Here is a 72089-nt window from a genome sequence, read left to right as displayed (position 1 = left end):
ATGTACTCATTGAAAAAACTTATCAAGCGTCTTGATCTATCTCTATAGATCTTGATGCTCAATGTGTAAGCAGCTTCATCGAGGTCTTTCTTTGAAAACTCTTTTCAAACACTCCTTTATGCTTTCCAGAAAATTCTACATTATTTCTGATCAACAATATGTCATTCACATATACTTATCAGAAATGTTGTAGTGCTCCCACTCACTTTTTGTAAATACAGGCTTCACCGCAAGTCTGTATAAAACCATATGCTTTGATCACTTTATCAAAGCATATATTCCAACTCCGAGATGCTTGCACCAGTCCATAGATGGATCGCTGGAGCTTGCTCACTTTGTTAGCACCTTTAGGATCGACAAAACCTTCTCGTTGCATCATATACAACTCTTTTTTAAGAAATCCATTAAGGAATACAGTTTTGACATCCATTTGCCAGATTTCATAAAATGCGGCAACTGCTAACATGATTCGGACAGACTTTTAAGCATCAAAACGAGTGAGAAAATTTCATCGTAGTCAACACCTCGAACTTGTCGAAAACATTTCGCGACAATTCGAGCTTTGTAGATAGTAACACTACTATCAGCATCCATCTTCCTCTTGAAGATCCATTTATTCTTAATGACTCACCGATCATCGGGCAAGTCAATCAAAGTCCATACTTTGTTCTCATACATGGATCCCATCTCAGATTTCAAGGCCTCAAGCCATTTCGCGGAATCTGGGTTCATCATTGCTTCCTCACTGTCTCCTTTGGGTATCCTATGAAGACACATTTCTCCGATTTGGGTTTGAGCTTATCAGGATGAAACTTTTTCACATAAGCATCGCAACCCCAAACTTTAAGAAATGACAACTTTGGTTTCTTGCCAAACCACAGTTCATATGGCGTCGTCTCAACGGATTTAGATGGTGCCCTATTTAACGTGAATGCAGCTGTCTCTATTGCATAACCCCAAGATTATGATGGTAAATCGGTAAGAGACATCATAGATTGCACCATATCTAATAAAGTACGGTTACGATGTTCGGACACACCATTACGCTGTGGTGTTCCAGGTGGCGTGAGTTGCAAAACTATTTCGCATTGTTTCAAATGAAGACCAAACTCGTAACTCAAATATTGTCCTCCACAATCAGATCGTAGAAACTTTATTTTCTTGTTACGATGATTTTCCACTTCACTCTGAAATTATTTGAACTTTTCAAATGTTTTAGATTTATGTTTCATCAACAAGATATACCCATATCTTACTCAAATCATCTGTGAAGGTCAGAAAATAACGATACCTGCCGCGAGCCTCAACACTCATCAGACTGCATACATCAGTATGTATTATTTCCAACAAGTCTGTTGCTCACTCCAGTGTTCCAAAGAACGGAGTCTTAGTCATCTTGCCCATGAGGCATGGTTCGCAAGCATCAACTGATTCATAATCAAGTGATTCCAAAATCCCATCAGCATGAATTTTCTTCATGCGCTTTACACCAATATGACCTAAATGGCAGTGCCATAAATAAGTTGCACTATCATTATTAACTTTGCATCTTTTGGCTTCAATATTATGAATATGTGTATCACTACGATCGAGATTCAATAAACCATTCACCTTGGGTGTATGACCATTGAAGGTTTTATCCATGTAAACAGAACAACAATTATTCTCTGACTTTAAATGAATAACCGTATTGCAATAAACATGATCAAATCATATTCATGCTTAACGCAAACACCAAATAACATTTATTTAGGTTCAACACTAATACCGAAAGTATAGGGAGTGTGCGATGATGATCATATCAACCTTGGAACCACTTCCAACACACATCATCACTTCACCCTTAACTAGTCTCTGTTTATTCTGCAACTCCCATTTCGAGTTACTAATCTCAGCAACTGAACTAGTATCAAATACTGAGGGGTTGCTATAAAAACTAGTAAAGTACACATCAATAACATGTATATCAAATATATCTGTCCAAATGCCACGAAACTTTATAGAGATTTTTTATGGACCAGAAGGAACATGTTGGGCCCTGGTTGCACCTGGGGGAGTCCGAGGAGGGGACAACCCACCAGGGCTCGCTAGGAGGCCCAGGCGCGCCTTGGTGGGTTGTGCCCACCTCGGGTGCCCCCCGGACTGCCTCTTTGCTCTATAAATACCCCAAAAATACCAGAACCCTAGAGGAGTCGACGAAATATTCATCTAACCGCCGCAGAGTCCAGAACCACCAGATCCAATCTAGACACCATCTCGGATGGGGTTCACCACCTCCATTGGTGCATCTTCAATGATGCGTGAGTAGTTCTTTGTAGACCTTCGGGTCCGTATTTAGTAGCTATGTGGCTTCATCTCTCTCTCTTGATTCTCAATACAATGGTCTCTTGGAGATCCATATAATGTAACTCTTTTGCGGTGTGTTTGTTGGGATCGATGAACTTTGAGTTTATGATCAGATCTATCTTTTTATATCCATGAAAGTTATTTGAGTTTCTTTGATCTCTTATAAGCATGATTGCTTATAGCCACGTATTTCTTCTCTGATATTTGGGTTTTGTTTGGCCAACTTGATCTATTTATCTTGCAATGGGAAGAGGTGCTTTGTGATGGGTTCGATCTTACGGTGCTTGATCCCAGTGACAGAAGGGGAAGCGACACGTTGTTCACACACGAACACGTCACCGTGTACCGTCGACGCCGGGGGTGATGCACCATAGTTCGTGTCGAAGGAGATCTTACCGGCAGCGCGATACGCAGGACAGCCGGCAGATGCTTTTGTAGACCCGAAGCCCCGCTTGCCCGGGAGGGACCCCGTCAGGGCTCGCGGCGGCTATGGGCTGCTCCAGGTCGATTCGCTCGCCCCTAGAGCCTCGTGGATCCGCAGCCCTCCAACATGAAGAACTAGCAAAGAACGAGAAGAAATATACAAAGGAGAGATAAAAAGTAGATGAACACGAAAAAGTAGTAGATGTGTTTGTTCGATTGGTGTTGTTTCAATCGGCCATCACCCCAACATATATAAGAGGCGGCTGGACTTCCCGTACAAACAAAGGATTTATCTAGGCTTTCCTTACAAGAAAATTACATCAATTCATGCCCAAAACCCTAGTCAAATTCGGATTGGTTTTATCCGAACTTTCCAAAACTGTTCGGTTTAAACTGGCTGTACTTTGAGGGTCATTTTTGTGGTGACAAACGACCTCGGCTGGAAACGAGCTCAAAAGCAATCTTGACCGTTTTGACGAGACGAACATCTTTCATGTTGAATGTTTTTTCATCAGAGGTCATCTCGAGGGTCAAATCGCTCGTGCAAAACAGCTAATTACTCACGCAGCTCATCAGACATACCCACATATGTGTCTGGTTCCGGGCGTCATATTTTGCTCGCCGGAGGGTCTCGTTGTACGGGCTCTAACTTTTGCATACGACCTCGGATTGAGACAATCTTTATATCAAAATCGATCGTTTCGACGAGACGCACAACTTTTTTGTTGAAACTTTCTCCATTTGAAGCCATATTCATTTGGTTACTGGACATTCTTTAATATGGTGTCGACATGAGGATCTCTGAACTTGTCATAACTTTTACATCCAAGCTCCGTTTTAGACCATCTTCATATTCATCTTCATCTTGTCGAAAAGAGCCATTTCATGATGACTTTCAATAGTAAGTTTGAATTAATCTTGACATAGCTTCAAGCCACTCTTTATAAACGTGCCACTTTTGAGCATCAACACATGCCCCCCTGTTTTTCGGCAAAGCTTGCGTGCCGAAAAATAACTTGCACATAGCTTGCTCTAAGGACGATGTCAACACTACATCGGCCATTTTGCATATGCTTAGGACAATAAGTTTATATCAGCCATTGCTTGTGTGAATATTTTGATGCAAGCTTGGGTGACTTTCCCAACTTCATTAACCCGACTATAAAGTTCCATAGGTATGCATGTCAAGACCATCCATCAACCATATTGTCCACCCTTCTGCTAGGATCTTGCAGATAATCAACAATGAACTTTCTCGAATCCTTACTTTGTCTGCATAAAAGTTTCATTAGTGGCCGAGGTAGTGAGCTCCAATTCGGCCTTACCTATGTTGGCAAGAATAAGCATCGGCTATTGATATATATGCAATACACCATGACGGACATGGTAGCCGGATGCTTGCTATGCCAACTCTCTTCAATTGACATATCTAAATATATAAACAATTTTAATGCAACCCAAGGTAAATTTTGCATCTAGACATACCCCAAGATAAACTATAAGTGATTCGTCAAAACATTGATAACCCTTGGATATTTGTTGCACTACTCATAACGAATCACCGAAAGCCTCAATATGTATAGCACCTATAGCAAGTAAAAGAGTCAATCTGAATAACAATGCATATTCGGCCATGATTAATCGTGCATAAAATTATTCTAAGCGGCATGAGGCTTCAAAAATAGTACCATAAAGAGATATATAAACAACACCAACACTTGGCCATTGCTATGAATTGAACCATCAAAATATTATCTCCATAGTATTAGAGAGACAAGGCTAATATTAATATTATGCATGACATTAAACAGATATGATTAATCCGATGTTCAGTAATAAAATCAGCTATGATTTGGCCTCTTATAGATCTCAAAGATGCATAAGCCAAATCATATCCAAACAAAGTATAAGCCCACTAGCCAATTCTGCAGCTATGAATTGGTCTATGTAGCATATATTCAATGACATCGGTCATGATGTCTCAACTACATTCAATCATAATATAGGCATACATATAAATTTCCATAAGCACGTACCTTGTCCCGATCTCCAATCGAACTAAGGACGATGTTAGAATACTACACCGGCCATGCGTTGACATAATCTTAGGACGATAGATAAATATCGACCATTACCATGTAAACTTCATTCAAAGCACATATAGCCGAAATAAACAAATGAAATGACAAATCAAGTATTTCGGTGCTTTGGATCAGCAACAAACTTGTAGCTAATCAAATTTATAGTGACTTGGCAATAGCCTTTCATGATGTAAGTAATTATATTGCATCCATGGATTATAACAAGCCCATTGAGGGTAACCAATCATACCTGATGACGAATTCCATGGCATAGGCATCAACGGCATAGTTGAAGAATATGGATAATGTGTGGACCGAAGATGTTGAAACCTTCGGCTTGGTCCTTCATAGTTTTCACTCTTTTCCTTCTTCATCTTTGTCGCACGTCGTGTAATGGATGCTTTCACATAATTCTTATTTTGAGCACTTCCTTTGGGAACCCATGCCATGTTCCTTTCTTCAAGTTCTTGTGCACTAAATTTTTGTAATTCCCTCTTTTGCCAATAGGATAAGCCGAGTGGGCATCTTGGCTGTGATTCTGTTTTGACCAATGGCAATTCCTTTTTGGCCTTGTGCACTCTCAACTTATTTTCTTCATATTTGGCACTTCGTCTCTCAATAATTGGTTGCTTTGTCTCATTGTCTTTAATAGCCAATGTCAACAGATTAATTGGCTCTTTTTCATTTGAGATCAAATCTGAAGTTGCACTCTTACGACCATCTCTTCTAACACGGTAAACTTGCTTGACCACCTCTTTCTTCTTTCTTGAGCTCTGGACCGATTCCTTATGATTGAAACGGTCTTTAACATGTGATTGTTCAAATGTTGATCTTCTCAGAGCTGCATAATATTGGTGAGATGGTTTAAAATAAGATGGAGAATGTGCCTTGTATCATACCTGTCCCATGATGGATATGAATCTACACGAGCATAGGGAGGAATCCACGACATTGGCATTGGCGGCCCAAAATAAGGATATGAATATGTTGCATGAAAATTTTCACTTTTCCAATACCGATCCTCATATTTGCGCCTTGGGGGTGATCTTGATGCTTTGCATTAGTTGGCCGATAAGCACTTTTCTATTCACTCTTATTTTGATATTTATATAATAATTGTGCAAAAGTGACCTTGGATTTCTTGCACTTGTGCTTATTGCGGCCTTTGTTTCCTTTGGTTGTGCTTGCACCGATCTCTGAATTTGCTTGCTGCCCCCTAGTCCTTGGCGTCTCCATTGTAGCTTTGATGGAATTTTTGCCCTCAATATTATGTTCATTATGCTCTTCAGCAACTTCTTTACTTGAAAGATTAATCCCATCACCTGCAGTTTTTACCTTCTCTTTAAATGAATCGGCTTGAAGTAGCCGATGCAAAAACTTTCTGCCATCGGGACCAATCGGAATAGACTGGTGATCTCTTGGTGTCTCAATAAATTTCAATCGTCCTTTATCAATGGCCTATTTAACTATTTGACTAAAGATGTTGCAATCCTCAAAATTATGCTTGGACGAATCATGCAACTTACAATACATTCGTCCCTGGACAGATGACTCAACATGGTGATCAAGAATTCTAATATAATTATTTCTCAACAACAAATTAAATATTTGATCACACATGCTTGAATTGAAGGTAAACTTTTTATTCTCTATCCGATCTTGTTGTGAGAACGGCTTTGGAGTTAAGCAAATGAATGGTTCAGATTTTGCATCACCCCATTTGGCTATGCATTGTGTTTTGCACTCTATCTCCGATGTCTTTGGATAATAAACTATACTGGCATCGGTTTGCTCAGAGGATTTTAACCTTGGCTTTAAATTTCTGAAACGAAAATAGTTAGAACATACATGTCTCAATTGATACCAAGTGTAAGACAAGTAAGAAATAAGTAAAGCTACCCAATTAGATATGAGTTTTAGATAAAGCAATGTCGAAGGCCTTGGCTGCAATAATTTTTCGCTATCGGTCTTTCTGAATGGTGCAATGTGTTGACCGATATGCTTTGTGACAATCTGATTGCTAACAAATAAATTACCCTTCTTCATTGGTCTCTCAATATTTCTTATGGAGATTTTTCTAATATATGCATGAACAACTAAGTCATGACCAAATCTGAAAACAGGTAAATTAATTGCTAGACATACCTCTTCAAATATGTTGGGAGAGCATGATGGTGGTGTGACTTGAAGAATATCTTGCTCCGCCTTCGGATAGCTCCCCAACGCTTTGTCATCATCTTTTTCTTGATTTCATGCATCATTAGTTTGAAGATCCTTGTCCACCAAACTTTCTTCGGCTACTTGTTCTTTTTCTTGAAGCTCGTCAATTTCTATGGCATGAAACTCATAGGGAAGGAAGTAGGTTCCATTAACTTCAGAAAAATCAAGTATGGTTGTCTTGCTATACTTTCGATGCCCTTTCTCAACAATATTTGCCTGTTTGGATTTGATGGATTCGGAATATATACTACTTGATTCGGCTTTTTCAACCGAAGCACTTTTAGTTTTCGAATCATCTTTATTTTCACCAGTTATATCAATTGGCAAGGCTTCTTTTCTTTGAGCCAATTCCCTATCAATTCTCTCTTGACAAAGTACTTGCACCCTATCGCGCAAAGCTTTAACTCCCCTCTCAATCTCAGCCCACTCTAGATTAGTTTGCCCCCCCAATGCTTTTAGAATCTTTCGGCAATGAAGTGTTAGTGTTGCCAAAATTTTGCAATTGTGTAGGGGGTGTATAATATGCTGTGGTACTAGGTGGAGGTGTATGCACTGCTGTATAACCATATGCTCTTTCGCCAATTCTATCAATGCATGTAGTTCATCTTCTTGCAAAACTCTAGCCTTTATTGCAGCATAATCAGGAAACAACCCCTTTTCATATTGTTCAAGGCAAAGAGCACTAATTTTCTTGTTTTGCGCCAAGCTCTTTTTTAACGCAGCCACAAGCGCTTCTAGAAGGGATTGCTCCACAATACTTTCAGATTCTTTCAGCAATGATTCGTGAGTGTTGCCGAAATTCTCGAATTGCGTAGAGTATGCATTATATGCTACAGTATTTGATGACGGCACATGTGTTCCTGCAAAATTTTCACTTATTCGGCTATGACCATGAAGATGCGGGGCCGAATTATGAACATCTACAGTTGCATACGGTGCTGAAAAATTACTAAAATGAGGTGTAGCATATGATGGTTGAGAGTAACTGGCCGAATAGCTAGTAGTAGCATGGCCAATTCTCCCATCCATCGGCAAGGTTGGATTCACATACTGCAAATTAGTTGCCGATAAATAAAAAGGTGAAACACTTTATTCTATGCTATTGGAAATTTTAACATGAGGTGTTTCAAATTGATTAACCGAACCCATCACATTGTTCACCAGCATATGGATTTGTGGGGTTGTCGATGCATGAGAGTTAGGATACATATGTTGTATGTTACTAGTATCATAAGAAGTTGAAACATGTAAATTACTTTGAATCGGCCTATGCACGTAATTAGATGCCTTATTGAAAAAAACTAGGGCTGGCCGATAGAGTATAATCATTGAACGATCTAGTAACATCATATGAACTATTTGCATCTACAATAGGGAATTGGGTATTCATATTACCTTTGTAGATTGCAAACCCTAGATGACGATCTCTTCGTAGGAAGAACGGGCTGGAGACCGTTCAAAGCTTCGTCCCCCAGCGGAGTCGCCAAAAAGTGTGTTCGCACACAAACACGTCACCATGTACCCTCGACGCCGGTGGTGATGCACCGCAGCTTGTGTCGAAGGAGATCTGACCGGCAGCGTGATACGCAGGACGGCCGGCAGATGCTTTTGTAGACCCGAAGCCCCGCTTGCCCGGGAGGGACCCCGTCAGGGCTCGTTGCGGCTATGGGCTGCTCCAGGTCGATTCGCTCGCCCCTAGAGCCTCATGGATCCGCAGCCCTCCAGCATGAAGAACTAGCAAAGAACGAGAAGAAAGATACAAAGGAGAGATAAAAAGTAGATGAACACGAAAAAGTAGTAGATGTGTTTGTTCGATTGGTGTTGTTTCAATCGGCCGTCACCCCCAACATATATAAGAGGCGGCTGGAATTCCCGTACAAGCAAAGGATTTATCTAGGCTTTCCTTACAAGAAAATTACATCAATTCACGTACAAAACCCTATCAAATTTGGACTGGTTTTATCCGAACTTTCCAAAACTGTTCGGTTTAAACTGGCTGAACTTTGAGGGTCATTTTTGTGGTGACAAACGATCTCGGATGGAAACGAGCCCAAAAGCAATCTTGACCGTTTCGACGAGACAAACATCTTTCATGTTGAACGTTTTTTCATCAGAGGTCATCTCGAGAGTCAAATCACTCATGCAAAACAGCTAATTACTCACGCAGCTCATCAGACATACCCACATATGTGTCTGGTTCCGGGCGTCATATTTTGCTCGCTGAAGGGTTTCGCTGTACGGGCTCTAACTTTTGCATATGACCTTGGATTGAGACGGTCTTTATATCAAAATCGATCGTTTCGACGAGACGCACAACTTTCTTGTTGAAACTTTCTCCATTTGAAGCCATATTCATTGGGTTACTGGACATTCTTTAATCTGGTGTCGACATGAGGATCTCTGAACTTGTCATAACTTTTACATCCAAGCTCCGTTTTAGACCATCTTCATATTCAGCTTCATCTTCTAGAAAAGAGCCATTTCATGATGACTTTCAATAGTAAGTTTGAATTAATCTTGACATAGGTTCAAGCCATTATAAACGTGCCACTTTTGAGCGTCAACACACGTATGTATCGTTGCCATTAAGGATAACAAGATGGGGTCTATTTATACATAAATAGATCTTGTCTACATCATGTCATTGTTCTTATTGCATTACTCCATTTCTTCATGAATTTAATAAACTAGATGCATGCTGGATAGCTGTCGATGTGTGGAGTAATAGTAGTAGATGCAGGCAGGAGTCGGTCTACTAATCTTGAACGTGATGCCAATCTAACGATCATTTCCTGAATATTGTCATGATTATTTAAAGTTCTATCAATTGCCCAACAGTAATTCGTTTACCCACCGTTTGCTATTTTTCTCAAGAGAAGCCACTAGTGAAACCTACGCCCCCGGGTCTCTTCTTTATTATATTTGCCTTCGTGAGCTATTTTTATTTGCTTTTATTTTTAGATCTATTAAACCAAAAATACAAAAATACCTTGCTGCACTTTATTTTATTTGACGATCTATCTATCAATTTATTACAACTTTCTCACATCCACTTGCCAATTTCGCGCGCCGTTGCCCGAAAGGGATTGACAATCCCTTTAATACGTCGGGTTACGAGTATTTGTTATTTGTGTGCAGGTGCCGTTCACGTAATGTTGCGTGATTCTCCTACTGGTTCGATAACATTGGTCTTATTACTGAGGAAAATACCTATCATTGATGTCCTGCATCATCTCTTCCTCTTTAGGAAAATACCGACGTAGTTCAAGCAAATATCACATACTAATAAAGCAATCGCGTCTTCTCAAAATAACATGGTAAAAGAAAGTTATCCCTACAAAATCATATAGTCTGGCTATGCTCCATCTTCATCACACAAAGTATTTCATCATGCACAACCCCCCTATTTGGCACCCTCAGCGTCGGTTACAAGCTATTCTACAAACCGACGCACACTCCCGCCGCGGATTGGGCATGGCCCATTTATGTTTTTTTCGACTCTTCACACTTAAAAAAATTGGGCGTGCGCGGGATTCAACCTGTGGATCTTATGCTTCAGTACTAACCGCGATAACCAACTAGGACACCTCATAATTCAAGGCCACCTACTATTTTTCTTGTTGTTTGTTGTCTGTCAACTTAAAACATCATTCTTTTTCTTCCGGTTTTCTTTAGCCGGTTTTCTTAGGTTTTTACTTATTTTTTACTTTTTCCTTTTTTTCTTTTTTTAAAAAGCGTGAGCTTTTTTCAAATTCTAAACTTTCTTCAAATTCATGAACTTTTTCTTAAAACTTGCAAACTTATTTGAACGTGATCTTTTTTCAAAATACATTAACTTTTCAAATTCCTGAACTTTTTCTTTCAAATTGATGATTTTTTAAGTTGATGAACCTTTGTCAAAATTTATGATTTTCTTTTCAAAATCGATGAAGTGTTTCCAAAATTATGATTTTATTGAAGTTTGTGAACTCTTTTCAAAATTGATGTTTTTTTTTAAAATCAATGAACTTTTTCATATTTGTGAAGTTTTCCTTCAAAATGATTAACTCTTTTTCAAAATTGATGAAATTTATTCAATTTTGTGATTTATTTTCATTTTTATGAACTTTTTATAACTCACAATACTTTTAAAAATTCACTAGATTTTCTCATATGGTTGATTTTTTATATATAATCCGTAGACCTTTTTTATCCTCTTTCTATTTTTCCTTTTTTAAAATAATTTGGATATCGAAATATTTGCGAATTGTGAAAAAATGGTTCATGAATTCAAAAAATGTCCGGGACATGACAAAGGCTCACGGATTCAAAAAAAACTTCCTGATTTCATAAAAAATGTTTATGTATGTTCAAAGTATTCAAAAAATATACACAATTTCATATAAAATTCGTGAAATTCTAAAAAATGTTCATGATTTTAGAAAAATTCACAAATTTGTCAAAATAGTTTGTGAATTAATTTTTTTACGATTTAAAAAACATATTCATGAATTTTAAAAATGTTCATGATTTCAAAATTTGTTCTAGTTTCAAAAAATGTTCATGAATTGAAAAATGTTCATGGATTCAAAAACTTCCATAATTTCGAAAGAAATCACGTATTTTGCAAAATAGTCATGAATTTAAAAATGTTAAAGATTTCAAAAAAAATATGAACATTTTTTTGAATTTGATGAACAAGTTTTGATTTGAAAAAAATGTTCACCTCTTATTTTTAAAAATGTTTGAATTTAAAAAATGTTCATCCGATTTGAAAAGAATGTTTCTGGATTGCAGAAAATGATCATGAAATTTTAGAAAAAATAAAAAATAAAGAAAACATGAAAAATTTAAAAATGAAGGAAAAAAGAAAAAGAAAAGGAGAAATAACAGAAAAAGTCGGGTTTGGGAAGGTTCTAGAACCCTCCCAAACCGGACATGAGCTACTGAGTCGCCACTGTTCGCAGGAGGGGGGGGGGGGTACGCGTGAGGTAGCTGGCGAGCGACCTATGCGCTGAATAGGAGACACAAGGCATGGAATAAGTGCTCTCTCGGGAAGCCTGATTCGGGCTCGTTGCGAACTCCCGCAAGGGTCAGTTTTGATGGGTTGCTTGGCACGCTCTCAACTATCGTCACGTATCGCGTGCTAGACGCTTCCTCAGGATTTTGGTTTTTTGTATGTACGTGTTTTTGGGTATTAGATAATTTTTTCGGTTTTCAGTTTTTGCCTGTTTTTTTCTAGGTTTTTAGTCAAAAAATCAGAAAAAGATGCACGAAAAAACCTGTTTTCTTTCGCGAGAGACATGGATTTACTTCTTGTGGAAGCACATATTTTTCTCCTGCGAGAGGCAACACTATGCGAAAACAACGCGTTTTTTTGCTTCCGTGCCTCTTGAAAAGGGGGAAAACACATTTTTTTTGCTTTCTCAAGAGGTTTTTACTTCATGTGGAGGTATAGATTTGCTTCTACAAAAGGCAGGTGTGTCTCTTCGGAAAAGAAAAAAAGTGAAGAAAAACGTTGCTCCTGTTTGTTTTCTTTTTCATCTGGTTTTTTTTGTGAAAAATGTTCATCGAAACCTATGAGCATGTGATGTTTAAAGATCTCAACACGAGAAATACAAAAGTAAAAACGATTCAACATTTAGACGCATGGTTTAATCATCGTTAAGAAAATCGGTAACCGGTAGCTGCTCGGTTGGCTTGGGAATAGAGATTAATCGGTGAATCAGCCTATTAACTGGATTAATCGATAGATTAAATAGAAATCTAACTACCTATATATATATATAACCTATATATATATATATAATTATAATTTTTGAAGGTATTATGGCATACTCACATGCTCTCAACTATGTAATATACCAAATATGTTACAATTTGGTCAAACCCACTAGCTATTAGGAACGAGAGGGGGATGAGAGGGGTTACGGGCCAAAATTTTGGGCTTTGTTTGCCTCTAAGTTAATGGGCCCACAGCGATTAATCGGCCTGAGAGCCTATTAATCGGTCTCATAGGCAGACAAGTTAATGCGACAAATATTTGCTATTTGATTAGTTCTAGAAAAATGTGCTATTCGGTTCGGTCATTCTATGAGTTGGCGATTAACTGGTCCGTTAACTGATTAATTGGATGAATTCTTTAACAATGGGTTTAATAGATAAAACGGTTTGAACAAACAAATGTACGAAAAAAGAGAAAAACTCTCACGTGAAATAACCTTTGCAAAGAGTACTCAGTGATTTGGCAGATTCGGCCTTCACACTGTTAAGCCAGCCCACCTTATCAAATTCAGTTCTAATTGTGCATCGTTGTCTACCTCCCCTCTCCGTCCTGGCTTCGGGAAAAAAATGTGTCTTTATTTATTTCGCGAGAGGCACAGTTTTACTTTACGTGGAGGCATAGATTTGCTCCGCGAAAGACATAACTGTTCCTTTTGAAAAAAAAACGCATTTTTCTTCTTCCGTGAGAGGCACATAATTACTTCTCGTGGAGACACATATTTGCTTTTCCGAGAGGTATAGTTGTGCCTCTTCAAAAAGGGAAAACAGCGTGTTTTTTTTCTTTCACGAGAGACAGATTTATTTCTGGTGCAGACACATATTTACTTTCGCGAGCTACAGCCTCTTCGAAAAAGAAAAATAAAAAAACGATTCAGGATTTAGACCTATGGTTTAAGAGATAAAACATTTTGAACAAACAAATGTACGAAAAAAATAAAAAACTCTCACATTAAATAATCTTAGTGAAGAGTACTGACGATGAGTTCTTTTGGACGGCTTAAAAAACAAGCTGCCTCTTTCTAGCTTAAAAAATAAGTCGTCTCTTAATTTTTTTGAGACTTTTTAATTAGTTATTTTATAATTAAATTAGAAGCCTCAGTAAATATAAGAGGCGACTTATACTGGGGAGAGGCGGCTTTTTTTAAGCCACCCAAAAGAACTGGCCTTAGCGATTTGGCAGATTCGGCCTTCGCATTGTTAAGCCAGCCCACCTCATCAAATTCAGTTGTAATCGCGCATGGTTGTCTACGAAATCGCTAATTAAGAAGTACTCGTTGCAAAGAACACTTCACTTTCCCAGGTCGTGACAAGTGGTTTTATCTCTTAAACCGTGCGTCCAAATCTCGAACCGTTTTCACCATTAGATTCTTCGCGTCGAGATATTCAAAACTAGATCCCATGTTGATAGGTTTTGATGAACTTTTTTTTTTCACGGAAAAAACCGGACAAAAAAATCGGGCGAAAAAATCGAACCGGGAGCACGGTTTTTTCCCTTTCCAAAAAGGCACTCCCGTGCCTCTCGCGAAATCACAACCTTGCCTCTCGTGGAAGCAAAACCGTGACTCTCGTGGAAGGACAAAAAACAGAAAACACGTTTTTTTTTCGTTTTCGAGAGGCACGACCGTGACTCTCGCGAAAGCACAACCGTGCCTCTCGCGGAAGCAAAACCATAACTCTCGTGAAAGAAAAAAAAACAGAAAACGCATATTTTTTTTCTTTTCCGAGAGGCACGGCCGTGACTTTCGTGCAAACACAACCATGCCTCTTGCGGAAGCAAAACCGTGACTCTCATGAAAGAAAAAAAACAGAAAACGCGTTTTGTTTTTCCCTTTTCGAGAGGCACGGCCGTGACTCTCACAAAAGCACAACCATGCTTCTCGCGGAAGAAAAACAGTGACTCTCGCAAAAGAAAAAAAACAGAAAACGCATTTTTTTTCGTTTCCGAAAGGCACGGCCGTGACTCTCGATAAAGCACAACCGTGCCTCTCGCAGGAGAAAAACCGTGACTTTTGCGAAAGGAAAAAAAAGAAAATGCGTTTTTTCGTGCAAATTTTTTTCGAATTTTTTTGATCGAAAAGCTAAGAAAGACCGGGGGAAAATCAAAACGTCGAAAAAAACTGGGAAAAAACCGTTTAAAAAGCCGAAAACGCGTGTGGAAAAATAAAAAAACAAAATCTAAAGGGAGCGTCCGGAGCGTGACACGTGACGAATGGCTAGCGCTCGTTAACTAGTTGCTCCAGGTTGTCTACCTCCTCTCTCCGTCCTGGCTTCGGGGTGGCCGGCGGCCGTGTTCCTTCACGTTCACTGTGCCACGCACACGCCCATCTCCAGCACAGGCCTCCAGTATCTAGTACTCATACATAATGTACTTATGCTCTCGATCTGTGTTCTTCCGATTTTCTCTTTGGTTGAATCTCACCACGGAGCCGGTACGCTTGCTAGGTGTTCGCCGAAGTTCCTGACAAGTAGTAACAGGCAGTGCCGCTGCCATTCTGGTCGCCTTTTCAGGTACACCAATCTTTCTTGTGTTCCTCTATGGGAAGGAGTGGATGTAGTCGCATACGACCAAGGGTACACTACTACAAAATCTGGTTCCCTGTGGATTGGAATCCTTCCTTTCTTTCCTTGTCTCTTCTCTGTCATTGATCCGGAATTGGTTGGGTCGGCAGGATAACGCCAAAAAAAAAAACATTTTACCTTACTCATTCAGAAAATTTCGCCAGTTACTACCTCTGAAATTACCCCCAAGCGTGTCGCGGCTATTACTGAAATTAGTTTGTATGACCACTCCAACAGTTAAGCTCCAAAAATGTGTGCTAGTTCACTCCTGTATCCCAGAACTCTTTTTTTTTGAGGAATCACCGGGGGGAGAGGATCCCCACCTGTATATATTTCTCAATCGGTCAAAAGGGGCCCAGCAGTAACAGATTACAGATTACAGAGGCACGACAAGCCGTGTGGTAAGATAGCTAAGCCAAGACCTGGCAGCTACCTTGTCAGCAAGATCTCTCAGGCGATGCAAAAAAAAGCTCAAAGTCAGTTACAATGTTCTGAGCGGTAAAACGAGAAGAGTGATCTTTAGAACGGAAGACAGCAGCATTGCGGGAGTCCCAAATTCTCCATAGCACTACCAGGAGCACTTCCGGCCACACCCTGCAATCAAGCTCATGCGGGGGCTGAACAAGCCAGAGGTCCTGGAACCTGGGCGTCGTAGGGAGGCCTAGTTGTGCCCAAATCTGCACAGCTTGCGGGCAGTCGATGAACAGGTGAGAAGTATCTTCAGAGAGAGCAGCACATCGCGGGCAATTGGCGGAATCAGACATGTGTTTGTAGGACATATTTGCTCTAGTGTTTAGTCTGCCACAAAACAGGAGCCATGCAAACAGCTTAAGCTTGTGCGGCGCTCTTGATCTCCAGATTAGATCAGCATGATCATCCTCCAAGTCTTCATGCATCAGGATCTTATATGCGGCTTTGGAGGAGTAGCTTTGCCCATGCAGCAAGAACCGTTCATCCTGGCCAACCGTCAAGTGTACATCCTGCAACAACAAGCAAAGAGCATCTAGCTCGCGCGAGGCGGACGAGGTTATCCTGTTCGAGAGGTTTGACTATAACCCGTCTCGCATGATATGTACCACTGGGATGAAGAAATTTGTAGAGTGGGAATACAGGCTCGGGAAAGCAGTGGCTAGAAAGGTTGGCAGTAACCAGGTGTCAAGCCAGAAGAAAGTCTTCTGACCATTATTGATGAGGACGAAGGTGATCGGGAGAAGTGTTTGTAGCTGAGCTTGGATAATTTTTGTTAGAAACGTGGGGTTTTGGCATGATGCCAAGTGGGAGAGGCTGCATAGGTGTTGCTTATCTACCTAGTCAATCCAAGGTAGGTGGGAGGTGTTTTCATAGGTGAGGTATTTGTGAGCAAACTTCATAAGGAGACAGTCATTCTGAACAGCTAGGTTCTTAATGCCTAGGCCATCAAATTTTTTTGGTTTACAAACGTTTTTCCAAGCAAGCAAACATTTGGAACCCATGCACGTCTCCTCAGCAGCCCAAAAGAAGGCTCGTCTAACGGCGTCCAGCTCTTTTAGCGTTTTCTTTGGGATTTTGAAAACCGACATGAAATACGTAGCGAGAGAGTCTAAGACAGAAGAAATGAGCACAAGCCTTGCAGCACGATTAAGCAATTCTGCGCACCAGCCCGGGAGGAAAGATCGGTAGGAGGAGAGGAGGGGCTGGAAGGCTGAGGGGGGAAGCTTAGTGGGGGATAAGGGTAGGCCGAGGTAGGTCTGGGGGAAGCTAGAGATCGCACAGCCAAAGATCTGGGCAATTGTGGAGGTGGTTGTGTCGTCAACATTCATGGGGATAAAGGTAGTCTTTGCAAAATTTATACGGAGACCAGTTGCCAAGGCAAAATCGTCGAGAAGCTGCTTGAGTTTGCAGGCAGCAGCAGTGGAGGCATGGACAATGATAAGAGTGTCGTCGGCATATTGCAGAATGGAGGGCGAAAGATCATTGTAGACCGGGTAGTGAAGCTCGTTGGTTTGATCAGAGGCAGCAGACAGGATGAGCTGTTGGAGAACATCGGCAACGATGATGAACAGATACAGCGAGATGGGATCGCCTTGCCGGAGACCATTTTTGCACTGAATCCAGCTTCCAGGAACCCCGTTAAGAATGACAGCAGTTTTACCAGAAGAGAGCAAATCCTCAATCCAAGAGCAAAACCGATCTGGAAAGCCCCGATGGCGAAGAATTTTGAGCAGAGAAGGCCACGAAATGGAGTCGAACGCCTTCCTGAAGTCAAGCTTGAGGACCATTGAAGCAGCTTTGCGTTTATGACAACAGTTGAGAGAATCAGCAGCATAGATGAAATTCTCAGCAATACACCGTCCAGATATAAATCCAGTTTGGTCACCATGAACAAGTAGTGGGATGTAGGTTTTGAGGCGATTGGTGAGGAGCTTGGCGATGCCTTTGATTGGGCAGTTTTGCAGAGAGATCGGGCGAAAAGCATCCGCGGTGTTAGCACCATCTTTCTTTGGGAGAAGCACAATGAAAGATCTGTTAAAACGCTCCGTTTGAGAGGTAAGATGATAGAAGTCGTGAAAGAAAGCTATAAGATTGCGCTTGATGGAGTTCCAGGCCGAGTTGTAGAAGCAGGGACCAAAACCATCAGGTCCAGGGCTAGCGTCGGGATTCATGTGCAAGAAGGCCTGTTTGATTTCGTCAGAGGTGAAAGGAGCATCAAGATGTCGAAGTTGGGGCACCGGGGTAGCATAAAGGTGAGATAGATCGAAATTCCAAGAAGTAGTCGCCGGGCAGCCTAACATATTTTGATAGAAGTCCTTAAGGATAGAAGCTTTTTGATCATGAGCAAGGAAATCCTGGTCCTGATGACGTAGCGAAAGGATCTGGTTTTTTCGAAAGTGTTGGGAGGCGGAAACATGAAAAAATTTAGTGTTCTCATCCCCCCCCCAAATGGCGCGTTTGACTTTTGCACGCTGCCTGATTGCTATCATACGATCCTGGATGGCTCGATGGAGGGAGCGCTTCAGAACGATTCGCAGGGATGACTCAGCAACAGAGAGAGCACGAGATTCTTCCTTGGCATCAATGAGTCTGAGCACAGTATTGCACCGTTGCTCCCTGATGGAAGGTGGTCTGAGGGTTTTGGCCCATTGCTTTAGGCGCGAATGGCAGGTTTGAAGCGTTTGGGCCATGTTGGAGGAGTCCGATGGGTTGGAGAGGCTGTGATGGGCTGCGGCCTGAGCGATTATGCGTCGGCAGGCCTGGTGAAGGGCCCAAGATCTTTCAAACCGAAAAAGGCGGGAGCGGGGGATGGAGGTTGAGATGGAGACGACTAGTGGAACATGGTCAGAAGTGAAGCGTGGCAAGGAGGTGAGCAAGGAGTTTGGGAAAGAGTTGTTCCATGCTAAGTTGAAGAAAGCACGATCGAGGCGTTCCAGAATAGGCGAGTCTTGATTATTTGACCAAGTGAATTTCCTGTCAAGGAGGGGTAGTTCTAGTAACGCAAGTTGGTCTAACGTATCGTTGAAGAGATTTGCCTCAAGATGATGAAAATTAGAGTTGTTTTTTTCATGAGGGAAGCGAATGAGATTGAAATCACCTAAGACTAACCAAGGGGTGCTGTCAGAGGGGTAATACTTTTAAGTTCGTCAAGGAAGTCACTTTTAAGAGCTCAGGCAGTGGGAGCGTAAACGTTGGTGACTACAAAGGGGGTTGGGCACGCGAGGGATTGGAGCGTTACGGAAGTACAGAACGAATGATTGACATAAGATTTGACCGAGAGGGAAGAGGTGGAGACAGCCGTTAGTAACCCCCCAGCAGTACCACGTGCTGGGAGGGAGCTAACAAAATCGAGGGAAGAGGGGAGAAAGAATCTGATTTTTTGCGGAGAGGGGGCTGCTAATTTAGTTTCTTGAAGGAGAAGAAGGTTTGGTTTGAGAGACAGTAATTCAGCCAATACTTCAGTACATTTTCCATCATCACCTAATCCTCTTACATTCCACGAACAGAACAACAAGTTCGAACTAGACATAGATCACTAAAACAGACACCAACCTAGGAGAGAGATACATGATAACTAGGACACAGCAGCGGGTACAAACACCCATGGGAACAGATAGAGCTAGCAGCAGACACAGACTACAGCAACAACCAGTCTTCTTCATGCAGCTAAACATAAATCACTTGGCAGAGGCACCAGCAGTTGAGGCCACCCATTCGGCCTCGTCAGGAGAAGAGCCACACTCCAGAGCCAGAGCGGCCAGGGCGCGGGGAGAGCCCGGCTGCGCAGCATCAGGGTACAGGCGAGCGGTACGCACTGCATCCTCGAAGTCACGAGCGGAGCTGCCCAGCATCAAGCGCTTGGCTTTGGCCTTTGAGGCCTTGTCCTGCATGGTCTCCTTCCTGTATGGCTCCAGCTCAGCAAGACGAGCACTCCGCCTGACATGCAGCACCAAGCTAGCCCGCTTGCGGTACACACGCTTCTTCTTGGCAATGGCCTCGTGGGGCTGAGCCAAAGGCGCAGCAGCCCTGGGACGGCGAGAGTAGACCACCGGAGGGGGTGCCAACTCCAGGGCCGGCATGGCGGCAGTAGCAGCACATGCGGCGGCAGGAACGGAGACCGAAGAAGGTGCACAGTTGGCAGCAGAAAGCATAGAGGCAATAACCGAGGGCACCGGAGGAGTGGCTGGGGCGACAGAGGCAGGTGGCAGCACAGAAGTAGATGGCGGCACAGCGGGCTGCATGTCAGCAAGGATAGCATCAAGCAGAACAGGAGGAGCCAGGCGAACCCTAGCGAGCGGCACACCATCGTCGGAGGAGCTTAAAGCGAGCTCGACAAAATTGTCGGCGGCAAGCGAAGCATTTCTTGAGGGTGAAGGAGGGGGGCCCTGAGGGAATTCTAGGGAGACGGTGATCGGGCCAAAGGCTGCCATGGCCGCGGTGGCGCAGTGGAGACCGACTGAGGGATCCGGGGCAGGCAAATCCGAGTCGGAGGCAGAGTCCGAACCGGAGTCCGAGTCCGCATCAGAGGAGAAAGGAGATGGGTCACAAGGGCCAATGCGAGAGACCTTGCCATGCTCAAGTAGTTGGACAACTAGGATGTCAAGATTGGGGAGCTGGACTGTGAGAGCATCGAGGAGAGTGGTTCCTTTGAAGAGAGCGACATGAGCCCGAATGGAAGTGCGCTCGTCGGATAGCAGACAGTACTGATCAATGGGGAAGATTTCACCAAGAAAGTTGAGGATGAAGTGGATGCCCGAAGGATGCCAGAGCTCAAGAGGGAAGCCGATGGCCTCCAACTCCGTGAGATCATCCTCAAACAGGGCAGCGGAGCGGCCATGGTTTTCAGCGGGCTCGAACGAGATGGTGTTCCCGTCGACATGCATAGGGCCACGCGTGATGACGGCGTGGCGAGCAGCAGCAGTGGGGAAGGTGACAAGGCCTGCGCCACGGAAAGACGCCGCGACGCGGAAGACAGGGTTGCCACCGTGCTCCCGAAGCACGCGGCGAATCTCAGGGAATGGGTTGTGAACAGGAGTGCGGAAGTGGACGAAGGCATACCTAGCTATGTCATCGTTAACAAGCTGCGGTGGGACAACGATGAAGGGCTGGCGAGGCGGGTGGGGGATGGGGGCAAAGGTGGGAGGCCCCCTGTTTAGGGTGCGGGGGAGGCGTCAAGGCCGGGCGGGGAGCGTGGGTGGGGCGGGGAGGGGAAAGGTTGAGGCGGCGAGCTCCATCTCCATCTGATGGAACTCTTTTGGCACCAACATTGTGATTCTGCACTTAATGCTTGACTGAAATCACCCTTAACCCAACCAACAATGTTGTTATATGCAACAGAAACACAAGTAGAAGATGATGATCAACAATGTTCTAGGACATAGTCACAGATCAGCGAGACATACCATCATTCATGAATTTATTGAACAGGCATCAGGCATAACAACACCTAGCTATGCTCTTCAAATTGATACTAACGCTAGAAATTTCACACCATCTAATGTTACTCAAAACATAATTAATGGTTCTAGCCTGTCTTGTAGATTGTGGAGCTGTGCATGCAAATTTGGACGGTAGTGATCCTCGAGGATTTTATGTATGGGGATTGAAGTGGAGTTATTCAATACGATGAGTTTTATAGTTAACGCCTGTAGATACTCAGCTGTTTCAAGTTCAGCTGACATAGTTATTTCTTATTTCCTGGACAGATTTTCTGATCATGAGCATGTCCAAGTCTCTGCGGCCATCTCCATGCTATTTATCTTCCAATACATTTTTTACTAACTGGCTGGGTGTTATTTGAATGGAAGAGAGCATACCACTGAAAATTACAGTTTTCATTTTCTTATACAGAGGTGTACGTATATTAACATGAGCGACATTTTTTCCTAATTGATTTAAATCTATCGCTACTAATCGATTAGTGGACAACGTTGGTGGCATACTTTTTTCTTGCACTTAGGGAACCACAGCATGATCGAGCTGCTTATTAAGGATGCACCTTTCAGAGCAATTGTGTGAAACAAGTGCTCCTTTCTGTTTGTCTTTCTAACCTTAAACGACCTTCAGTTTGGGGGGGGGGGGGGGGGGGTTGTATTTTGGCCGGGACAGCAGCGCTAAAATTACACGCTGTATGCATCACTTAATCACAAGTGACTTTTAGTTTCCATGCGTTTGTTCAATAATAATTAATAAGCTGAAGCTCAAATTAATACTTTTTTGTTCTGTTTGCAACAAAGCAGAAGCAGTCTCCACTGAAGGAATGAACACTGAGAGTGACAAATGATAAGTAGTTCTATTTGTCTTTACCAAATAGGTATACTCAATATCTTTATATATTAACAAAACATGCCCAGCAATCGCTTGGATGCGATGCGGTACTTAGGTACAAAGGATAAAAATATCAGATATTAAATTGGCATGCTTAAAAGGTGTAAAGGCAGCTGCCGTCGTCACTCCTCGCCGTTGGGTCGAAGTTCTTGGCAGTCTGGTCGGTGCATCCTGCCGGCACAGGCAAAGTACCTTGCTGTGCCCCTTTACCTGCAATTTAATTGTTTTGGACGATCTGATGAGAAGATGAGCTTGATATGCCGGATGAACAGGTAAGAAGAATAGGCCTCCACTGTTTGTTTATGATTCACTCTCTTTTGTTTCAGAAGTAAGCAAGTGAGAAGTAAGTATGTATGTAAAGTAGGTGCTGAAAGTATAAAAGGATTGTGCGTAGTTCACCTCCTCCTATGCAGCAAGAGATGGTGGGTGTGTATGGAGAATGTTCTAACCGTAGAAGGAACCAGTCTTCATCGCATCCTGGTTAGCATCACCCAGAGCTGCCTGGCTCATGTAGGTGTCAGCAAGCTGCACACGCTTGACATTGTCCTGCTCCTGGACGAGCATGTGCCCGTACTCTAGCAGCTTCTCGACTGTCATCTTTGGCTGCTCAAAGGTCACTGGTCCGTCCCGCGAGTTCACAAGCTTCTTGCCAATGTTCTCGATACCGGTAGAGGTCACCCACTTGCGCACCTCGTCGTCGTACACCCGAGCACGCAGAGCACCGAAAAAGTCTGTGTAGGATTGACCATCCTTTGTTAATACTATACAACTTGATTGCCCTGATGAATATATATTATCTCTGCGGTGCAGTTGTGAGGAACATACCGATGGATTGTCCTGGGAAGGTGTCGACGATCTTGACGACGGACTCGTCGCTGACATTGTCGGTCTGGAAGATACCCTTGCAGACACCGATACGGTCGTCGCGGGTGGGAGCCCAGTAGAACTTCTCCATACGACCATCACGGATGAGAGGGGCGTACAACGTTGAGAAATCGTTACCAGTGACGACGATGGGCACACGAGGGTTCTCCTCCTTGTTGTACATGCCTGGGAGCTGCACGTTGGTGGGGGCATCGGCGATGTTCATGAGGGTGGCGTTCACCATCTGGTTGTTGACGGTGTACTGTGTGGTCCCGCCCATCCGACCCGCACCGGCGTCAAGATCGTTGATGAAGAGGCAGCACATCTTACCCTTCTTGATCATGTCTGCAGCCTCACGGTACCGCTGCCTGATGAGCTTGGCTGGCTCTCCGGCGTTGCCACTCTCCAGCTCTCCGGCACTCATCATGATTGGGCTGTGGTGAAAAGCACACGTCATTATCTATTACTAGCACTGTGGCTTGATGCATCTATGACTGTGTGACAGTATGTATAATAGATGAATGTAAATTCCTACTTGATGCCCATCTTGGCGAAGACAAGCTCACACTGGAAGGATTTTCCTTGACCCTTGCCTCCCCAGATACCCAAGATGAGTGGGATCTGAATTTCGATTCAAGGTCAGTTCCAGAATCAGAATGATTTTCTTGCTGCTAATCAATAGTCATGATGCATACCTTGATGTTGGGCAGGGTCATGAAGTTCTTGGAGAGATGGACAACAAGCTTGTCCATGAAAGCAGGAGCGATGTAGAAGCCTCCCATGGTGTTGTCGAAGTCGTACTTCTTGAGTCCCTGGCTGACGTACTCGTAGGAGCTGAGGACGGCCTCGTGGGTGCCGTCGCCCGTGGGCGCCTGGAAGAGGGAGTCCACGATGCCCTTCCCTCTGGTGATGTCCTGCTGGTCGTCGGAGATATCGTAGGCAAGACCCTTCCACTTGTCTGTGTTCCTCTTCTCGTCGATGTTTTCCGCTGCCATGACTGTGAACCTGTTGGCCTTGGAGCTCTTGCCATGGTAGTTCACGGCCGAGGTCACCTGCTTCTTGAGCTTCTTCCCGAGGAAGTTGGTCGGCGTAGAAGCCTGTATACATTACACACACACACACATGAGACGCCGTTGAAGACATTGATACGATATCATCACTAAACAAGAGATGCAATCAATCAATCGATCGATCGATCAGTGTGTCATACGCACCGGGGCACCGACGGTGGAGGAGAAGGCAGCAGCCATCTCGGTGCTGCTTGGTCGACCTTGCTAGCAACGGTGGATGCGCGGCTGTGCTGGTGATCAGCGATGAATGACTGCTGCTGCTCAAAGTATAGAGGCCCAGCTATGAGATGCCTTAAATACACATGGATTGGCATATTGCTGCGGTGGGGAGCTTGGAGGAGGAGGCGGCATACACACACCCCTGCTTGTGGATCAGCTTCCCGATCCCGCACAGGCCACACGCTGGAGATTGGGTTCTGAGCCTCTTGGCCGGCCGGTTGGATGACTTGGACCGTCAAGACCAAACGCTGCAGCTGCAGCTGCAGGTACGTCTGCTGGCCATCAATTCCATGGCCTTCCACGGCCACAGAATCTAACCATTCATGCTCAAATCATCTCCATTTTCTTCCGTGCCTTTCGTTTTTCCTTTCACCGGATCGCCCGTATATACTATCTTGTTTATTAGCCAAGCTATGTCGTTGCATAACCACAAAAAAGGGTCTCTCGTTGCTTGTTGGATGAGGCACCCAAGATTGTATTCTAGTTCAAGTACCACAAATTTGTTGCTGCCATACATATACTGGTTTGTTGATAACCATCAAGCTAGGGATGTCATTTGGCACCACACAAATCAAGTCCTGGTTGACATCAAGCACATGGGTATGTACTTTTGTGTACTCCAATAATATTGCCACTTCGGTAAAAAAAAATGAAACGTATTAAGAGAAAAGCAAGTCATGCAGTGTTTTTTTATTTGAAGGGAAAATGATAGCGTGTGTATATGTCACGTCTGTAATGTTTTCATGTAAATGCTATTGGTGCTGCTTAGCTCAAGTTTCCTGGAATTATCATTGTCTTGGTCTACTACAGACCATTGATCCTTTTGATGAATGCTAGCCGTGTTTGCCTTGCACAATCTTTGTCCAATACGCGCTCTAGTGATGTTGTCCTTGTTAATCAGTTTCCAAATCCGTCAAGAGGAAAATATACATGTCACTAGTCATGACCCCCACATCCACAGTACCTAATCAAGAATTTTCAGAGGATTTCCAGCTATCTGCTAATCTTCCAACAAGTGCTAATATGAGATAGGTTGTTGGGACCCTAGCTTGCATCCATTATTAGAGTGATTAAGCGGAAAATGACGATTCAGGTATATATAGGCAATACGAAAACATATACAATTGGATTCTCTTTCAAGAAGAGACTTACAATTGGGCTACCTGTGCGGCGATGAATCAAAAAGTTTGAGTGGATTCGAGTCCAAAATATTCCAGCATATATATAGTGCATGCATGCACGCATGCATCTTAAGTATAGGACTTTCTACTTGCCGTAGAAGGCGCCGGTCGCCATGGCGTCGTCGTTGGCTTGGCCGAGCGCCGCCTCGCTGAGGTACTTGTCGGCGAGCTGCACGCGCTTCACGTTCTCCTGCTCCTGGACCAGCATGTGGCCGTACTCCATGAGCTTCTCGATGGTCATCTTGGGCTGGTCGAACGTCGGCGGCCCCTCCCTGGAGTTGACGAGCCGCTTGGAGATGTTCTCGACGCCGATCTCGCCGACCCACTTGCGCACCTCGTCGTCGTACACCCGCGCCCGCAGTGCGCCGAAGAAGTCGATGGACTGCCCCGGGAAGGTGTCCACCAGCCTCACCACGGCCTCGTCGGGGACGTTGTCGGTGCGGAAGATGCCCTTGCACACGCCGATGCGGTCCTCCCGGGTGGGCGCCCAGTAGAACTTCTCCATGCGGCCGTCCCGGATGAGGGGCGCGTACAGCGTCGAGAAGTCGTTGCCGGTGACGATGATGGGCACGCGTGGGTTCTCCTCCTTGTTGTACATCCCCGGGAGCTGCACGTTGGTGGGCGCGTCCGCGATGTTCATCAGGGTGGCGTTCACCATCTGGTTGTTCACCGTGTACTGCGTCGTCCCGCCCATCCGCCCCGCGCCGGCGTCCAGGTCGTTGATGAAGAGGCAGCACATCTTGCCCTTCTTGATAATGTCGGCAGCCTCGCGGTACCTCTGCCGGATCAGCTTGGCCGGCTCGCCGGCGTTGCCGCTCTCCAGCTCTCCGGCGCTCATCATGATGGGGTTGATGCCCATCTTGGCGAACACCAGCTCGCACTGGAACGACTTGCCCTGTCCCTTGCCTCCCCAGATACCCAGGATGAGAGGGACCTTGATGTTGGGGAGTGTCATGAAGTTCTTGGCGAGGTGGACGATGAGCTTGTCCATGAACGCCGGGGCGATGTACAGCCCGTCCATGGTGTTGTCGAAGTCGTACTTGCGCAGGCCCTGGCTGATGTACTCGTAGGAGCTCAGGATAGCCTCGTGGGTGCCGTCGCCCATGGGGGCCTGGAACAGGGAGTCCACGATGCCTTTCCCCCTCGTGATGTCCTGCTGGTCATCGGAGATGTCGTAAGCGAGACCCTTCCACCGATCGGCATCGGTCTGCTTGCCCTCGTCAAGTTCCTTTTTGGCCGCCATGGCCCTGACCACCCTACTGTTGATCTTGTTGCCACCATGGTAGTAGTTCAACGCACCGGCCTGCTTCTTCACCTTCTTCCCGAGGAAGGTGGTCGGGGTCGACGCCTGCACAAGTATAACATTGCAGTCAGCCCCAACCAGATTCATGTACGTTGGCTCATTTGGTTCAATAGCAGTTGCCACGATGCACGCTTGAGTTGAATATATGCTTCATTAATTTGTAGATAAGGGCCTCTCTGATTCAGAGGATTCCCAAAGAAATTTTGGAGGATTCTAATCCTTGGGCTATTTTTTTCAATGTGGGTTGTTTGATTTGTAGGATTCCAATTCACATGATTTTTTTTCTTATGATTCATCTGTACTAGTTTTTTGTAGGAAAATTTTCATCCACTCCAACCTAATGTGAAAAAATTTACGTTTTTCTTGCACACAATCAAACAACCATATTATTCAAAAGTTTCAAAGATGGTGTGCCATTCTGTTCCTATGTTTTTCATATTCGAACGATTTAGGAATCCTACGAATCAAAGAAGTCGTAAGTTTTCTAGGAAGTGTATCAACCGTTGATTTGGGCATTTTCAGTCTTCAGTCACTATTCAATTGCATGTCATATAAAATTAATTAGTCCATCCAAAAGCTCGAGCCTATGAAGAGAGGCAGAAGGTTGAAAGTATATTTCAACGCTCCAACTCATACCAGGAGGGGTGGGCCCGTGTTGAGGGGAGTGGGGGCCCAAGATCGCATTCAAAATATGAAATTTCAATATGATTTGTATAACTTCTAGGGGAAAATGCTAAAACTCAATGAATTTAGACAAAAATGTATCACCACTCTTATGTTTGGCCCGTAGTCAAAATAGTTTCTCGGTCTGCCTCTGCATACTGGGCCTTAAAATTGATGTCTCATGGCTCGAATAACATATTGGATTACAGAACAACTTAACCAGCTCAGCCAAAAGTTCTTGCTGATGGAGAATAATGAAAAATAGTCAGTTTTTTAAATTGTTGTATCTAGATTCAATCTTTCTTCCCTCTCCCTCCCTCCTTCATATCGACCATTCACTTTTCTTTTAAAGATTATTAGATCTAGATCTAGTTTTCTCCTCACTCGGTCCCCTTCTTGAAGGCAGGAGACAAAGAAGAACCGGTTGAGAATCTATATGTCACTCAAAATTCTCACAAACAGGTTAGACAACCGTGTGCCTTCACTCGAGACTTTTTTTAGGTCCTACCTTTGTTCTCCTCCTCCCCGCAATACCATCTAAAGAGTGTAACCACTAACATCGCACATTTCTCAACCCTCACCCCCCACTATTTATAGTTTGCGTCGTGATTCAACAAACCACACAATAGTTGCTCCTTAAGAAAATCTCGCTACCAACTCGCAACTCCTATTCTTTTTCATCCACGCCACCAAGAATCAGCAGCTAGTGCTGCCTACATTATCTTTGCCGTGCTAGCTCAACATTTATGGTCATGCCCAAACCGAGCACAAATGACCTTATTTGATAGCCTCGTCCCACGACGGCCGACCATTCACCCCACCACCCTAGTCTCGATAAGCCCCGGAAGGCATGGGTGAGGAAAAGATGACCTTGTCCGAGTCAACACATAGAGGAGGCCCTGCTCGTCGCGTCCAAATCTCAAAGCAAGATCACACGGTCACAAATTATATTGTAATTGTACAAAATGAAACAATCCAAAGCTGAAAATATGTAGCAAGTCAGCCATATTTAGAGGAGGCGATGAGTATTGTTTTAGTAACTTAGCGAGTAGACGTACATACGTTCTGTCCACTGGATTAAGGATCAGCTGCCATGCATGAGTGTAGGTCTAGTCATACGTACCGGAGCTCCAACGGTGGACGAGAAAGCAGAAGCCATCGTGTCGATTGTTCTCTCCCCGCACCTGATAACTTAATTAGTTTCAGATTAATTTGATGTGCGTACGTGCAGTGGTATATGCAAGCTCAGCTTAGGCGTACTACTAGTACACCTGCAGATGCAGCTCGACTGAGATGGTCAGTGATCGACCGAGCTGATGTGGATAAAAGAGAGGGTGCGCTGGCTAGCAAGTACAGATGCGATGCCGATCGGTGCAGCTTGGCTATGGCGGCTTATATAGGTGCACGCACAGACGGCCATGGTGCAAACGTCCAACACGACTGGAGTGACCTACAGCGTGCGCGACTATTCTAGAGCGTCCCTGCGTAATCACGCAGTCAGGCGAGATAAGCTGTGATTGTTAGGCTCTAATTGGCTTTGCTTAGCGCGATGGCTGCGATAAGTAGTGAGGCGAGCCAAGTGGAGTGGATGATGAGATGTTAATTGTGTGGATGGGGCTGGGCATCGCCCAGGAGCCACACGCTGAGGATTGGCTTCCTGGCTACCCTGGCTCAGTCCATCAAAGGCGTCGACGTGGCTGCTTGTCAGCCTCCCGATCGGCGCATCCAACGGCCTAAAAGAAATCTAAGCTGCCTGCCTTCGGTTCCTTGTGGGTTACGGGCCCGGAGCATCTTTTTGCGGGTATGCATGCATTATTAAATCAGCGTGCGCCGCCGTAGAAACACTGATGCCTTCATCCTTCACCATAAAAATCACATCTTGTTCGTTCCATTTTCTTTTTGCATTTTGCATGAAACGTCTAGACTGGCTTTACACCACCACAAAGTACTAATCTCATTCCCTCCGGTAGGGCCCGGGTTACTGTCAGGAAACTTCATGAACTAGCTTTTTTGTTTTGTATCTACTAGGTTGCACATCACCACAGGATCTAAAATTTCCATCTTATCTAAAAAGCCTCTATGGTTATTTTTCATTTCCTTGCTTATTTATTTGGACACCTGTGAAATTAATTTTATAGATACAACTGAATCGCATTCTATTTTTTTAGCGTAGAACTTAAGGGCATGTACAATGATGCTATCTTAAGAGTCCCACATAAAATAAATGTTGAGGTAGACGAGAGAGAAATCATTCCATGCTATGATTAGATTTATCTTAATTCTTCTTTCGTAATTGCGGATGCTTGCGAGAGGGGATAATCATAAGTGAGAGGCTTGCTTACGTAAGAACAGTACCGAAGCACCGATCCACCCACATATCAATTTATCAAAGTAACAAACGTGAATCAAACAAACATGATGAAAGTAACTAGATGATAATTCTCATGTGTCCTCGAGAACACTTTGCTTTTCATAAGACATCGTTCCGGCTTGTCCTTTGCTATAAAAAGGATTGGGTTACCTTGCTGCACCTTTCCTACTATTGTTACTTGTTATCCGTTATGAATTACCTTGCTACAAAATAATCTATTACCGATAGGTTCGACACTCTTACTTATCGAAATGACCGTGATTGATTCCTTATACTAATTGTGGGTCATCAGGAACACTTTTAGATTTGATCAATGTGAACAGATTTGTAATTACTTACGTGGTAATTTGGAATATGACGGGAAACAAGCTCATAATGTATTGATGGTTTTTGGTTCGAAGCCAAAATGGTTCCCAGATGTGTACGTGTATGCCCACTATCACACACAGTCCAGATATCGTCATCGTGTCTGATGGATGGGCTGTCGTGCCTCCCATGGGTGCCAAACGGTTGACTAGAACCGCTATATGCAGGTGGTTGCTCGCCGTTGAGGCAGCTGCGGCGTGCTCTGCTCATGCCCCCCTCCCCTGAGCGCTCTGATCGCCGTTGAGGCGGCTGATACATCTCCAACGTATCTATAATTTTTGATTGTTTCATGCTATCATAGTATCAATCTTGGATATTTTATATAACTTTTTGAACTATTTTGTATCATTTTTTGGGACTAACCTATTAACCCAGTGCCTAGTGCCAGTTGTTGTTTTCTGCTTGTTTTTGGTTTTCCAGGAAAACGTACCAAATGGAGTCCAAACGCTACAAATTTTTTGATGATTTTTTTCTAGACAAGAGAGACTGAGGGAGTCCTGGATTAGGGGGTGTTCGGGTAGCCGGACTGTACCTTCAGCCGGACTCCTGGACTATGAAGATACAAGATTGAAGACTTCGTCCCGTGTCCGGATGGGACTTTCCTTGGCGTGGAACGCAAGCTTGGCGATGCGGATATTCAAGATCTCCTACCATTGTAACCGACTCTATGTAACCCTAACCCTATCCGGTGTCTATATAAACCGGAGGGTTGTAGTCCGTAGGCAATCAACTCCATACACAACAATCATACCATAGGCTAGCTTCTAGGGTTTAGCCTCCTTGATCTCGTGGTAGATCTACTCTTGTACTACCCATATCATCAATATTAATCAAGCAGGAGTAGGGTATTACCTCCATCGAGAGGGCCCGAACCTGGGTAAAACAAAGTGTTCCCTACTTCCTGTTACCATCCGGCCTAGACGCACAGTTCGGGACCCCCTACCCGAGATCCGCCGGTTTTGACACCGACATTGGTGCTTTCATTGAGAGTTCCTCTGTGCCGTCACAATCAGGAAGGATGCCTCCTCCCATCTTTAAAGACGGCGCCGTTGCTAAGGGAGCCTTGGCTGTCGGCCAAACCCTCCGGCTAGGTGGTTTTCTCATGACTGCCTGTTCGGCTGTTGCGCCGGCGATGACCTCTCGGGTCATCAAAAGTAGCCTACACGTCAGCTCGGAGCTCGTCGAGCAGCTAGATCCAATGGAGCTCTCTTCCGTAAACGAGCTCTTGGATCGCATCGCCGCCCTGGGGGTTGCTACGGATTACGACCAGGTTGGGCTTAAACCCGATCTAAGAGAAACTAACTCTCCCCAAGTCACCCACCACGTTGCCATGGTAGAGGCGCAGTGCGGCGACCCTTCATCTATTTTGAGGACTAGCTACGTCCGAATTCCCGACTCCTTCAAGCCAGATACCCGCGGAGAGGAGGATGTAACTCAAGACCTGAGCTTAGGATCAGGCAACGGGCTAGATTCGTTGGACAACGTCCAAGAATCCGAACTTCAGAGTTCGGAAACTCTTCGGCCTCCGAATCTTGGATTGGGTGAGGCTTCAGATTCAACGACACCCGCCCACCCGAACATAAGCGATCTCTCCCAAATGAGGCAGAGGCCCGAGGAAACAGTACATCATTACTAGGCCAGATTCCTCCTGGTTATGAACAGGATAAAAGATTGCCGCGAGGGAGACGCAATCTCTATTTTTTGCAGTAATTGCACGGACGAGGGAATCCTTAACGCCGTAAGTCGTTGTGATATTACACGCTTCGCTGACTTGGCGTCCATAGTACAAAAATACTGTGCGATGGAAAGCGCCTGGAAAACCGAAATAAAATTTTGGGACAATCCGGCCTTGAATAGTAATCCCGTCCGAACTAAGAGGGTGCATCATCATAGGACACCCGGGATAAACACCAAAAAGCCAAAACCCTCTACAGGGCATGGAACCGTACTGGAAAGGTGGCTTGACGGACCCTGTAGAATTCACAGTACAGAGGACGCCACACCAACTCACAGCCTTAGAGCATGTTGGATACTCCGGCAGGTGGCCAAAATCGGCGAGGACCTCTTAATCCTGGAGGCCACAGAAAGCCAACCCGAGGACACCAGTACCGTTCTCACAATCTTCGAGACTTTCGCATCAAACAATATGCGAAAAAGAACACTCCGCAGCCTCACCGAAGTCTATCAAGTTGCAACAATAAATCCGTGGAGCGACACTGCCATTACCTTCAACGCAAGTGATGAACCTAGATTCCGAACAGCCCGAGCACCAGCCGCATTGGTCCTCAGTCCCATAGTGGACGGCTTTCGCCTCACCAAGGTGCTCATGGATGGAGGCAGCGGACTGAGCCTCATTTATGAGGAAACCCTTCAAAAAATGGAAATAGACTGGAACCGCATCGAGCGAAGCAGCACAACCTTTAGAGGAATAATCCCTAGTCGGGAAGCGCCCTGCATAGGAAAAATCACACTAGATGTGGTGTTCGGCACGCCGGATAATTACAGTTCTGAAGAAGTCACGTTTCAGGTGGCCCCGTTTAAGAGCGGACATCACGCTTTACTAGGGCGGGAAGCATTCACAATCTTCCAAGCAATACCCCATTACGGGTACATGAAGCTTAAGATGCCCGGGCCGAATGGAATTATCACTCTAGCTAGTGATCCGGACATAGCACTCCGCGCCGAAAACAAGACGGCCGCATTAGCCCTTGAGGCACTATCCGAAGCCTTAGCGGCCGAGGAACTGACTGCGCTGCGCTCCACGGTTAACAGGGATGATGTGATACTCGACAAGAGATCCAAATCCACATCCTTCAAGCCAGTTGACGAAATAGTCAAATTCCAGGTCCGTCCAATGGACCCCAATAAAACAGCTTCCATCGGGGCACGACTGAACCCTGATGTAGACGCCGCACTGCGAGAGTTCCTACGAGAGAACTGGGACATTTTTGCCTGGCACCCTTCAGACATGCCAGGGATCCCACGCAGGCTGGCGGAACACAACTTAAATATCCTAAAAGGATTCAAACCTGTCAAACAAGCCCTTCGGCGTTTTTCCGAACCCAAGAGACAGGCTATGGGAGAGGAGCTAGCCAAGCTATTGGAGGCCGGATTCATTAGAGACATAAAACATCCGGACTAGCTAGCAAACCTGGTGATGGTACCAAAGAAGGACAAATCCTGGCGCCTGTGTGTCGATTTTAAAGACCTTAATAAGGCTTGTCCAAAGGATCCCTTCCCCCTCCCCCGTATCGATCAAATTATTGATGCCACCGCAGGACACGATTCGTTGTGTTTCCTCGACGCATACTCCAGTTACCATCAAATCAATATGGCAGAATCATACCAAGCTGCAACAGCATTCATCACACCATACGGCTTCTGCTTCAACACAATGCCCTTCGGGCTGAAAAACGCCGGCGCAACATATCAGCGCATGATCCAGACATGTCTGGCAAACCAGATCGGCAAAACAGTGGAGGCGTATGTGGATGATGTGGTCGTCAAATCAAGACATGTCGAATCCCTAGTAAACGACTTGAGGCTTACATTCGATAACCTCCGACAATATGACATCAAGCTCAATCTAGAAAAATGCGTCTTCGGCGTTCCAGCCGGAAAGCTCTTGGGCTTCATTGTATCCGGTAGAGGAATTGAAGCAAACCCAGCCAAGATCCGAGCTTTGTCACAATTGGATGTCCCAAAGGACCTCAAACAAATACAAAAATTAACCGGATGCGTGGCGGCTTTAAGCCGCTTCATCTCCCGCTTGGGAGAAAAGGCACTACCCCTCTATCGCCTCCTTCGACGCACCGAACACTTCGAGTGGACGGAGGCCGCCACGGCCGGACTTGATGAAATAAAAGCCATATTGGCAACAAACCCAGTCCTGGCCGCGCCGAACACTGGCGAACCAATGTTATTATACATTGCAGCAACACATCAAGTTGTCAGCGCAGTGCTCGTTGTCGAGCGGGAAACGGATGGACACAAATTCCCCCTTCAAAGGCCGGTCTACTACGTATCCACTGTCCTCACTCCATGCAAATCACGGTACCCACATTATCAAAAGATTGCATACGCGGTATTCATGGCATCCCGGAAGCTACGACACTACTTTCAAGAGTGTTCCATAACAGTAGCCTCGGAAGTACCACTCAACGATATTATTAACAACCGCGACGCAACGGGCCGGATTGCAAAATGGGCCATCGAGCTTCTCCCGTTCGATATAACCTATAAGCCACGGCGAGCTATTAAATCGCAAGCTTTGGCCGACTTCGTCGCAGAATGGACGGAGGCCGAGCTCCCTAAAGAGCACGGCACATATTCAAACTGGATTATGCATTTCGACGGCTCCAAAATGTTGACCGGACTGGGGGCTGGCATCGTCCTGACGTCCCCCACAGGAGACACAGTCCAATATGTGCTCCAGATTATGTACACGGATTCCAACAATGCAGCCGAATATGAGGCCCTCCTACATGGTCTCCGGATAGCAGTATCCATGGGTATCCAGCGCCTAGAGGTACGCGTGGATTCAAACCTCGCGATATCCCAAATAAATGGAGACTTCGACAGCAAGGACCCAAAAATGGCAGCTTACCGCAACGCCGTCCTAAAAATGTCAGCTCGGTTCGAAGGGCTGGAGTTTCACCATATAGCCCGAGAAAACAATCAAGCAGCGGACGTCCTGGCACGCATCGGAGCAAAACGCGATGCAGTCCCCCCAACATCTTTTTGGAAAGATTGTTCAGGCCATCCGTAGCATGGGAGGGTGAATCCGCAAATAACAGCCCGGACCCAGCCGCACCACTCGACGCCGAACAATCTGACACAATTGGAGGCTCTGCCAACGAAATTACACCTTCAGCCCACGTAATAATGGCGGTTATCGCCCCGTGGACAGAACCATTCCTAGCCTACCTTACTAGACAGGAACTCCCGGAGGACCAAAACGAGGCCCGCTGCATAGTGCGGCGATCTAAAGCCTATAGAGTCCATGAGGGAGAGCTTTATAAGAAAAGCACTACTGGAGTCCTTCAAAGGTGCATCTCCCAAGAGGAAGGGCGGAACCTTTTGGCTGAAATTCATGCCGGACTCGGTGGTCACCACGCCGCTGCTCGGTCCCTTGTTAGCAAGGCTTTCCGTACAGGCTTTTATTGGCCGACGGCCCGGGCAGACGCTTAGGACCTAGTCCAACGATGCGCTGGTTGCCAACTTTTTGCCAACCAAAGCCATATGCCACCCACCGCACTCCAAACTATACCCATCACCTGGCCTTTTGCGGTCTGGGGGCTTGACATGGTCGGACCCCTTAAAGGTGGGACCTATAGAAAAAATACTTACTGGTCATGGTGGATAAATTCACCAAATGGATAGAAGCCAAACCTGTTAAAACGGCCGAATCCGGACCTGTGATAGACTTCTTATGTGGGGTTGTACACCGTTATGGTGTCCCCCACAGCATCATAACCGATAACGGTACAAACTTTACCGCTGACGAGGTAAAACTCTGGTGCAAAAACATGGGCATCAAGCTTGATTATGCTTCCGTCTATCACCCACAAACCAACGGCCAGGTCGAACGTGCAAATGGTCTTATCATGAGCGGCATTAAACCCAGACTGGTGCGGTCCCTCAAGGAATCTAACACGCACTGGGTAGAGGAGCTCGACTCCGTGCTATGGGGGCTGCGGACCACGCCAAATCGCACCACCGGATACACACCATTTTTTATGGTGTACGGCGCAGAGGAAGTTCTGCCCTGCGACATAATTCATGACTCACCTAGAGTGCGCATGTACGAAGAAAGAGAAGCCGAGCTCGATCGACAGGACAACTTGGACGCCCTGGAGGAGGAGCGTGCCGTGGCAAAAGCCCGTTCCGCATTTTATCAACAGCAGGCCCGAAGATATCAAAGCAGAGAAGTACGGGCCAAAAATTACAATGTTTGCGAACTAGTTCTACGCCTGCCGGATAAGAAAAAGGACAAACTCAAGCCCAAGTGGGAAGGTCCATTCATAATCGACCAAGTCCTGACTGGCGGCGCGTACCGCCTGCGAGATGTGTCGGATAACCGACTCGAGCCGAACCCGTGGAACGCCACCCGTCTCCGAAGATTCTATGCCTAGCGCCGGACTCTATGTTCGTCTCCTTCCTCTGCCCATTTTTTGCATTTTTCTGTCTTACATTTCTCTCCTTCCCCTCTTTTCTTTTATAGCCCTTAAAGGCTCATCTAGTGACGCACCACTCACGCTCATTAAACCTAGGGGCTTCTTTAACAGAAGCTTATTTATACGGGCTTCATGCCCAACACATGCGTCAAACTTCCGCATGTACCTTTTTCTTCACCATTATATGCATCGATATGACTTAAGTTTTGGCCAAGCTGGGTTGCCTGGCTCCTGTGCTTACCCCTACGTTCCCGATTGTTCGGCTAGGCGGTAAAGGGAGCACCTCTGCGATTGTTACTGCCGGGTCAGCCGGATGTGTACCTCAGACTGGGTGAAGCCGAAAGCTAGCGTTCTTAAGGGAATATTCAGTCGGTGAGATAAAAGATGATCTTTTTACTCATTTTATGCGCCCCCAGATGCTTTTTCTACATCTTTTAACGCAGTCCGGACATGCACTTTAGGGCATGCCTCCCAGCGAAAGGAACCCCTAACGGAACTATTCTCTCTGGAAGATGTTTCTTACTAACCATGTAATATAACATAACTAGTTGGGCACTTGTCTGATAAAGCACTAATGACCCCTATGCCTGGTCTCCACGCATACCACGGTTCTTATATAACCGCTATGGTATTCGGACACACTCCGGACCGTCAGGTCCCGAGGTTGAAGCGAAAAGGTCGGCAACGACAAACGATCTACAATCCGGCTAGAAGGCATTACACATGTCAATTCAAAATTACATAGTCATTCTGACTGAGTGTATTCCTCTTCTATACCATGTAACAGGCTGTCTAATTTACAGTCCTGCTGGGAATACTTCACGGCTAACTCTACTTGGCCGTATACTAAGCTTACAGGGATCTCCTTCCCGTCAGGCCCCACTGGTCCGACCTCGGCCATGTGGTTTGGGTCAGACTTCGTAAAACGGGTCTTCACCATGGCCCAGGCCTCCCTAGCGCCTTGTCGGCAGGCTGATATCTTCCACAACCGGAAGCGCTGCCGAGCTCCCTTCAGCTTCTCCGCAAGCTCTCCAAGGCCCTCGGGCATGGAGTGGGCAGGCCATAAGGCTTGGGCAACGCCTCGCATCGCCTGCCAAATTCGCTCATGCAGTTGCATGAGTTCGGGAAGAAGGTCACCCGTAGAACCGGGCATCTCCTCTGCAGGACGACCTATGAGCATACCTACAGACATTACTCTGTTAGTCGACTTCCTCGCCGAACTCTTTTTTCAAAGTTCGTTCAAGCACTTACTAAAAATGCCGCGTCGAAGCCGCTGATTCTCCTTCGTGGAGTCCGACAGCTGGCCACGAACATCTTTAAGTTCGACGTCCAGCTTGGTATTGGCATCCTGAAGATCATTCTTCTCTCGCCTCACCTTTGTCAACATACTCTCACCGGCCTTTAGCCGGCGTAAGAGTTGTTGCTTGTCCGGATCTAATCCGGCGCCATCTGCAATATGATTTGTCAGATTTGCACCCACACCGCACAATACTAATCTTTCGAAGTGTATCTTACCTGAGGGGGTCTCTTTGGGCTCCCCTGCTGCGGCTAGTGCGGCCTCTAGTTGGGCCTTGCACTTTTCCAGCTCCTGGGACAGTACGGTATTCTTCTCTATAAGAAGCTGCATATTAAATGATCCTTAAATCAGTTGCTCTAACTGTTTCAAGTCTCGGGGGCTACTGGTATATATATATTTGACCAAAATTTTCTTACCCGTATGTCTTTTACATACTGCTCCATGGCTCTGGCTAAACCATTTTGAGCGGCACGGAGGTACGAATCTCCCGAATTAAAGGCATCTAAAGCCTCTTGGGAGAAACAAGCGTCGCGTAGAACTGTCCGGCGACGCCTGTGGTTCATGGCACTCTCCACTTCAGAATTTATGGCGGACAGCCTGTCCGCATCCTCTGTCGGAGGAGCGTCCGGTGCGCGCCTTGTGCTTGCCTCCGCTTCCTGGCCAGACGTTGGAGCTTGGTTGGTGGAGGCGCGATTGGCAACCTCTCTGGATGTAGTCCGGCGAGGCCTCTTCGTTCTGAAGATAGCACGAACGTTAATATGCCCTAACAGAATAACACCAGGGAAATAGAGAGTGCGCTATACCTTTGCGCCGGCATCTCAGTCCGGACTACATTCCTTTTTGCCCCACGGGGCCCTGCGGCCCCTCGTTGGCTAGCCACCGCAGGTTCGGCCTCCTGCCTCGGAAATCTCCCCTGCAAAACATGGTTGTCATCAGAAACATCGGAATACGTGAGAGTGGAATCTCTCTCAAGGGAATGAGACTCCGGTTTCTGTCACCTGGGAGGCCGGGATTAACCCTGGGTAATCAGCCGTAATGGCTACCAAGGTGTAGTCCTTGCTTAGCTGATGGAACACACCGTCGATAAGCTCCACCAATATGTCCGGATCCTCTTCGGAGTCCGGATCGAAGGACCGTTCTGGGTCCTCGGGTTGTGGAGGGCGGCTGTTTATATCCTTTACCACCTGTCGCAGTTCCTGCATTGAAGTCGTTAGACTACATATCTAACCGTGTGAGTACAAAACAAACGGGCAAGCACAGTTGTTCACTTACCCAACTTGGAGGATCGTATATAGTAAATCCGGCCTGCGGGTTGACGCGGAGGAATTCCTCCTTTTCTCCCTTGTACAAAGAGGATAAGATCTTTACTAGGGCGGCAGCTGAAGCCGGCCCCTTACAACCGTAACGGGTGGCGTCATCCTCCCCGTTGAAATCCCACATGGGGTGGCCTCTATATTGAAGTGGCTGCACCCCCCGCATAATGCATGCGGCCATTACTCCAATCATGGTTAGTCCGGAATGATCCAACAGTCTTATCCGGCCCATCAGGAAAAGGACGTCTCTGTCGCTTTCTCTCTGAGAGCTCCGCGGACGCCAGCTCAAGCGTTTCTTCAATGGAGCACTGTTGAACTCAGGGAGACCGACCCGGATAGGGTCCGGTAGCGGGACGTCATCTATATAAAACCATTCCGAAGGCTAGTCCTCGGACGCCTTCTTCGGGGTTCCGGATAGGTATCCGGTCCCGGCGATGCGCCATACTTCGGCTCCGCCCACTTGGTATATAGAACCCCCTTTAGAACGGGGCACTAGGCAGAATAATCTCTTCCACAGCGCGAAATGAGCCTCAACGCCTAAAAATAGCTCGCAAAGGGCAACGAAACCCGCAATATGCAATACGGAGGCGGGCGTGAGTTTGTGCAGCTGGAGGCCGTAGAACTCCAGAAGCCCGCGGAGAAATGGGTGAATTGGAAATCCCAGTCCCCTTATTAGATAGGGGACGAGGCACACCCGCTCTCCTTTAGAAGGATTGGGGGTGCTCTCCGCTTGTTTTCCGCCATTATAGGTGGCGAGACCGGCTCGGACCGGGACATGTATGCCTGAGGGAGAAATCCCTTGGCCTGAAGTGACGCTAACTCGCTATGCGGGATGGTGCAACTCTCCCAGTCCCCAGGTTTGGGACCGGAGGGGCGAGGGGAGGAGCTACGACGGCTGGTCATGTTGGAATGGACCTTTGCTGGAAGCGCTCTGATGATAACTCGCGGAAAGGAGAAGATGTGGTTTGGACCTAAATCCCCATCCCGTTAAATAGGCGGCTCATTTATACGGCTAGGGGTGTGGATGTAAAAACACCCCGGCTTTTCGCATTCGTTTGAACACGTGGAAGACGGCCATTATTGGGCGTGGAAGCCGAGGAGCACTACATTACAAAAATAGGACATTATTCCTACAGGTACACAAGATTTGGAGAGGAACCCGCCTTGCAATGCCGAACAATCTGCGCGCAGGACTCATCGTCATTGAAGCCTGGTTCGGGGGCTACTGAGGGAGTCCTGGATTAGGGGGTGTTCGGGTAGCCGGACTGTACCTTCAGCCGGACTCCTGGACTATGAAGATACAAGATTGAAGACTTCGTCCCGTGTCCGGATGGGACTTTCCTTGGCGTGGAAGGCAAGCTTGGCGATGCGGATATTCAAGATCTCCTACCATTGTAACCGACTCTATGTAACCCTAACCCTATCCGGTGTCTATATAAACCGGAGGGTTGTAGTCCGTAGGCAATCAACTCCATACACAACAATCATACCATAGGCTAGCTTCTAGGGTTTAGCCTCCTTGATCTCGTGGTAGATCTACTCTTGTACTACCCATATCATCAATATTAATCAAGCAGGAGTAGGGTATTACCTCCATCGAGAGGGCCCGAACCTGGGTAAAACAAAGTGTTCCCTGCTTCCTGTTACCATCCGGCCTAGACGCACAGTTTGGGACCCCCTACCCGAGATCCGCCGGTTTTGACACCGACAGAGACCATAGAAGCTTCGGGAGGAGACCTGATGGCGAGTGAGGAGACGACAAGGCAATAGGGCGCGCCCTGAGGGGCCGTGTTTCCTTGTGGGCCCCTCGTGGCTCCGTCCGGCCTAATTTCAACTCTATAAATTCTCTAAAATCGGGAAACCAACAGAGAGCCACCCAAAACATTATTTTTTCCGCCGCCCGCAAGTTTCTGTTCTTGCACGATCCCATATGGAGGCCTTCTCCGGTACTCTGCTGGAGGGGGAACCAATCACAGAGGGCTTCTACATCATGTTTGCTGCCTTTTGATGATGCGTGAGTAGTTCACTACAAACCTACGGGTCCATAGCTAGTAGCTAGATGGCGTCTTCTCCCTCTTTGATCTTCAATATAACAATGTTCTCCTCGATGTTCTTGGAATTCTATCCGATGTAATCTTCTTTTGCGATGTGTTTGTTGGTATCCGATTAATTGTGGGTTTATGATCCGAATATTTATGATAAGTAATTGAGTCTTTTATGAACTTTATTATGCATGATTGTTATAGCTTTGTATTTCTCTCTGATCTATCCGTTTGGTTTGGCCTACTAGATTGATTTATCTTCGGTGGAAGAGATGCTTTGTAATGGGTTCAATCTTGCGGTGCTCTATATCCCAGTGATAGAAGGGGATAAAACAGGTATTTATATTGTTGCCATTAAGGGTAAAACGACGGGGTTTATTCATATTGATTGGGTTTACTTTGTCTACATCATGTCATCTTGCTTAAGGTGTTACTCCGTTTTCATGAACTTAATACCATAGATGCATGCTAGATAGCGGTCGATTGGTGGAGTAATAGTAGTAGATGCAAGCAGGAGTCGGTCTACTTGTCTCAGACATGATGCCTATATACATGATCATTGCCTTGAATATTGCCATAACTATGCGATTTTCTATCAATTGCCCAACAGTAACTTGTTCACCCACGGTATGCTATGTGTTCGAGAGAAGCCTTTAGTGAAAACTATGGCCCCGGGAAACCAAAATATCCTTCCTGCATTTTTGATCTTTTATTTTGTTTTGCAATTTATCTATCTACTTATACAAGATTTCATCCTTGCAAGTAATGAGTTCAAGGGGATTGACAACCCTCTCTCGCATTGGGTACAAGTATTTGCTTTTGTATGTGCAGGTGTTGTTCACGAGGCTTTGCGTGATTCTCCTACTGGATTGATACCTTGGTTCTCATTGAGGAAAATACTTATCTCTACTGTGTTGCATCTCCTCTCCTGTTGGGGGAAAAATCCCAACGCAGCTCACAAGTCGCAGGAAGAATTTCTATCGCCGTTGCCGGGGAGACATCACACCAAAACCTATCAAGTACCTTCGCACAAACTATCATCTACTTGCTCTACTTTTTATTTGCCTTTTTTTGCTTTTGCCTCTCGTTAATCTCCCCACTTTTCATAAAAAAGACAAATATTTTTGTTTGCTCGTTTGCTTGCTTTGTCGTTATGTCTCAATAAACCACTAAGTAGTGTGATTTTTCAAATACTAATAATAATGATTTTATTAGTACTCCAATTGCTCCTCCCTCCACTAGTGCGGAGTCATCTAATATTAATGCTGCTTTGCTAAATCTTGTTATGAAAGAAGAATTTTCTGGTAGTCCTAATGAAGATGATGCATCCCATCTTAATATACTCACTGAATTATGCAATATGCAAAATAAAAAGATGTGGATAATGATATTTTCAAGTTGAAATTATTTATGTTTCACTACGAGGCATTGCTAAAACTTGATTTTCATCCTTGCTTCGAAATAGTATTGATTCTTGGGATAAGTGTAAGGATGCTTTTATTGATAAGCATTTTCCTTCCGCCAAAATTATTTCTCTTAGAAATCAAATTATGAATTTTAAGCAACTTGAGAATGAACATGTTGCACAATCTTGGGAGAGAACGAAATTAATGATAAGAAATTGTCCCACTCATGGTTTAAGTTTGTGGATGATTATACAAAATTTCTAGGCGGGACTAAACTTTGTTTCTAGAAATCTTATGGAATCTGCTGCAAGTGGTACCTTTATGGAAATCACATTGGGAGAAGCTAAAAACTCCTTGATAATATATTGGCGAATTACTCTCATTGGGCACACGAAAGAGCTCCGACTAGTTAGAAGGTAAATTTTGTTGAAGAAATTACTACTTTGAGTGATAAAATGGATGCTCTTATGAAAATGGTTGCTAACAAAAATGCTCATGTTGATCCTAATGATGTTCCATTGTCTACTTTGATTGAGCAAAATAATGATGTCATTTATGTGAATTTTGTCTCTAGAAATAATTTCAATAACAGTGCTTATATAGGTAATTTTAATCCTAGACCGTATCCCCGAAGTTCCTCTAATAATTATGGTAATTCCTATGGAAATTCTTATAATAATAATAATAATAGTAATAATAGGATACCTACTGATCTTGAGAGCACTATTAAAGAGTTCATTAATTCTCAAAAGATTTTCAATGCCATGGTAGAAGAAAAATTGAATAAAGTAGATGTATGACTAGGAGCATAGATATAATTGCTCTTGATGTGGAAACTCTTAAATCTAAAATCTTACCACCCAAGCATGATATTAATGAGTCCATTGAAGCTACCTATGTCTCCATTAATGAAAATAAAGAAAGAACCGCTAGGTTGAGAGCTAAGCGAGAATTCTAGAAAAGGCTATTTCACCCGATTTTTACCGTAATCATGATGAAGATATTAAAATGATCGGTGTCTCACCCATTGAATCTTTGTTTAGGAATATAAAACTTGATGAAAAGGGACTGGATATGAGTTAACTTTAGCTAGAAGGCGTCCTAATTTTTTGGAGTGTGATGATCTTAATGATAAACATAGTAAAAGTGGGTTTGGAGAGGTCAAGACTTTAACTAGTAATGTGCCCACTACTTTGGATTACAAGGACTTTAATTATGATAATTGTTCTTTAATTGAGTGAATTTTCTTGTTGAAATCCATGATAAATTCACCCAATGCTTATGAACAAAATAAAGCTTTTACTAAACATATCGAACTCTGGGGTGCGTGCGAAGAACTCGTCCTCCCCAGTCTGCCTGCTCACTAATCCCATGGCCTAGCTCGACGAACCGAATGGACAAGAGACAAAACAGTTTACCCAGGTTCGGGCCACCTTGCGGTGTAAAACCCTACTCCTGCTTTTTGGTGGATTGGCCTCGAGGGGCTGAGGATGAACTAATATAGTGGAGAACAGCCTCAGGAGGAGGGGTGTTCTTGTGCTCGATGAGCTGGTGGGTGAGAGGATGATCTGAATGATCCCCCTTCTATGGTGGTGGCTAGGTCCTATTTATAGTTGCTTTGGTCCTCTTCCCAAATGAAGGCGGGAAGGGATCCCACAACGGCCAAATTTAAAGGGAGACAACTAGTACATGCTATCCTAACAAAAGTAGTCTTCGCGTGCCAAAAGCTTTTGGTCATGACGCCGTGGTGGGCTCGACGATGACCTCTGTTCTGCTGTCCTGGCGGTCTTGGTCTTGTTGCACCAGAATGAAAACCTTTGCTTGATTCCTCAGGACTCCGCGCATGCGCTTGCCTCCTTAGCACGAAAGAGAAAACTGATACACTGCGCCTGCTGGCGCCTTCCTGGCCTTGGTCATCATGGCTCACGTCATCCGAACCTCGCGAGGTGCACCTTGCATAGATATCTCCGCTCCTCAGGAGCCAGCCTGGGGAGGCCGCCCCACATGGAGGTCTTGGTTTCGTTCGCTTCGCGAGGCTTGGGCCCTTGCGAGGGTCTTGAGATGTTGATATTGAAGCTGGTCCGTACCAGGCCGTTGATGGAGCCACCCATGGGCCGCAGGCAGGCAAGTCTGGGTACCCCCGTTCCCAGAACACCGACAATAGCCCCGGGCCCAAGGTGCGCTCGAACTTGGCTTCGATGTGAGGCCAAAGGGCAAGTGCGGAGCACCGCGGGCCCTAACCGCCTATGGCATTGGTTGACGCGTGGCGTTTGATGGGACATGGGCACCTCCGCTTCCCCATGCTGTGATGTTGCTTGAAGCTACATCGGTATTTCCCCAAAGAGGAAGGGATGATGTAGCACAACGGCGGTATGTATTTCCCTCAGATATGAAACCAAGGTTATTGAACCAGTAGGAGAACCAAGCAACACAACGTAAACAACCCCTGCACACAGATAACAAATCCTCGCAACCCGATGTGTTAAAGGGGTTGTCAATCCCTTTCGGGTAACGGTGCCAGAAATTGGTGCTTGACGGGAAAAAGTTGTAATAGATTGAATAACTAGATTGCAAATAAAATAAAGTGTTGCAAAGCATTTTTGGGTTTTTGGATTAATAGATCTAAAAATAAAAGAAAATAAAAGTAGACCGCAAATGCAAATAATATGAGAAAAAGACCCGGGGGCCGTAGGTTTCACTAGTGGCTTCTCTCGAGAAAAATAGCAAACTGTGGGTGAACAAATTACTGTTGGGCAATTAATAGAACTTCAAATACTCATGACGCTATCCAAGAAATGATCATTACATAGGCATCACATCCAAGATTAGTAGACCGACTCCTGCCTGCATCTACTACTATTACTCGACACATCGACCGCTATCCAGCATGCATCTAGTGTATTAAGTTCATGGAGAAATGGAGTAATGCAATAAGAACGATGACATGATGTAGACAAGATCTATCTATGTAGAGATAGACCCCATCGTTTTATCCTTAGTAGCAACGATACATACGTGTCGGTTCCCCTTCTGTCACTGGGATCAAGCACTGTAAGATCGAACCCACTACAAAGCACCTCTTCCCATTGCAAGATAAATAGATTAAGTTGGCCAAACAAAACCCAAATATCAGAGAAGAAATACGAGGCTATAAGCAATCATGCATAAAATATATCAAAGAAACTCAAATACTTTCATGGATATAAAAAGATAGATCTGATCATAAACTCAAAGTTCATCGATCCCAACAAACACACCGCAAAAGAGTTACATCATATGGATCTCCAAGAGACCATTGTATTGAGAACCAAGAGAGAGAGAGATGAAGCCATCTAGATACTAACTACGGACCCGAAGGTCTACAAAGAACTAGTCATGCATCATCAGAGAGGCACCAATGGAGGTGGTGAACCCGATCCGAGATGGTGTCTAGATTGGATCTGGTGGTTCTGGACTCTGCGGCGGCTGGATGAATATTTCGTTGAATCCCCTAGGGTTTTGGGAATATTTGGGTATTTATAGAGCAAAGAGGCGGTCCGGGGGGCACCCGAGGTGGGCACAACCCACCAGGGCGTGCTTGGGCCTCCCGGCGCGCCCTGGTGGGTTGTGCCCCCTCGGGGCACCCCCAAGCGCAGCCAGGGCCCGTTGTGTTTCTTTTGGCCCATAAAAAATTCTTCGTAGAGTTTCGTGGCATTTGGACTCCGTTTGATATTGATTTTCTGCGACTAAAAAACATGGGGAAAACAGTAACTGGCACTTGGCACTATGTCAATAGGTTAGTACCAAAAAATGATATAAAATGATTATAAAACATCCAAGATTGATAATATAACAGCATTGAACAATGAAAAATTATAGATACGTTGGAGACGTATCAGTATCCCCAAGCTTAACTCCTACTCGTCCTTGAGTAGGGAAGTGATAAAAACAAATTTTTTGATGTGGAATGATGTCTAACATGTCATATCATATTCTTTTCTTTATAGCATGGACATTTGGACTTTTATATTGTTCAAAGCAATAGTCTAGTTTTGACATGATAATTTAAATACTCAAGCATATCAACAAGCAAACATATCTTTCAAAATATTGACGCTAAATAAGCTATCCCTAGCCCATCATGCTCAACCAATGATCCATTCATGAAACACACTCACATATTAGCTACATCCAATACTCAAGTACGATCATATTGCCTCCTAGTTGGTGCTTTGATAAGAGAAGATGGAGATTCAAATTCAATATAAAAATTGTATAAAGTAAAAGAAAGGCCCTTCACAGAGGGAAGAGCGGATTTGTAGAGGTACCAGAGCTCAAAGCGAAAAACTTAGAGATAAAAACATTTTGGGAGGTGTATCACTTGTACGCGTCGGTCATATACAAACAGTTTTTAACCCCTTTCCACGACAGCATTTGGAACCGTCGCCAAGTGAGTGTGGGCGATAGGGGGGTCCTTCCCACATGACTTAGAAAACCGTCGGGGGATATGCCCTCCTGGCACACACGCTCGGCAAAATGAGGCCGTGTGCGACCAGCGAGCGCTCACATACGGAAATACGTACAGTAGAGCTAAAAAATACAATTATGCAGCAAAATTTTTTTCGGTCGCAAGTACAACCCACACAGTCAGTCCCCGCTAAACATTTCCGTTCGTATGTACATCCCACACAGTCGCTTCAAGGAAAACTTTTCCGTTCACAGGTACATCACACACAATTTTCCCGTTAAATCGTTTGCGTTATTGTATGTATCACACACGGTCCGTAGAAGAAACTGTGTGGCAAAGGCTGTCCATCACACACAGTTTTTATGTGGTAAACGTTTGCGAAAGGTTGTCTAACGCAAACAGTTTTCAAGAGAAAGTCGTGTGTGATTGTTTATTGATCCAACACGGTTTATTCCTAGAATCTGTGTGCGTTGCCTGAGGTCATCGCCCACGGTATTTTTTCAACAACCGTTTGCAATAGCAAAACCCAATTAGCGGGCTAATTCGCCATTAGCAGGCTAATTGCCCTATTATTAATAATCCATTTATTAATCTAATTGACATTCATATTAAGCACATAATATATTTTGTTTCAATATTAAGGAAGCAGAATTTCATAATTGAAATACATTAGAGTACAACATGATATAGCTTCAGCACTCAGCAACCCCATTACACAACTGCACCAGCACCAAGTTTTACATGCAACATGTAGAACCTTTCAAAATTAGCATCATAGACGGTATATAGACAGATGCATCTCATCTGGAAAACTGCTGAAGCGGAAGGCGAATATTGAGCCTTCATTCATGTTGAAGGTCTTTGCAACTTTAGGCCAGTGCCTGTGGATGATTGACCGTTCGTCCTTCGTCCTCTTCAGGAACACTTCAATATTGAACCATGGGTGTTGTATGAAAACCTTCCTCACCTCCTGACCATAGAGGTGGGTTGAGAGGTAATCATCAGAGAACTGCTTTGGAAAGGCCTGAAAACAAGGATGTGCATAAATATCTCCTCTATATTGGAAATGGGGAAAAGGAATTAAAAAAAAGGCTAGGTATAATAGTTAGTACCATCTTGTAGTGAACTGATGTCTTCTTCATTGTGCAGACAAAGATCTTGTTGTTTTTTGTTGCTAATTTCTTTATCCTAAAAATCTTTCTGAGTTTCTTGATTTGATTGATATTCATGGACAACTCATTTCCCCATATGCAAAAAGGGTCGAACAGTGGGTCAAAACCTCTGACAGCAGGACCTACATGTGCAAGACTAAATTGTTAAAAACCAAAATATTAGAATGGTTCCTGCAATTGCACAATAATGTGCTATTAGACAACGGACCATGCACGTGCTAACCTCGATTGTAAACCTCAGTGCTTCCCATTGTTTCCCTGCAACACATATAAGGTAGTTAGTCATCAGGTTAAGTATTTACTATAGACAAATCCAATTTATTCCTCACATGGTATATAATAACATAATGCACCCACAACTATTGAACATCGCATTGCAGAATTGAAACAAATAGTTAACTAAACACCACAACACAAATGAACCAAACGTTAACTGAGCACCACATTGCATAATGTATAACCAAACCAAGCATGCTCGACAACTTGGAAATATAGCAATTGTATTCGTTTCTCATGTATTTTGTAAAGATAAATTTGATTTATTTCTCACATGGAAGACAATACAAAATTGCAGCCTGAAGAATTGAACATCACATTTGCAGAATTAAACCGAACAGCTAACTGAAGACGACAACTAATTAACAAAACAGTTAATAAGTGAGCACCACACTGCACGGCATATAGAACATATACACTAGAGCAAAAGATTGCATGGTAAAATTAGATAGCAGAATTCACTAGAATTTGTGAAGGAAAGGTAGGAGCAGCACACGCAACGGGTAAACCGAGCATGCTTAACCAGTGTAGGTAGCAAATGGTAAGGTGCTCCTCCAAGATCTGGGGGTCGGTACGAATGGCAGTCCTTGCGACCTCATCCGCGCGTGCGGCCACGATTTGCTTCTCCGCTGCCAAATGTTACTTGAGATCCTGGCTATACTGCGTGCACCATGGCTTAGGGCCACGCTTATTTGGTGGAGGGGTCGGTGATTTGGGTGGAACGGGTCGTGCTCGTGCCGGCGGTCGGGGCATGTGGGATGAGGAAGGAGGAGGAGGATGGGGGTCGGGTGTGGATTACCTGCCTGGATAGACGAGGCCGAGCAGCGTGAAGGAGGGTCGCCGATGAGGAGGCGGCGCTGCAAGCAAGGAGTGAAGGTTTCAACTTGGAAAGGAAGGCGAAAATAGGGGAAATGTGGCTTTTGGTAAGGGGGAGGGGAGGTAGATATTTCCACGAAAGCCGAAAATTTGGAATCACTTCAGTGAAAAAACTGGCGCGCAAAGTGTCATCAGACACGGTCTATTGGGGATATAACTATTGGGTATGACCCGCCCAGGAGGGGCCGAGTTATACCAACGATGGTTCATCAAGACAAAGCTCATGAAGATGTGGAGATGGCGGTTCATGAAGCAGACTTGCTAAGGGCCCGAAGCCCAAAGGCGACTTAAGGCCCATAGGTGTAAACCGCCATATATGTATGACTTGGATTGTAAGGCAAGTATAATTAGTCACCGAGCTGGACACATTGATGATGAGCTGGCCGGGACCCTGTGAGTTGCCGGGCGTCAACCTGTGTATATAAAGGGACGACTCGGCGACGGCTTATGACAAGAAACAAGAGAAACCCAAAGCTAGGTTAAGCATATTCGCTCCCTGGTAATCGGAACCCAAGCAATACTACCTCAACTGGAGTAAGCTTTTACCTTCATAGCAAGGGGCCGAACCAGTATAAACTCCTGTGTCCTTTGTCCCATTTAACCCCTTCAAGCTAACCTAGTTGCGATGGCTGCATGACTAAGTCCTTCCACTAGGACGTCTACCATGACAATTCCACGACAGTTGGCGCCCACCGTGGGGCTGGCGCATGGTGGTTTCGAGTTCTTGAAGGGCAGCTTCGAAGGGATCAAGGGATACGCTATGGGCCGGATGACTAAGAGTTGTCACGGCAAACTCTACATCGACGATGCAGGCTGGGGCCCCGAGGCCGGCTCAATCGAGTACGGGTACCAGGTCCCCTTTAGCGGAATCGACATCTTCATTGGCAGGGTTGGCGAACCGGGCCCTGAGCCGGACATCTGCACCGACATCATCGAGATGGCTCAGCATGCACGGTCCGCCCGAGTTCAACCCGCCATGAAGCGTGCCTTTGTTGATTTTATCCATGGGGCAGAAATTGAAGATGGATCTGTATCTGGCAGTGAGACGGCCATCTATTCTGATGGTGGATCATCCACAGGCGAGACCAACTCATTGTATCAACTTCAAGACGGATGACTTGGGGGCTGTTCCGATGGTGAATGTATTCCGGACCCCTGCGAGCCGCCGAACAGAGTTGCGGTTTTCATCGCTGGTACACAACCGATGCTTGGTTCATCAACCGTTGCGGCCATGATCTCTAGCTCCATGGCCTTAGCGGCGGCTAGTGCTGGTGGCCCTGTGCACCCGCCGGCTCAAGTTCTCACTGAGTTGTTGGAGGCATTAGCAACTTTGATGGGGGTGGAGGTAACCCCGGACAACCAGGATCAGCATAAGGCGGATGTGGCTAAGTTGCGGGATGAGATAGCTCAATCCAAGGAGGACTTGGCGGCTAAGAACACCAGGATGGCTGCAGAACAGGCCGTTTTGGACGCACAGGCGCAGCGAATCCAAGCCGACTCCTTCCGGCTCACGTTCGATCAGAATGCTTCAAATGAGGTCATAAGAAGGAGACACCGGAGTCTTCTACCCCCGGTTTATGAGCCAAGAATCCTCTTTAACATGCCTGGAGCAGGGACCAGTGACCCGCCGGTGGTAAACCGAACGGCTGAAGCGCCTAGGGGTGGAGCGCCGGTTCAGCCTCGAGTGATGGGCTCTCCACGTGTGAACAATTCCCCGCCTCAACATGTTCTGACGCCGCCGAGTCATTATTCCAACCCGTTGGACAATATGATTGCTGCAGCAACACGATTGGCGGCTCTGCCAGTTGAAGGCGAGTCTCCGACGGCGGTTGAAACATGCAGGGCTAGAGAACTTCTTCAGACATCATTGGAGAAGCAAGCGGCTTATTCTTATAGTCGTGAGTGGCTTTACTCAACCCCTCGTCCAAGCCGGAGTTACAGCAGGCACATTGACTCACGAGCGGTTTCAAGTGCTGAACAACACCGTAACCGGCCCCGTGGACATGACCCGGCGCGCGATGATGCTGATGCCCGGGCTCTGGTGGATCAGGGCAGGGCGCGTCGGGAGGCCGAGCTGGTGGCTCAGCAAGCGGCTCACCGACAGTCTCCGATTTACCCAACAACTTCAGTGGAAACAGGTGTGGCCTCTAAGACCTTGGGTGTGCCCTGTTTAGTGCCAGCTCTGTGTAACGAGCATTTGCCCAAGGACTTCAAGGGTCCTCACAAGGTGCCTAATTACACAGCAGATCAACCTCCTGAAGCTTGGGTTGAAAGTTATGAGATGGCCATGGAGATGCTGGATGTTAGTGAGGCTGCGTGTGCTAAGTATTTCACCATGATGTTAGAACGGCCGGCTCGTACTTGGTTGAAGGGACTGCCCGCCAATTCTATCAGGTCGTGGGTGGAGTTGAAGGCCCGATTTCTTCAAAACTTTAAGGATACGTGCAAGCAGCCTATGTCGATCGTGGATTTGGTGTCTTGTGTCCAAGGTGAAGGAAAGTCAAAAACCAACTGGGTGCGCCGGGTCTCAACCATCATACACTCGTCAGATAATATCAACATCGGCTCAGCAGTTTTAATGTTGGAGAAAAATTGCCATTTCCTCCCTCTTAAGCAGAAGCTTGGGCGACTTAAGCACCATTGCAGTGACATGGGGGAGCTCATGGCAGCCCTTGTCAAGTATGCCGACTCTGATAGTACCAAGGACCCCGAGTCTCATGACGAAAAGACGGGCAAGGGAAATAAGAGTAGCAGCATGAAGGGACAACAGTATAAGCCGACCAGTCAGGGTGGGAACGGTAAGCGCAGATCTGATGGAAATTTATACTCCATGGCCAACACGGGTGGATGGAATAATTACCAGTGTCGCAAGGGAAGGCCGGCTCAGCTTGGGGGGGGGGGAGAACTCGACCTCGAGGCAGTAATGAATCAGCCGTGTCCGAGGCATGGAACACAGGAGAGGCCATCTAAACATCTGTGGAAGGATTGTTTTATCATGAAGGAGTTCAAGAAATCCCATCTTTTCTAGAATAACCATGGCCTGAACGGTGGCTCAGGATCCGGTTCTCATGGTCCAGGTCATGGAGGTGGCGGTTCAAATTCTGGTTTTCAAGGCCAAGGCAATTAGGGTGGTTATAACCAACCGAATAATCAGGGGAATCAATAGCAATCTGGTTATCAGAGTAACCCGAAGCAATTAAATAGTGGGCAGTACCATGTTTTCACCATGAGTTTATGTAAGCGGGATCAGAAGCTCCATGAAAGGGCAGTGAACACCGTGGAGCTGGCGGTGCCCCGTTACTTGCGATGGTCTGAACACCCTATTCTCTGGAGCCGTGAGGATCACCCGCCCCAGGTTGATAATCCGGGTCATTTGGCGCTAGTGGTGGCACCGTAGGTTGCAGGATACAAGTTCACTAAAGTACTCATGGATGGAGGCGGCAACATTAATATCCTTTATTATGAAACTTTTCGTCGCATGGGATTAACAGACAAAAATTTTAAGCCATCGAACATTGTTTTTCACGGTGTGGTTCCTGGTAAGTCGGCATATCCAGTGGGTAAAATATCTTTGGAGGTTGCCTTTGGAGATGAGTACAATTCCAGATCTGAGACGTTGACTTTTGAAGTGGTTAAGATCAAAAGCCCTTATCATGCTCTGTTTGGGCGGCTGTAGGATCGAAAGTATGTCTAGAGGGGGGGTGATTAGACTACTTGACCAAATAAAAACTTAACCTTTTCCCAATTTTAGTTCTTGGCAGATTTTAGCTAATTTAGGACAAGTCAAGCAATCATCACATAATTCAAGCAAGCATGCAAACAGTATATAGGCAGCGGAAAGTAAAGCATGCAACTTGCAAGAATGTAAAGGGAAGGGTTTGGAGAATTCAAACGCAATTGGAGACTCAGATGTTTTTCCCGTGGTTCGGATAGGTGGTGCTATCCTACATCCACGTTGATGGAGACTTCAACCCATGAAGGGTAACGGTTGCGCGAGTCCACATAGGGCTCCACCCAAGGGTAACGGTTGCACGAGTCCACACAGGGCTCCACCCACGAAGGGTCCACGAAGAAGCAACCACCCACAAAGGGTCCACGAAGAAGCAACCTTGTCTATCCCACCATGGCCATCGCCCACACAGGACTTGCCTCACTAGCGGTAGATCTTCACGAAGTAGGCGATCTCCTTGCCCTTACAAACTCCTTGGTTCAACTCAACAATCTTGTCGGAGGCTCCCAAGTGACACCTAGCCAATCTAGGAGACACCACTCTCCAAGAAGTAACAAATGGTGTGTAGGTAATGAACTCCTTGCTCTTGTGCTTCAAATGATAGTCTCCCCAACACTCAACTCTCTCTCATAGGATTTGGATTTAGTGGAAAGAAGGTTTGAGTGGAAAGCAACTTGGGAAGGCTAGAGATCAAGATTCATATGGTAGGAATGGAATATCTTGGTCTCAACACATGAGTAGGTGGTTCTCTCTCAGAACATATGAGTTGGAATGGTGTGTGTGTTCTGATGGCTCTCTCCACGAATGAAGAGGGGGTGGAGGGGTATATATAGCCTCCACACAAAATCCAACCGTTACACAGTTTTCCAATCTCGGTGGGACCGAATCAATAAGCTCGGTCGGACCGAGAATGTAAACCTAGTGACCGTTGGAGATTTTCGGTGGGACTGACATGCAACTCGGTAGGACCGATATGGTTAGGGTTTGGGCATAACGTAATCTCTGTGAGACCGATTACACAAACTCGGTGGGACCGAATTTGGTAATTAGCTAACCAGAGAGTTGGTCAGGCAAACTCGGTGGGACCGATTTGCTCTTTCGGTGAGACCGAAAAGTTACAAAGGGGAAACACTGAGTTTACATTGCAATCTCGGTGGGACCGATTCGCTCTTTCGGTGAGACCGAAAAGTTACGAAAGGGAAACAGAGAGTTTGCAATCCCATCTCGGTGAGACCGAGATCCTTATCGGTAGAACCGAATTGCTAGGGTTTGGCAGTGGCTAATGACAAGTGAAACTCAGTGGCGCCGGATAGGAAGAATCGGTAGGACCGAGTTTGGCTTAGGGTTTAGGTCATATGTGGAAGTGGGAAAGTAGCTGAGGATTTTGGAGCATATCATTAAGCACATGAAGCAAGAGGCTCATTAAGCAACACCTCATCCCTCCTTGATAGTATTAGCTTTTCCTATGGACTCAATGTGATCTTGGATCACTAAAATATAAAATGAAGAGTCTTGAGCTTTTGAGCTTGAGCCAATCCTTTGTCCTTAGCATTTTGAGGGTTCCACTTTCACATCCATGCCATGCCAATCATTGAGCTTTCCTGAAATAATCATCTTGGAATAGCATTAGCTCAATGAGCTATATGTTGTTATGAATTACCAAAACCACCTAGGGATAGTTGCACTTTCAATCTACCCCTTTTTGGTAATTGATGACAACATATAGATCAAAGCTTCGACAAATGATAATAAGCATGAAATATATCGTCGCTTTGAGAAGTATGTGATAAGTAAGAGCTCCCCCTAAATTTGTGCATATTTAAAATTTGCTTTGGACTGCAATTGCACAAAGAGTTAGAGTCATGGGTTACTCTTCCATGTCACATACATCTTGGTGGAGCGCTTAAAATGATAAGAATGAAATACATGCACTCATCACCAGTAGTGAATACACAAGATAGATAAGATAATAGCATTAAGCAAGCATTAAGTGTAGCTTATGATCAAACACATGATCATCAATGTCTCACAAGCATAGTATCTCAAGCACTCAAAAGCAAACAAGTTTGAAAAACCACCAAATAAAGCAAGAGAAAAAAAGCAACACTCTCTCTCTCTCGAAGCCTATGATCTATACATCTTCTCCCCCTTTGGCAACAAGGTACCAAAAAGTTCCTAGAAAATGCATAGTGCTAGATCGACGCTCAGGCTTGATCTTCTGGTGGTGGTGGAATCCGGATCACTCCAAGGACGAAGGCTTCGGTAGATGCTGAAGTAGACGCTGGAGTTGGAGCTGAAGTAGATGCTGGAGCTGGTGGAACTGAGGCTGTGGCTGGTGCTGAGGTGGTGGCTCTTGTGTCAGCAACTGGCACGGCAGATGACCTCGGGCCTCGTGGCACTCTGGCAAAGGCATGAGTGGTAGTCCTGCCTTTCCTCTCCTGCATGTCCTCCTGGAGCTGCTCCACTGCAGACTGAACTTCCGTTACTTTGACATCCAAGTCATAGAACTTCTGTTCCATGATTCTCTCTAGGCTCTGCTGATTTTGAGTGAGGGTGGCCAGACTTTGCTCAATCCTCAGCGTGGATGCAATCAAGTAACCAAGCTGCTCTTGTTTGGTCTTCAAGAAGTATTCAGATGCCTCCTCTTGAGTTGGCATCTTGGCAGCTTTCTCCTTCCTCGCCTTCTCCTTCTTTGCGTAAGCTTGTGCAGACGATGGCTCGTTCTCAGTCATCACAACTTCATTGTTCTCAAAATCTGGACGGATGGGCAAATGTTCCTTGTCCAATAAATATATGCCCGTGCCCATCTTGGAGTTGATGAGCTCCTGAATCTGAGGGGCATATCCGCAGCTCCTCTTCTGGTCTGCTGCAGTCCTCTTTATTGTTTCCACTATGAGGCTCATCACTTTGAACTTCTGAGGCACATCAAACACATGTAGCAAGTTGATAGCATGGCCTCTGATCATCTTGTGATCACCTGACTTGGGCAATAAGGTGTGCCTCAAGATCCAATTGATAGTCGGGAGCCCTGACAGAAGGTAATGTACTGAGCCAAACTTGAAGGTATCAAGTGCTTCATTTGGGATCTCCTTGTACATATTTGACATTGAGTTGTGGTCCATTTTCTTCTTGGCATAGATATCCAAGTCATCATCTTGCTCATCTGGGGCATTAATCAACTTTGCCCATTCCTCAACAGTGGATTGGTACCTCGTACCCTCAGTCATCCATGTGATCCTCCCATCTGGATAAAAGTGAGCTCTGGAGTAGAACTGCATGATGAGTTCCTCGTTCCACTTTGTGAGCTTCTGCCCAACAAAGTCAGCTACTCCACAAGCTATGAAGCTGTCTTGCACTCCAGGATAGTGCTCTTCGTTGTCCTCGATATATTGCCAATCAACCCATCGCATATCACAGACAATGGGCTTCTTATCTAGCAGCACTACTCATAAAAATTCTGCTGCTCCTTGGTGTGAAATCTGTAGTCCACGGCAGTCCTTCTCCTTGAAGCATACGGGTCTGCTTCTCTCCACTTCCTCAGCCCTGAATCTTTCCTGAGCTTCATATCCTCAGCCACAGGATGAGCATCGTTGTGGTCTGGGATCTTGGGCTTTAGCTTTCTCAGGACTTTCTCTTCCTCTTCTTCAGCAACAGTCTCAGGCACTAGGGCCTTGTTCTTCTCAGCTGCAAGAATTCTCCTTGTATTCCTCTTTGGTTTTGGCTTGGAGGCAGATTTGGGCTTAGATGCAGTAGCCCCTGACCTTATGGCATCACCCATCAGCTTGGGTGCCTTGGGTGCTGGTGCAGCTACCTCTTCTTCCTCTTCCTCTTCCATGATGGAAGCTTTTCCTAGCACTCTGGCTACGGTCTTCTTGACCCTTTCCTTCCTCTTCTTGCCTTCTGCAGCAACTGGCTCTTGGGGAGTGGGCTTCTCAGTTGAGTCTCTTGCCTTTGACATGGGCTGCCTGCCTGCTGGCCTTTTGATTTTCAGCCCTGGCTTTGTGCCTTGAGCTGGCTCAACTCTCTTGGAAGTGGCCTCTTCCTCTGCCACATAGTCCTCATCTTCGGAATCTGAAGTCCTCTTCTTCCTCTGTCTCGTGGCAGCTTTTGGCAAGTTGCTAGGAGTGCTCCTGCTGCCTTCATCATAAGAACTGGAGGGACTAGTGCCCTCACTCATCACCACTTGCTGTTCTGACACATTCTGGCTATCACTTTGATTAGACATGCTGCAAACTCTGACTGCTGACCCTGTGAACAGATTATAGATGAGGTAGAAAGGATGAGCATCACAAAATGCAAAGATTTTTGCAAAAGAATGATCCAAAAACTTAGTTTTAGTTTCCCACTAAAATCATCTCGGATCTACCGATTTTCAAACTCGGTGATACCGAAGCAGTTTTGGAACCTAAACTAGTGAACTCGGTAGGACCGAGTCACAGTTCGGTGGCACCGAGACTGCTAGGGTTTCACAGAGTTCCAAAATTGGTCACACCGATAAGTAATTCTCGGTCAGACCGAGTCTCACTTGTGCAATGGCATAAGCCAAATCGGTGGGACCGAGTTTTTCAACTCGGTGGGTCCGAGATGGTTTCGGCGGAAACCTAAACCTAGAATTTTCGAATCAAACCTAATCTATGAGCGTTTTGACTGGATAGGAGTGTTTCAATCATGGCAAGAATCATGAAGATCACAATGTGCTAGGAATCAGATTGGAGAATAGCACAAAGATCAAGTCCATACCCTAGTTCGGCGGGGACTTGCTACGGCGGCAACAGCGGGGCAGAATTCCCGTTGACAGCGACGGAGACCAGCGACTGGAGGCGGCTGGCGGCGAGAAGACGATCCGAAGACCACGAGGGCAGAGAAGGCTATCGCGCGGGCGAAGGGGTTCGGAGAAATTTCCAAAATTTTGCCCGTGGCTATATATAGCCCGACCCTGTCGGTGTGACCGAGTGGAACAACTCGGTGGCACCGAGATTCATAACTGCAAGCAGTTACTGAAACTCGGTGTGACCGAAAGGTTCAAATCGGTTGCACCGAGATCGAAAACCTAGATCAACTTAATGATCTCGGTAGGACCGAAAGTGGAGTATCGGTCAGACCGAGAATCATAAAGAGGTTTTGGAAGTTTAAGTCTATGACGAATCGGGGACTCCGAGCGCTCCTCACACAGAGTGGTTCGAATCTGACTTGATCAAATTTTGTGATGCGGCATGAATAGAGTTTGAGACAAGAAAAGCATAGATAGCTAGAGGAGGTTCTTAGGCATTCTTGTCCATCCACTTGGCAAAAGAAGATAAAACCAAACAATCAAAACAACAAGTGGATGTCCTCGAATGAGTAAAATATGCAACCAACATGCTCACACAATAAGATGGCAAATGAAATATGTGACAAGGCATGCACAACCAATTCTAGCATCTATCAAGCAATTTGCGATGACTAGGTCATCTATATATGAGTATATTGACTTAGGAGTCAAGTGAGAACACTCGATCATAGGTCATACTCATCGTTTAAGCTCAAGTGGGGTTACCACTTTTACATAAAGCATTGTTGTGTTCACATCTTTAGAGTTGCTTTAGCTCAAGTCTTAGAGTAAAGCTCCCCCTAGATGTGATATCCCCCCTAAGAGGGATGAACTAACCTTGGGTTTTGTCGATGATGACTTCATGTAGATATTGAAGATGTGGATGCTCAATGTTGATGTAGATCTCTTGGAGCTATCCATTTGAGTGAATTGCACTTTCAATACCTACATGGGTTAGTCCCACAAGGAACAAACAAGGATATCCATAGACATAGAGTGATGCACACACAAGATGATGTCCATGAAAACTTTTATGTTACCTTGTCCCTTGTCTTACCAACAAGAGGGTTTGTGACTCCTTGAACTAGTGCAAGATGTGGAAGTTGATTGCACTTGTTCTTGCCAAAATGATGAGAGTGAAGTATGTTGGTGGAGTCACCCTCAATAACTCTCTAGTTCTTCTTCTTTTGGATCCACATCATCTTGATGGGAATCCTTGGAGTTGTAGTCGTACTTGATGAGGTGGAACTTGAAGTAGTCTTGGGAATCCACTTGACTAAGGTCTTTGGAGCTTCTTCGAATGCATCAATTTCCTCTTGAAGCTTGTCCTTGCCTTTTTGCTTGTAGTCTTGTGGTGGGAGATCATCTTGAGCTTGTGTCCCCTTGAAAGAAGTATCATACTTCTCTTTTTGAGGGACAAACTTTGTCTTGGGGTATTGATCTTCTTCCCACTCAACTCCATTGGCATTGAACTTCCGTTCAAAACCAACACCTTGATTCTTCCGGTGCATTCCTTGCTTGCGCACAATTTCCTCGAATTGCTTACTCCCGGCAAGGCTTTTGTACACTCCTTTCTCTATAATTCCCTTCAATAAACTATTTTCTTGCTCAAGTGTAACTTGGCTAAGAGAATCATTAGTGGAATCAAGAGAACTACTAGAAGCAACAATATTGGATTTAGCATGATCATTGTTACTGCTAGAGGAAGAATCTTTCTTGTTACTAGACTTGACTTGAGGCATGTAAGTAGATAAGAGTAAATGCTTGGCAATGTAAGAAGAACTTTTCTTGCGGAGATCATCATTGATTGCTTTTAAGAACTCATGCTCTTGCTCAAGATTGAGCTTTTCAAAGCGTAATTTCTCATGAGCTCTTAAAAGTTCTCGATGATCTTCGAAGATGGTTTCATGAGCTAACTTAAGAGTGTTTAGTTCTTTAGTTAGGGCCTCAATCTTCTCCTTATCATTGTCATTCGTTTTATCTTGATTAGCATGTTTAATTGACATTTCATCATAGTATTCATCACTAGAGTTGTCAACAAGCAAATCATCACCTAACAAGTCATCTTCATCACTATTGAAATCAACATACTCGGGGTGTGTTACCTTAGGACCTTTGGCCATGAAGCATCGTCCAATTCCTTCATTTGGTGAGTCAAATATGTCGTAGGAGTTGGTTGACACAAGTGCTAGACCGGCAACACCTTCATCTTGAGTATCTTCGGAGTCGGAGTGATAACTTTTCTCGGAGTGGCTGTCGGAGTCGGAGCCGGATACCCATTCACCAACATGAGCTTGATGTCTTCGTCTTGTGTAGCTCCTTGATGATTTTTCCTTCCTTTCCGAATCCTTGCTTCTCCATGAGTATCTTCGTTCATAACGATCATCTCTACTCCTTATCTCTCTTGGTGGTGATCCTTTGCTTCTTCTTTTTGGAGAATCTTCTCTTCTCTTGTAGGGAGCCGTACACTCATTGGAATAGTGTCCGGGTCTTCCACAATTGTAGCAGTTTCGCTCTCGACTAGAAGATCTTTTGTCATTGTAGGACCTTGACTTGGAGCTTCTATCTTTGCTTCTACTCTTGTAGAACTTGTTGATGTTCTTCACCATTAAGCTCAATTCTTCATTGAAGTCTTGTTTCTCACTTGATGATGTAGGGGCTTCACATGAGGCTTTATAGGCACCACTTGATTTGTTGTGAAGTTCCTCTTTATCCTTAAGTGACATCTCATGAGCAACAATTCTTCCAATCACCTCCGTTGGCTTGAGATCTTTGTAATTGGGCATCATTTGGATCAATGTGCACACGGTATCATATTTTCCATCCAAGGCTCTTAGAATCTTCTTGATGATGAATCTATCGGTCATCTCTTCACTTCCTAAGCCGGCAATCTCATTTGTGATGAGAGCAAGCCTAGAGTACATTTCGGCGACACCTTCACCATCCTTCATCTTGAACTTGTCAAGTTGGCTTTGAAGCACATCCAACTTGGATTCCTTGATGGAGTCGGTACCTTCGTGCATATCAATCAAGGTGTCCAAAATTTCCTTCGCATTCTCAAGACGGCTGATTTTGTTGAATTCTTCGGGGCACAATCCGTTGAAGAGAATATCACAAGCTTGAGCATTGTATTGCAACATCTTCAACTCATCCGCGGTAGCTTCACGGTTTGGTTCTCTCCCATCGAAGAAGTCACCTTGCAAACCAACACACACAATAGCCCAAACGGCGGGGTTATGTCCAAGAATATGCATTTTCATTTTATGCTTCCAACTAGCAAAATTAGTACCATCAAAGTAAGGACCTCTACGGTGATAATTTCCCTCGCTAGACGCCATACTCTCCTAGGTTGTGAAACCAAGGCTATGACCACCAAAAGCTATGGAGATCAAAGCAAATGGAGACCAAAGCTCTGATACCACTTGTAGGATCGAAAGTATGTCTAGAGGGGGGGTGATTAGACTACTTGACCAAATAAAAACTTAACCTTTTCGCAATTTTAGTTCTTGGCAGATTTTAGCTAATTTAGGACAAGTCAAGCAATCATCACATAATTCAAGCAAGCATGCAAAGAGTATATAGGCAGCGGAAAGTAAAGCATGCAACTTGCAAGAATGTAAAGGGAAGGGTTTGGAGAATTCAAACGCAATTGGAGACACGGATGTTTTTCCCGTGGTTCGGATAGGTGGTGCTATCCTACATCCACGTTGATGGAGACTTCAACCCACGAAGGGTAACGGTTGCGCGAGTCCACACAGGGCTCCACCCAAGGGTAACGGTTGCGCGAGTCCACACAGGGCTCCACCCACGAAGGGTCCACGAAGAAGCAACCACCCACAAAGGGTCCACGAAGAAGCAACCTTGTCTATCCCACCATGGCCATCGCCCACACAGGACTTGCCTCACTAGCGGTAGATCTTCACGAAGTAGGCGATCTCCTTGCCCTTACAAACTCCTTGGTTCAACTCCACAACCTTGTCGGAGGCTCCCAAGTGACACCTAGCCAATCTAGGAGACACCACTCTCCAAGAAGTAACAAATGGTGTGTAGGTAATGAACTCCTTGCTCTTGTGCTTCAAATGATAGTCTCCCCAACACTCAACTCTCACTCATAGGATTTGGATTTAGTGGAAAGAAGATTTGAGTGGAAAGCAACTTGGGAAGGCTAGAGATCAAGATTCATATGGTAGGAATGGAATATCTTGGTCTCAACACATGAGTAGGTGGTTCTCTCTCAGAACATATGAGTTGGAATGGTGTGTGTGTTCTGATGGCTCTCTCCACGAATGAAGAGGGGGTGGAGGGGTATATATAGCCTCCACACAAAATCCAACCGTTACACAGTTTTCAAATCTCGGTGGGACCGAATCAATAAGCTCGGTCGGACCGAGAATGTAAACCTAGTGACCGTTGGAGATTTTCGGTGGGACTGACATGCAACTCGGTAGGACCGATATGGTTAGGGTTTGGGCATAACGTAATATCGGTGAGACCGATTACACAAACTCGGTGGGACCGAATTTGGTAATTAGCTAACCAGAGAGTTGGTCAGGCAAACTCGGTGGGACCGATTTGCTCTTTCGGTGAGACCGAGTGGAACTCGGTGAGACCGAAAAGTTACAAAGGGGAAACACTGAGTTTACATTGCAATCTCGGTGGGACCGATTCGCTCTTTCGGTGAGACCGAAAAGTTACGAAAGGGAAACAGAGAGTTTGCAATCCCATCTCGGTGAGACCGAGATCCTATCGGTAGAGCCGAATTGCTAGGGTTTGGCAGTGGCTAATGACAAGTGAAACTCGGTGGCGCCGGATAGGAAGAATCGGTAGGACCGAGTTTGGCTTAGGGTTTAGGTCATATGTGGAAGTGGGAAAGTAGCTGAGGATTTTGGAGCATATCATTAAGCACATGAAGCAAGAGGCTCATTAAGCAACACCTCATCCCTCCTTGATAGTATTGGCTTTTCCTATGGACTCAATGTGATCTTGGATCACTTGGATCACTAAAATATAAAATGAAGAGTCTTGAGCTTTTGAGCTTGAGCCAATCCTTTGTCCTTAGCATTTTGAGGGTTCCACTTTCACATCCATGCCATGCCAATCATTGAGCTTTCCTGAAATAATCATCTTGGAATAGCATTAGCTCAATGAGCTATATGTTGTTATGAATTACCAAAACCACCTAGGGATAGTTGCACTTTCAGTGGCCGGCTTATGCTAAATTCATGGCAAGGCCTTGTTATATTTATTTACATCTGAAGATGCCGGGTCACAAGGGCACCATCACAGTGCATGGGAGTCGCAAGATAGCCTTGGAGTGTGAAGAGGGTGATGCAGCTTATGCTGAGTCTGTCTGCGCCACAGAGGAGCTAAAATTTTATAAAGATAATGTTGACCCGGTAGATATGACGTCCTTGAAGAAGCCAACCACAGAGCATGATTCTTTATTGAAGTTTAAGTCGGCAGACGACACTAAGCTAGTTGACTTTGTTCCTGGCGACTCATCTAAGCAGTTCAACATCAGTGCTAATCTGGAACCGAAATAGGAAAGCGCGCTCATCGAGTTCATCCGTGAGAACCTGGAAATCTTTGCATGGAAGCCTTCAGATATGCTAGGTGTCCCGAGGGAGCTCGCTGAGCACACTCTTAATATTGACCCAAAGTTTAAACCGGTCAAGCAATTCCTTCGCCGTTTCAATGAAGAGAGGTGTAAGGCTATTGGTGAGGAGGTAGCCCGACTCTTGGCGGCTGGGTTCATTGTCAAAGTTTTTCATCCTGAGTGGTTAGCTAACCCGGTGCTGATGCTTAAGAAAAACGGCACCTGGCGCATGTGTGTGGATTATACGGACTTAAACAAGGCTTGTCCGACTGATCCCTTTGCTCTCCCCCGTATCGATCAGATTATTGATGCTACGGCGGGTTGTGAGCATCTGAGTTTTTTGGATGCTTATTCTGGTTATCATCAGATCAACATGGCAGTTAAGGACCAGGAGAAGACAACCTTTATTACTCCCTTTGGAGCCTTCTGTTACGTATCGATGCCTTTTGGGCTCAAGAGTGCCCAGGCAACTTACCAACGGTGTGTTCAAAATTGCCTCCATGATCAAATTGGGCGCAATGTTCACGCTTATGTGGATGATATTGTGGTGAAGTCCAGGAAGAAGGAGACCCTGATAGATGATTTAAAGGAGACCTTTGACAATCTCCGGGTCTATAAGATGATGCTTAACCCGGCCGAGTGTGTTTTTGGTGTGCCAGCAGGCAAGCTTTTGGGTTTTTTGGTTTCGGAATGAGGTATTGAAGCTAACCCGGAGAAAATAAAGGCTATCACATCCCTGGCTAAGCCGGCATGTATTAATGATGTTCAGCGTTTGGCGGGTCGTATTGTAGCTTTAAGCCAGTTCATAAGTCGGTTAGGTGAGAAGGCCATCCCTCTTTATCAGATGATGAAGAAGATAGATCATTTTGTTTGGAGTGATGTTGCTGATCAGGCGTTTGAGGCCTTGAAGAAATAGTTGGCTGAGCCACTGGTTCTTGCTGCTCCCATGGATAAGGAGCCTTTATTGTTATATGTGGCTACCAATAGCCGAGCCGTCAGTGTAGCCATTGTGGTGTAAAGGAAGGAATCAGGCAAGGAGCATCCGGTTCAGCAGCCAGTTTACTACATCAGTGAGGTGCTTATTGAGTCCAAGCAGAGGTATCCACATTGGCAGAAGCTTGTCTATGGGGTGTTCATGGCTAGCCAGAAGCTCTAGCAGTATTTTCTGGGTCATCCCATCACTGTGGTTAGTTCTGCTCCCTTAGGGGATATTATTCAAAACAGAGAAGCCATAGGTCGAGTAGCCAAGTGGGCCATTGAACTTGGACCCCATGGTTTAAAGTATATGCCTCGCACAACCTTCAAGTCTCAAGCACTTGTAGATTTTATCAATAATTGGACAGAGTTGCAGATGCCTAAGGAGAAGCCGGATAGCACATACTGGACTATTCACTTTGATGGATCTTGGCAGTTGGAGGGCTCGTGGGCTGGAGTTGTCTTGACTTCCCCACGAGGTGATAACTATTCTTATGTTCTCTGGTTGATGTTCCCTTGTACTAACAATGCAGCGGAGTATGAGGCCTTGCTTCACGGGCTTTGGATGGCCAAAGAGATGAACTTAATCTGGGTGAGGTGTTTCGGTGACTCAGATCTAGTGGCTCGGCAAGTTTCTGGTACTTGGGATTTTAAGGATCCACTCATGGCGGCTTATCGCCGAGAGGTTGATGCTATCGCTAGCCATTTCAAAGGTTATCAAGTGGAACATGTTGATCGCAGAAAAAATGAGGCAGCTAATGCTTTGAGCCGGTTAGGGTCCCAGCGTAAGCTGGTGCCACCTAACACTTTCCTGGATATTCTGCATAACCCTTCAGTCAAATTACCTACAGAGGAGGATTTAGCTATTCCTGACCCGGAAGCACAACTGGTGGCGGCTCTTCATGTTATTCCTGATTGGACAGTTCCATACATGGCCTATATGACCCGGGGCGAGTTACCTGAGGATAAAACTTTGGCCAGGTAGACAACCCGGCGGTCTAAGTCAATGACTATTGTCAATGGAGAGTTGCATCATCACAGTGTTATAGGGGCATTTCAACGTTGTGTTTCTCCTGAAGAAGGTTGTGAGATTCTGCGAGAGACTTATGAAGGAGATTGTGGTCATCATGCCGGTTCCAAGTCTCTTGTAGCCAAGGCTTTCCGGCATGGGTTTTATTAGCTGAAGGTTCATGCTGACGCTGAGGATTTAGTCAGTAAATGTGATGGTTGTCAGAAATTTGCGCGATGAGCTCATGTGCCGGCTCAAGAATTGAGGATGATTCCAATTGCTTGGCCGTTTGCAGTCTGGGGCATTGATATGGTTGGGCCTTTCAAAAGGTCCAAGGACAAAAAGACCCACCTCCTGGTGGCGGTTGACAAATTTACAAAGTGGGTTGAAGCAGAGCCGGTTAGCAAGTGTGACGCAGCGACAACGGTTCAATTCATGAAAAAAGTGATCTTCTGGTTTGGTTTTCCCCATAGCATCATAACTAATAATGGCACTAATCTGTCCAAGGGTGCTATGAAAGAGTTTGTCAGGGAGAGCATATTCGACTTGACGTATCATCAGTGGCTCACCCCCAGTCTAATGGTCAAGCTGAAAGAGCCAATCAAGAAATTTTGCGAGGCATCAAGCCCTGGCTTATGGTCCCTTTGCAAAGGATGCTGGGTTGTTGGGTAGAGGAGTTAACCTCAGTGTTATGGAGTATCAATACCACCCCCAACAGATCTACGGGATACACGCCTTTCTTCATGGTTTACAGAGCAGAGGCGGTTCTCCCTAGTGACATCCGTCACGATTCACCCCATGCGGCGGCTTATGTGGAAGCTAATAATGGAAAAGCACGCCAGGATGCACTTGACCTGTTGGATGAGGAGCGTGACCTTGCGGCGGCTCGTTCGGCGACTTACCAGCAAGATCTGCGCCGTTATCACAACCGCCGGGTTAAAACCAGAACCTTTCAAGAAGGTGACTTGGTGCTCTGGCTTATCCAGGATCAGACTGATATGCATAAGCTATCCCTGCCTTGGGAAGGGCCTTTTGTGGTCAGTAAGAATCTGAACAATGGGTCATACTATCTTATTGATGTTCAAGATCACAAGGACTCACGCACATCGGAGGAGGACACCCGTCGGCTATGGAATATCGCTCATCTTCGGCCTTACTATACTTGAGCCACCGGCTCTTGTGATGTACATATTTTGACGATGTGTATATTATAATGAAAATAATAAAGCCGACATCCCTGATAATTCAGGGCCTCTGTCATTTCATTTCTTCGAAACTGAGTCTTTATTATCATTTCATATAAAAGGCTTGATGCCCAAAGTTACAAAGACCAAAAAGAGTTTGATGCACAGCACAGCTCAAACATAGGTACCCGTTGATCACAAATCAAAAACATATCACTTGGGGGCTTCCTGTTCAATGAACATAGCTGTATCTACCCTCTTGATTGGCATGGATGCCAGGTGTATTCACCAAAAATCCGGGTTATCTGGCCTGTATCCAAGATGCTCTTCGACCAGGTAATTCTGGATGACCTGTTCTGTTCTTAACAAGTCAATCTCTTAAATGAGACCCTGAACTTGTCAAGGTTAAAACATTGATTGGGTCATGAAAGAGCCAACTTACAGAACGCAAGGAGAAGCTTAGGCTGATAAGCCGCCTTCCTTAAAACTTGGTTAAACCGACATGTTTTGCACGATGCTACTCCGACCCTGCCATACTCTCGATAAGTCAATCTTTTAAAGACCCTGAACTTATCCAGGTTAAAATGTCGATTGGGTCATGTGAGAGCCAGCTCACAGAAAGCGCGGATACTCCAGCGGCTATCATGCTAGTTTCATTGAAGAAGATATTTTGGCTCGGCGGCCTACTAAAGCCTCGTGTTTTTTGGGTTCTTTATTTATTTTATTGATTTTGGATTTGGATCACCTCTTTTTCTTACCATATGGTTTTTACAACTTGGGCCAGGCAGCCCTGATTATGTCTCATATTTGGGATATTACCCCCTACCCTGGTTATGGACTCTTATGGTCACTAGTGGAATTATACTGGGCATCATGACCCGCCCTGCGGTAAACCGCCAGGGCACTTATGATTTGTTTGTGTGCAGGAAAAAGGGATAAACAATTGATCTACATGATGATATCATAAACATAAGTTGCATAGCCTCAACCGGTGGATCAGCAGTATCATGTAAAATAAAAACATGCACGATGGCATGGCAGATCAAGAGTTTCACTAGCCTATTACAAGGCATCTGGTGGCCCGATAAGAATAAATGTTTTGGAAATGTCAAACACAATAAAGTACTTTGCTTGATAAGCCGGCTCATGACTGTAGGAGGGTTGAAGCCTCCGGGTCATCTTGTGCTTCTTCTTCATCTTCAGCTCCTTGGTTATCCATCAGCTGGAAGTCAGGCGTAGCCCAGTCGATACCGGCCAACGCTCTAAACACAGCCTCATCATCAATAAGGTTTGATGTATCAATGTCAGGAGCGAAGGTATGCTTACAAATTGGCGGGATGAGATCTGTCTCCTGATGAATCAGTGCTTTCACCTTTTTATTATCAGCGTCATAAGCTGCCTGATACTATGATAGATTGGTTTATTTTCTTTAGCTAGCCGGGTTGCCAATGGGCGCATTGATCTTACTATATCTGCAAAATCATCTGCACTGAAGGGCGTCCCGTCTTCTTTTACGCTTGGGCAATCATTGGCCAGATCCTCTGGGTCAAGATCTGCTTGCCATGCTTTCTCCCGGCTTAGGGTAGTTAAAGCGATGGCTCTGGCAGAGGCTCGTTTCAACTCTTCAATCCTTTCGGGCACTACTGACAATCTTTCCAATGTCTCCTTGATAAGACTAGGTGACTGTTTTTTGTGAAGAGCAGCAGCAATGGTCCGTTGAGCACCAGTATTTGTTCTACCAGAGTGTAGACAGCCTTCAACCGGACGTGCATGTCTGAGCCCAAATTGGAGCTTCGATAGCCTGTATTAATTCATTTATTTATTAAGCCGACACAGTTTATAACAGATTCAATGGGATAAATGGTAGCATGGTTAATACTTACCAAAGATAGCTAGTGACATGTTAGTAATTTGCTGCCTTAAGTCGGACAGTTCATCAGTTACCGACTTAAGAGCGGCTTCAGCTTCTTCTGCTCTTTTCAGTAGAGCCTCCTTTTCAGTCTCCCAGCTATCTTTGTCAGCACTGAAGGTCTGCTTGAGCTGCTCAACGTTTGCCGAAGAAATCCTCAATTCTGATTGGGCCTTGGATGTTAAAGATTTTTGAGTCTTTATGTTGGCCTTCAAATCATTGAGTCGCGAGTCCTTCTCAATCAATTCAGCCTGTGACATAAGTGCACATAGACAAGATTACGATCATGATTACCCTTTCAAAGTCCCAAGCACAATACAAGTATTATTGTTGGCACTTGGGGGCTAATGCATATTGCTCTTTTTGAAGACAAAATTTTCAAAGTCCCAAGCACAATATAAATATTATCCTTGGCACTTGGGGGCTAATGCCTATTGGTGTTTTCCAAGACAAATTTATGACCCGGACAAATGATGTGATCCGGCCTATAAAGACGATACATTGGGTTGTTGATTTTAAAACAGGATGATTAGTCCCGACTTATTCATCACTGATTAAGCCGGCCATTGGGGGCTACGGTTGCAATATTAATTCTTGCTACTTAAAGTCCCGGTTTAACATATTTGTTAAGCCGGACCTTGGGGGCTACTGGATTTTCTCTATGCAACTATTGAAGTTTACAGTGCATTCTATTATATCATGTCCAATAAACTTGGCAGCTAAGGGTAGTATATTCATATAGAAAGGAGTTGCAACATTTACCTCATAGCACTCTTTCATCGGATTCACTAAGCCAGCTTCAAAGTCACGGCTGGTGTACAGATGGTTCAAGTAACTAGAGTGGATGTCTTGGGCACTGAAATGGGCGTAGCTATCCAAGTCCACCTTCCAATTGCCTTTATCTTCAACAGAAATTTCTTCCTTGGCACTGTGCTAAATAAGGTAGTAGGTTGACCCGAAGCTGTGAATCCAACCCCAGTAACGATAACGTCATCAGCTTTCTCCTCAGCAGGCTTAATCGGGCTTGGCGGCTTAGAAATATCCGGTTCAACATCCATATGATCTATGGAGGCCTCATGGTGTTGAGGCGGCGGGTCATCAATAATATTTTCAGCAGCTGGTTGTTGTTGTTCTGGCTCAGACGGGATGACGTCGTCGGCCGGTTTATTCAGTTTTGCTTTCTTGCTGGGTTTGGCCTGGCCCCTGAAAATAAGAAGTGTAAAGAGGTCAGTGCAATGCTCAGATATAAGGTATAAATAATTGAACATGTTCTTACCCAGGTACAGTCTTGAAGACTGGGATTTGAGTTCCCGTTGACTCGCCAGAGGAGGAATGAGAAGTCCCCTGATAGTTTGAATCGGACGGGTTAAGAGGTTGTCAGAAATAACCCGCCTTGGGATAAAGTATATCAGAAATATGTAAGACCTCTGGGCGATGTTTGCGAGCGGCATGTTTGGTAAGATGGAGGAAGTAATTACACCACCACTATGCCGGGTGGTGCAACGAGCTTCGTGTTGCTGTTTCTTCAAAAGAAAGTTGGGATCCAAGTGAGCTAGAGGGTGAGAAAGCCTTACTTTCCGGCTTGCTTGTCGGGTTTTCTGTGTTGGCAGAGGCTCTGAGCCGGAGGAAAGAATAATTACCTCTGCGTCGCCTGCATGGTTGGCTTCTGCGTCGTCCTGATAACAATCGTTGTCAATGAGATGTATAAAAAAAGAGCCAAGTGAATCAAGTTCTACCTATGATTCATCGTCATCAGTGTCATCATCAATATTTAAGCCGGCCATCTCGGCGGTTTTCTTCTTGGCACGTCTTTTGGTGACCTTGGTTTTTGTACGAGCTGGCTTAACCAACTTATCTTGCGGTTTCTTCTTCCAAAATGGAGAGTCAGCCTGTTAAGGTCAAAAAGATCATGAGTGGGCGTAATTATGGAAAATACTGATGGAGCGGAAGATGTGCAAACTTACGGCTGGCGGCTTGTTGAAGGTGCTAAAAGGACTAAGTCATGTCGTGTTGCATTCTTTTAAAGGTTCGTTCATCAATTTCTTCGTGGCTTGATTGATTTATGCATCGGACAGTTGGATGTCACAGTGGCGCTGGGGATCTTTCACATTGCCAGTGTATTCACACATTAAGCCGGGGCGACGGCTTAATGGCAAGATACTCCAGGACACCCAGCACCGGACAAGGTCGACGCCGATTAAACCATTGGGCATAAAGGCTCCGAGCTTTGAAAATGATGGTGTATATTTGGCCCGCTCCTTTGCACTGAGCAGTGAGGGGAGTGGATGCGTGTTGCTAAGCCGGTGATCGCCGTAACCCAGTAAGGGATTTTCGTTGGCTGGAGATGTGTCTTGACAATAGAACCAAGTTTGGTTCTAGTCTTTGGGGTGACTTGGCGGCTTAGCTATGACGCCCCGAGACCGATGTGCCAGGTGTCTTCCAGTTATTCGCTGTTGTTGCCATGTCATTTGCTTGCGTGTTGCATCATGTCATCATGTGCATTGCATCATCATGTTTTCAAAACCTGCATTCGTCCGGGTTCCCCTAGTTCCGTCCGTTGTTCGTTCTGAGCCCAACCTCACTCGCACGCGCTCGCGGCACGTCCGAATTATTATTTTATAAGTGGCCGGAATATGTTCTCGGATTGGGTTGAAAGTTGGCGTGTGGTCTTATTATACTGTAGATAGACCGCCTATCAAGTTTCATCGCGCTTGGAGTCCGTTTGATAGCCCAACCGTTAAACTATAGCGGCAGTATAGCCGGTCTTTTCATCGGACATTTTCGGTCTCCGAAAACCGTGCCGGGCTGCTTCTCTCCCCTCTTTTCTCAGACCAACCCGCTCTCCACAGTCCACACTTAACCTCGTTCGCCTAACCCCTATCTGCACAGTGCTTCGACCCCTCGCGCGCGTCCGAGAGTTGTCCCAGACCCGACCCGGACATTTGTCACCGTTGGATCCGGATCATCCCCAAACATCTACAAAACGTCTCCATTTTGTTATTTGGACTCCCTAACCAATTTATTCTCGACCGCCCAATTACGATCGGATGGACCGAATGCCCCCTAACCTAATCCAACAATATATATATATAGAAACCAACCCTAATTTTGAGGAGAGTTGTCCCATCCATCCACTTCTTCCGCCGCCACCCTCTCTCTAAATCCTCCTCGGAGTCCACATCGAGCCAACCACACAACACCAGCCAGATCCAAAAATTTCACCCACTTCCCTCCTGTCTCCTCGCTAGTTGGAGCCTCCGAAGCCGCAGCTCCTGCCCGCGGAGCCCCTCGTCCCCGTGCCCCTGGTTCGCTCGATCCAGAGGAGAGGAGCACTCCATCGTCAGGCTCCTCCCTGCTGCCTCGCTCTCATTTGGATCGAGGGGAGGAGCCCCTCGACCTCGACCCACCGCCCCGCCAAGTCGTTGGAGTCCGCCGTGGCGTCCGATTTCCGCCGGAGTTGCTCCGTTCCTCGCACGAACCAGCAGGCCGTCCACACCGCCCTGCCCTTTTTTTCTCTCCTTCGCTAAAGCTCTCTCTGCCTCCCTGAACTCTCTTCCTCTCTTGGAGCAGCAGCAGCAGAAGCTTCCGCCACCACGCCGTGTTTCTGTTCCTCTGCTTCGTCGCCGTCCAGGAACGCCCCGAGT

General features: G+C 45.5%; 3 protein-coding genes across 5 annotated transcripts; all 3 read right to left on the bottom strand.

The window, feature by feature from the left end:
- Window positions 1-19257: 19257 nt before the first annotated feature.
- On the bottom strand, window positions 19258-21995 carry LOC147975208 (uncharacterized). Its single transcript, XM_087518039.1, has one exon. It carries the CDS (start codon window positions 20744-20746, stop codon window positions 19541-19543), a length of 1206 nt encoding a protein of 401 aa, XP_087374165.1. The 5' UTR covers window positions 20747-21995; the 3' UTR covers window positions 19258-19540.
- Window positions 21996-22136: 141 nt separating this feature from the next.
- LOC125551288 (ribulose bisphosphate carboxylase/oxygenase activase A, chloroplastic) lies at window positions 22137-24540 on the bottom strand. Of its 2 annotated transcripts, none has more exons than XM_048714465.2 (6): window positions 24269-24540; window positions 23750-24151; window positions 23590-23675; window positions 23016-23488; window positions 22590-22921; window positions 22137-22400 (listed from the first exon to the last, which is right to left on the bottom strand). In XM_048714465.2, the coding sequence occupies exons 1-5, from the start codon at window positions 24302-24304 to the stop codon at window positions 22635-22637; spliced, it is 1284 nt and encodes a 427-aa protein (XP_048570422.1). In that variant the 5' UTR covers window positions 24305-24540; the 3' UTR covers window positions 22137-22400; window positions 22590-22634. The 2 variants fall into 2 exon arrangements, with proteins under 2 accessions (XP_048570422.1, XP_048570421.1); XM_048714464.2 differs by having other exon boundaries at window positions 22640-22921.
- Window positions 24541-25413: 873 nt separating this feature from the next.
- On the bottom strand, window positions 25414-28920 carry LOC125551289 (ribulose bisphosphate carboxylase/oxygenase activase B, chloroplastic). Of its 2 annotated transcripts, XM_048714467.2 has the most exons (3): window positions 28762-28920; window positions 28614-28674; window positions 25414-26872 (listed from the first exon to the last, which is right to left on the bottom strand). In XM_048714467.2, exons 2-3 carry the CDS (start codon window positions 28647-28649, stop codon window positions 25610-25612), a joined length of 1299 nt encoding a protein of 432 aa, XP_048570424.1. In that variant the 5' UTR covers window positions 28650-28674; window positions 28762-28920; the 3' UTR covers window positions 25414-25609. The 2 variants fall into 2 exon arrangements, with proteins under 2 accessions (XP_048570424.1, XP_048570423.1); XM_048714466.2 differs by having other exon boundaries at window positions 28614-28881.
- Between the last annotated feature and the right edge of the window lie 43169 nt (window positions 28921-72089).

Source organism: Triticum urartu, chromosome 4A, assembly GCF_056163025.1.
Source record: "Triticum urartu cultivar PI428250 chromosome 4A, HENAU_Tu73, whole genome shotgun sequence".
Taxonomy (NCBI): Eukaryota; Viridiplantae; Streptophyta; class Magnoliopsida; order Poales; family Poaceae; genus Triticum; species Triticum urartu.
Note: the sequence above shows the minus strand (reverse complement) of the source record. Positions and strands in the feature narration are given on the sequence as shown.

Coding starts and splice junctions, on each gene's coding strand:
- LOC147975208 (XM_087518039.1), bottom strand. CDS start 20,746: ATGCATGTCGACGGGAACACCATCTCGTTCGAGCCCGCTGAAAACCAT.
- LOC125551288 (XM_048714464.2), bottom strand. CDS start 24,304: ATGGCTGCTGCCTTCTCCTCCACCGTCGGTGCCCCG. Junction 23,676..23,749: donor TGACCCTGCCCAACATCAAG/GTATGCATCATG, acceptor ATCGAAATTCAG/ATCCCACTCATCTTGGGTAT. Junction 22,922..23,015: donor CTTCCCAGGACAATCCATCG/GTATGTTCCTCA, acceptor AATCCTACACAG/ACTTTTTCGGTGCTCTGCGT.
- LOC125551289 (XM_048714467.2), bottom strand. CDS start 28,649: ATGGCTTCTGCTTTCTCGTCCACCGTTGGAGCTCCG. Junction 26,873..28,613: donor CGTCCACCGTTGGAGCTCCG/GTACGTATGACT, acceptor ATACTTGTGCAG/GCGTCGACCCCGACCACCTT.